We start from the raw sequence: 60,948 nt of genomic DNA, 5'->3' as shown, positions 1-60,948 counted from the left end.
GGTATCGGTTCCCCTCCACAGCGAAACCCAAGCTGCGCATCGGGCGCGTGGCATTGGGCATCGCGCGTTCCAAGTGGTCTCCCTGAACCGATTAAACTATTAAAACTAAACTATTTTTTATTTTTACCAGGTAAGGCCCAGCGAGCTAAAAAGCTCTCTTTCAGAAGCGACCTGGCAACCACAAATGAAAGCTCAACTAAGTGGCTTATCATCGCGTGCAAATTTTTATAGGAGCCAAATACTCTAAATGCGTGATGATGATGATTCTAAATGTGAAGGGGAAAAACCGGAGGACCCGGAGAAAAATCCATGCGACCATATATAATGCAGGCATCAGCGTCGGGATCGTATCCACGACTTCCTGCATACCAGGCGAGGGAGTTAACATCTCGCCATCGCGGCTGAGAGCCAGTAGGAAAAAACAAGCCGTGCCGAGTCAGCCGTAGCTCCGATTCGGCTCGGATGTGCCAGTGGAAAAAACATCAGCGGTGGTCGGGATGTCGAGCCTCGGCGTAGGCCTCAGGTTATGAAAAAATAAAACGAAGACTTAAAAATTAAAATTGCAGACATCGTCGGTTTGCAAACAGGACCAGCCCTGGGAACATCAGACACGACGGATGAGAGTAGTAAAAAAAACGGCAACTCCAAAAACATCAGCCGGGTGCAGGAGATAAATCGCTGCGAAGCATCGCATTCCGGACAAAGTTTGGGACTCGATCCTGAACTGCGTAATTTGCCATTGTACAGCTCTTGCCCGCGTCGTTAATATAAGACCGTCCAGAGTAGGAAAACCTATTCTTTTAAAATGAATCCTTTAAGCAAAAAAAAAACAAACTAAAAAACACAAAGGACTCGGTGGCGTTTGCACCTTTGCGTCATCGTCGCCGCTGCCGCTGTTGTTGTCGTTGTTGTCGTTTGACTCTTTAAATGAGAGCGAGCGCTCCCATCTGAAAGTTTAACAAACTTCGCGAGCGACGTTCAACGTGTAACATATTTCCATCCCCCGCCCAAACCCCCACCCAAACCAGCATCACCCCCAAACCCCCCCCCCCCCCACCCCCATCGTGTAATATTTTTGCAAATTCCAGCAACAATCATTTTGCTTACAAATATAGAAGTACTGCAGATGTTTGCAATAACTAATAAATACGAATGAGACAAACGCGCGTCCCACTCGGCGCGCCCACATCTCCGTCTTTCGTCTGTCCAGCACGCACGTACGTACACACGCACGTACGTAAAGACATACACACATACGTACGTGCTTGCTTAACTACCCACGCACACCAGCTTTACGGCGATCGTGTGCGTGTACGCGTACGTGCGTGTGCGCGTGTGCGCGGTCAGACGGATTTCTTGTCGTCGGAGGGAGAGAAATCGGCGCAGGTGGTGGTCGAGACGCCTGGTACCCCGTCGCCAAGGCCCCCGCCGCCCCCCGTCTCCGTGCAGTCTCGGTGACCCCACAGACGGTCCACCGCTCGCAGGAGGTCCACCTTCCCATCGCCGTCCTAAAAGTGCGCACACCAATAACGTCATCATCACCGTCATCACAATCGCCATCATCATCATCATCACCATCACCCAAGTCATCATCACCATCGACACCAATGACAAAGATCCCCCGTATAGCCTTAACAGACTCTAGGGGCAAGTGCAGTTAGCGAGCACCTATGAAGGCCGGAACGGCACACGAGGGGGTGGGTGGCCAGCACCACGCCCGACCGCCTTTGTCTCCCCAGTGGCGATATTTACACAGTGCACAAGGTACTAATTTCAGGCTGAGTCGACCTAGGGGAGGCCCGGGACCGGTTCAGATAATCGTCACTGGTGTTGGCCGTGAGCGGGAATCGAACCCGGGTCGCCAAGTTCATAGCGCAGCGTAGCGCTAACCGCTACACTACCGCTCCCACCACTATCTTCACCATCACCATCATCACCATCATCGCCATCATCATCATCACCACTGCCAGCGGTAGCGCGTTCGCCGCTCGTTGTTTAGGGGCCGCGCGATTCCAATCCGGCGGGCCGCCCTGGTTAGTACTGCGGGGGTGTGCGTTAACCATGTGGTACGTGCTTCACACCGCACACTGGACATCCCCGTGACATCATTTGAACGGAGAAGGCCACTGCATTGCCGGCGTCACGGACAAACATACCAACATTTTAAACATTCCACTTCAAATAACTCAATTTGGATTACGCACGGCAAACGTTGCTCCCCACCATTAGAATGGTTGCGAACGCTAAACGTAATCACTAGCCATCATCGTCATCACCAGCAGCATGTGTTCTTTTCTGAGAATTGTTTTAAAAAGTTATTTGTCCGAGCCAACTTGTGTAACAGGGATTGTATTTTATTTCACATTGATTTGTTTTTATTATAATTACAATACTTGTTTACCCCCTATCATGGGTAAACAAGACAACGTATGTTCGTGCACCGTTTTCGATTTATTCTGACACGCTGTTGTTTTCGCTCTTACCTCCACTTCCCTTCACCGCCGTACTTATTTTGACGTAACCCTTGAAAATGAGACTCGTCACGTCCTGCATGCAGTTTCTCGCCGGGTTAAACCAAATTTCGATTCAAAGCTTTCGTGACTGCAGGGATTCATCTTCTTGGTTCTTTCGGTAAAGTCACGTAGAAGGGAAATAAGAAAGTAATAGAAATAATGATGTTTCATTTTAATTATTTTATTATTTCCCTTCTACGTGACTTTACCGAAAGAACCAAGAAGATGGTTAAACCAACACAAACTAACATACAGCACTCCGACCGTACTTCACCATGCCTTTTCGCATGCACAGGCCCTTTCTGTCAATGCCAGTGGCCTCCATCCACACCGTGCAGATCACGGGGGGCCGTCTGACCATACTTCACCATGCTGGTCAGGGCAGGAGATGAAGGCTGAGAGCATAGGGCTTGCAAGGCCTTACAAACACTGGCCACTCGAATGGTTTTAAACTAAACTTTAAAAATATATATATTTTACCAGGTAAGGACCAGTGAGCCATATAGCTTCTTTTTCGGAAGCAACCTGGCCACAAATGTTAGCTCAACGGAGAGGTGTATTATCACGTGGACATGTATGGCAGTCAAATACTCTGAATGCACGATGTAGACCCGAAGAAAAATCCACGCGACCACGGGGGAGAGACAGACAACGCAAACTTCAAATATACAGCAGCAGGCGTCAGGGTCGGGATCAAACCTACGACCTCCTGCACACCAGGCGAGGTAGTTAACATCTCCTAGCCACCGTGATGATGATGATGATGAGAAAGAGAGAGACACCGCAAACTCCAAATATACAGCAGCAGGCGTCGGGGTCGGGATCAAACCTACGACCTCCTGCATACCAGGCGAAGTAGTTAACATCTCCTAGCCACCGTGATGATGATGATGAGAAAGAGAGAGACACGCAAACTCCAAATATACAGCAGCAGGCGTCAGGGTCGGGATCAAACCTACGAAATCCTGCACACCAGGCGAGGTAGTGAACATCTCCTTGCCACCGTGATGATGATGATGATGAGAGAGACAGAGACACGCAAACTTCAAATATACAGCAGCCGGCGTCAAGGGTCGGGATCAAACCTACGACCTCCTGCACACCAGGCGAGGCAGATAACATTTCCTAGCCACCACGGCGGTTTGAAGGTCAACGCTGCCCTCTAGTGACCGAAATAGAAGTGACAACAGCAATCGATTCACGACGCTCTCAACCAGGGACCCGTAGCGTCTCTGCGGGTCGGTTGCCAACCCGTGGTCCTGCGAGCCTCCACGGGGGTCCGGGAGGACAGAGAAGACAAATGATAAATCATCGCCGTCAAGGCAATGTACCATTTCAAACAACTCGTGGCACATGTGGTGGTCTGCGAAATGTCTGGAGGTTCAACAGGGCTCGGCACGCTCAAAAAGGTTGGGAACCGCTGGCATCGCGGATCACACGCACGCCGAGACAACGCTCATCACCTCGCCCCTTCCGCTCCGAAACCAGTCGTGGAAATTCCACATTCCCACGGTAAGGGGGGGTGGGGCAAAGTCCGACCTATCACGTGACCAACTACTACAACTCTTGGAACCTCCCAGTTCAACCAGTCTACACAACAAAGGCTCATTCCTAGCAGCGTGCTTCAGCCGCACCGAACCTCACAATAATAATAATATCCAGGGCCTGCCTTGGCTCCTCCCACCCTCAACCAGTATATATACAAGGACTGTTTTCTTGGAATTTCTCTCACTTGATACAGCTATCGTGCTGTGACGGTTCCACCTGAAGACGGAAGCTTGTGTTGCCTCCGAAACGTCGTGATTTTTTATTTTACTTTCATTAATAAAAAATATTTACCTACGTGACTTTACCGAAAAAAACCTAAGAATACTACCATCCACCCTCATCCTCCTCCTACAAAGTGGCACTTAATTCCATCGACCGTGCTGCGACGATGCGGGTCGCAGCCGAGGGCCAACGACCGGCGCGCGACATTGACCGGCGAGTCTTGGCGCTTGTTCTGGGGACATTGATCGCGAAGCCACCCGCACAGCGCCGGCGCTTTAATAGGTGGCAGCGGAAGAGTAATTGGGATCGATCGAGACGAGGGGAGCGTGGAGATTTGATTTTAGATGAGGGGACAAACCAGCGGAGGAGTTGCAACATGCCGGGGAACGCGAGGCTTTCGTTTTGGTGTGCCGCCAGCGTGTGTAGTTGTGTGTGTCGGCGTGTAGGTGTGTGTGTAGGTGTGTGTGTGTAGGTGTGTGTGTAGGTGTGTGTGTAGGTGTGTGTTGGTGTGTGTAGGTGTGTGTGTGTAGTTGTGTGCAGGTGTGTGTGTAGGTGTGTAGGTGTGCGTGTAGGTGTGCGTGTAGGTGTGCGTGTAGGTGTGTAGGTGTGCGTGTAGGTGTGCGTGTAGGTGTGCGTGTAGGTGTGTGTGTAGGTGTGTGTGTGTAGGTGTGTGTGTGTAGGTTTGCGTGTAGGTGTGTGTGTAGGTGTGTGTGTAGGTTTGTTTGTCATGTATAGGTGTGTAGGTTTGTGTGCAGGTGTGCGTGTTATGTGTAGTTGTGTGTGTCGGCGTGTAGGTTTGCGTGTAGGTGTGTGTGTAGGTGTGCGTGTTGTATGTAATTGTGCGTGTAGTTGTTTGTGTCAGTGTGTAGGTTTGTGTAGGTCTGTGTGTCGTGTCAGTTTGTCTGTATTTGTGTTGTGAGCAGTTGTGGGGAGCGTTAGTGTAGCAGTTATCTAGGAACTCGGCGACCCGAGTTCGATTCCCGCTCACGGCCAACACCGGTGACGATTATCTAAAATGGTCCTGTGCCGACTGTACGTCGACTGAACCTCAAATGAGCTCCTGGTGCAATGTGTCAACATCAGCAACGGGTAGAGACAACGGCGGCCAGTGCTGACTAACAGCACTTGCCCCAACAGTCTGTAAAAGGCTATTCTGGGAATCTTTGTCTGTGCGTGCGTGACACTGGCCTCACCGCGTCGTGCGTGCGTGACGCTGGGCTCACCGTGTCGTGCGTGACGCTGGGCTCACCGTGTCGTGCGTGACGCTGGCCTCACCGTGTCGTGTGTGCATGACGCTGGGCTCACCGTGTCGTGCGTGACGCTGGCCTCACCGTGTTGTGCGTGCGTGACGCTGGGCTCACCGTGTCGTGCGTGACGCTGGGCTTACCGTGTCGTGCGTGACGCTGGCCTCACCGTGTCGTGCGTGCGTGACGCTGGGCTCACCGTGTCGTGCGTGACGCTGGGCTCACCGTGTCGTGTGTGCGTGACGCTGGGCTCACCGTGTCGTGCGTGACGCTGGCCTCACCGTGTCGTGCGTGCGTGACGCTGGCCTCACCGCGTCGTGCGTGCGTGACGCTGGCCTCACCGTGTCGTGCGTGCGTGACGCTGGCCTCACCGTGTCGTGCGTGCGTGACGCTGGCCTCACCGTGTCGTGCGTGCGTGACGCTGGCCTCACCGTGTCGTGCGTGCGTGACGCTGGCCTCACCGCGTCGTGCGTGCGTGCCGCTGGGCTCACCGTGTCAAGGGTGCTGAACAGCTGCCGGAGGGCCTCCGTCACGGGCCGCTCCAGGAAGCGGGCAAACTCCTCCACGCTCGCCGGGGGAGCACGCGACGCCCGCGCGCGCCGCTCCACGCCGTTCTCTGCACCCAGGCTGACGGGCACGCACCAGTCATCGTCGTCATCGTCGCCATCATCACACGGCAGATGTCGCCATCTCCAACACCGATGGGAGACTGCTTGAGAACGACCCCAAAGGGCGATCGCGGTCGGCAGTCTCGGACGCTACCGCCTACGGTAGTCGCGCAGCTTCAGTCGGACCCACCGATTCACGCGGCTAATACGACACAGCCCCCTACGATGCTTCGGAAGCCACTTTGTTGAGCTATCGTTTGCGGTAGCCAGGAGCTGTGTAGCTCAGCGGGCCTCAGCTGGTAAAATAAACATGTATGTATTTTTTACGTAGTTTATCATTTCATTGTTACCGGCCACAAGTTGGAAGTCCATCTCGGACGGTATCGACCAGTCCAAACGTCTGCTCTGAGCTCACGGACGAGCAACGTTCGTCGAACTTGTTTCGCGCCGTACGCAGCCAACCGTGCCCATCGGAGGCGCGGGGGTGGGGGGGGCAAGGACAATAAACTAAACGCACAAAGCCACTCGTCCACTTTCCATCGTTGGCTGGCGGCGGTTCACGCGAATATCGCCGTGCTACGGCTCCGGCCGGTGGGACCTCCGCCCGCGTCGTCCCTGTCCCGGACAACTCCGCGATTAGATCGAGTGCCGAGGGACAACCGCTTGACCATCTGCTCTGGCCTGGTTTAGAGCATCTGCTGAGCTGGTAATCAAGATAATTGAGGCGTAATTCAACACTGGACTGTGGCGGTTAAGTAAATTATCGCATTAAATTGCGTTGGTGAGATGGAGGCAACGGAGGTGGGTAACAGGGCAACGGCGACGGAGCGCCGCTGTCGTGCGGCGCCGTCGCGGCCGCGTGTTAGAGTTAAAGTGCCGCAGCCAGGGTTAACCCCCGCTGGCTCCCAATACAATCCGGATCAATTTCAAGATCGCACGCATCCTCTGCTAGATCCTCCCATGGAATGCGTGTAGGTTGAACTTCTTTTGCACCGTACGTAGCCAACCGTGCTCATCGGAGGAACTAAACCCTGCCCCTACCTTTCCCCTCTCTCATCTCGCCCGACTCCCCTCCACGCACTCCCCTGCCTCTCCCATAGGGATGATAAAAATAAAGGTGTGTTACGTGCGCATCAGGGGCCTGTCACAGGCGCAGCGGAGGTGCGTCACTGGTGTGTGCATCACTGGTGTGTGCGTCACTGGTGTGTGTGTCACTGGTGTGTGCGTCACTGGTGCGTGCGTCACTGGTGTGTGCGTTCCAGGTGTGTGCGTCACTGGTGTGTGCGTCACAGGTGTGTGCGTCACTGGTGTGTGCGTCACTGGTGTGTGCGTCGCTGGTGTGTGCGTCACTGGTGTGTGCGTCACTGGTGTGTGCGTCACTGGTGTGTGAGTCACTGGTGTGTGCGTCGCTGGTGTGCGCGTTCCAGGTGTGTGCGTCACTGGTGTGCACGTCACTGGTGTGTGCGTCACTGGTGTGTGAGTCACTGGTGTGTGAGTCACTGGTGTGTGCGTCACTGGTGTGCGCGTCACTGGTGTGCGCGTCACTGGTGTGTGCGTTCCAGGTGTGTGCGTCGCTGGTGTGTGCGTCGCTGGTGTGTGAGTCACTGGTGTGTGAGTTCCAGGTGTGTGCGTCACTGGTGTGTGCGTCCTCGGTGTGTGCGTCACTGGTGTGTGCATCACTGGTGTGTGCGTCACTGGTGTGTGCGTCACTGGTGTGTGCATCACTGGTGTGTGCGTCACAGGTGTGTGCATCACTGGCGTGTGCGTCACAGGTGTGTGTGTTCCAGGCGGGCACGTCGCAGGCGTAGCGGAGGTGCGCCCCGCGCCAGCCATCCGGCGAGTGAGCGTACCGCAGCGAGCGGAGCAGCGCGTCCACGTCCGCCGTGGCCACCGTCTCCCGCGAGGCCTCGTGGCGGTCTCGCTGGCCCAGGTAGCTTTCCAGGGTCACGTCCGAGAGCGGCACGCGCAGCGCCCTGGCACGTGCGTACGCGGGCACGCGGTGACGCGGTGACGCGGTACACAGCGCGTTCGACAACCGTTGCCGCACGTCGCACGGGTTCGTAGTTCGAATCCAGCGGCCGCCCCGGTTATTAACCGCGGGTGCGCGTTAACCGCTTCGCAGCGGACGACAAAGATTCCATGACGTCATTCGCAAGGGGAGGGCATCGTGTGCCGGCATCGTCGGGGGTCCACGTTTGCCAAATTCGGAAATTCCACCGCAAATGACTCAGTTGGGGATTGTACAAAGCGTAGCACAGTACTCGGCACGGAGGAATGCATCACACAGCATGCAGCACATTGCACGGCACACAGCAGGAATCACACCGTACTCAGCACGGAGTGATGCAGCACATTGCACACAGCACACAGCGTGAATCACACAGTACGCAGCGTGAATCACACAGTACTCAGCACGGAGTGATGCAGCACATTGCACACAGTACACAGCATGAATCACACAGTACGCAGCGTGAATCGCACAGTACTCAGCACGGAGTAATGCAGCACATTGCACACAGTACGCAGCGTGAATCACACAGTAGACAGCACGGAATAATGCAGCACATTGCACACAGCACACAGCGTGAATCACACAGTAGACAGCACGGAGTAATGCAGCACATTGCACACAGTACACAGCATGAATCACACAGTACACAGCACGGAGTAATGCAGCACATTGCACACAGTACACAGCATGAATCACACAGTACTCAGCACGGAGTAATGCAGCACATTGCACACAGTACGCAGCATGAATCACACAGTACTCAGCACGGAGTAATGCAGCACATTGCACACAGTACGCAGCATGAATCACACAGTACGCAGCGTGAATCACACAGTACTCAGCACGGAGTAATGCAGCACATTGCACACAGTACACAGCGTGAATCACACAGTACTCAGCACGGAGTAATGCAGCACATTGCACACAGTACACAGCATGAATCACACAGTACACAGCGTGAATCACACAGTACTCAGCACGGAGTGATGCAGCACATTGCACACAGTACACAGCGTGAATCACACAGTACTCAGCACGGAGTAATGCAGCACATTGCACACAGTACACAGCATGAATCACACAGTACGCAGCATGCATCACACAGTACTCAGCACGGAGTGATGCAGCACATTGCACACAGCACACAGCATGAATCACACAGTACGCAGCGTGAATCACACAGTACTCAGCACGGAGTGATGCAGCACATTGCACACAGTACACAGCGTGAATCACACAGTACTCAGCACGGAGTAATGCAGCACATTGCACACAGCACGCAGTACACTTCACACAGTAAGTACGTCGGCGCACGCACACAGCACACAAACAAACATGCACTCGCGGCGCGCGTCAGCTGCCCTTACCTGGCCATGATTCTCCGCACGTTGCTGCCGAAGAGGGTGGGGTCCCGCTTCTCCTCGTCGCTCGGGTAGTAGACGGGCAGGAACTGCTCGCAGCGACAGCACACGGTACAATTTAGATTTAAAGCTTCTTTCGTGACTGCAGGGATTCGTCTTCTCGGTTCTTTCGGTGAAGTCGCGTAGAAGGGAAATAATAAAATAATAAAATAATAAAACGTAATAAGATAAAATTCTCAGCTTAAATGTACGCTGCCAAGCTTGGTGGTGTTCATTCGGACGCTGTCTTTCCGACAGACCTGTTCTTCACCTGAGGACGGCTGCTTGGGTTGTGGCCGAAACGTCGTGAGAATTTAATCTTATTATCTTTTATTTTTATTATTTTATTATTTCCCTTCTACGTGACTTTACCGAAAGAACCAAGAAGAGCGCACGGCAAGGCACGCAGTGCACAGCACGCGATACGCAGCGCACAGCACAAGCCAGAGGGGTAACACTGCACGTGACAGCACACAGACAGGTCACAGCAGCAGCAGCACACAGCAAGACACACAGCCTGGTGACAGCAACAACACCAGCACATAGCAAGACACACATCACACGATGGCACACAGCCTGGTGACAGCAACAACAACAGCAGCACACAGCAAGACACACAGCCTGGTGACAGCAGCAGCAGCAGCAGCAAGACACACAGCCTGGTGACAGCAACAGCAACAGCAGCACACAGCAAGACACACAGCCTGGTGACAACAGCAGCAGCAGCACACAGCAAGACACACAGCCTGGTGACAGCAACAGCAGCACACAGCAAGACACACAGCCTGGTGACAACAGCAGCAGCACACAGCAAGACACACAGCCTGGTGACAGCAACAGCAGCAGCACACAGCAAGACACACAGCCTGGTGACAGCAGCAGCAGCAGCACACAGCAAGACACACAGCCTGGTGACAGCAGATAGGCACACATCACACGATGGCACACAGCCGGGTCACAGCAGCAGCAGCACACTGGTGCTTGCGATGTCGCTTTCTGGTATTCCCACGGTGTGGTGCGTGGTTATGATTGTGGAGGAATTCATAGTGTGAGCCATTCGTTGTTGCCATGCGTAAATCCAGGCAGTGCAATTGAACCGATGAAAACAGAGGAAGTCAAACACATCTGTGTGGTGGGGGTACCACTCTTCCGGATTCATTAGGGCTACAATTTCGGCGAGATGATGAAAATGGTGAATTTGAACCCAAGGCCATGAAAGCTTGGACATGGAGATGCAATCACCACCTTAGGTCATTGAGACATCTGTGATTCAAGCCAAAAACTCGGTTATAATAAAAAAAAACCTGTAAATTAAATGATAGTCGCAGTGCCAGTTTCAGCAGAGAAAGCTACATCGTATCAGATTTTTGGTCCAAAGCAAACAATTTAATTTTATTTGTTTAAGTTAATTTCACCTTCCCAAAGCTGGACAAATTAGATTCGTTTTGCTGTTGCCGGCGATTGGGCAACCGAGATCGCGACGTCCAATCGGATCATGGACAGAGGTCACGTGACTACCAGTGCGCAGTCAACCACTCAACGTTAGTGAAGCACACGCTTTTCAATGTTAATCACCGTTACTTGAAACTTAGAACTAGTTTTATTTTGCCAGCGACCAGGCCACAAATGATAGCTCAACGGAAGGAGCTCATCACGTGGGAAATCATTCTGTGTACGATTGAAAACGGGGCGGCGACTGCTCCCACCGCCAGCAACGATTGCCGGCAACAATGCAACAGAGCAGGAATAGAAGTAACAAAGACCTCCTTGTATAGCCCTTGACAGAAATGTGCTGTTAGCCAACACCTAATTAAGGTCGGTACAGCGCACGAAGGTGGTGGTGTGGTGGTGTGGCCAACACCACGCCCGGCCGCTTTTGTCTCCCCAGTGCTGATGTTTACAGACCGCACCAGATTCAGAGATATTCTGTTTCTGACAGCGAGCGAGAATCGAATTAGGGTCGCCGGGTACGCAGCGCAACACGCTGATCGCTGTGCCACCGCTCCCTCCACAGCAGGGGCAACGCAGCCACCCACAGACACAGCCACGCACACAGACGCAGCCACGCACACAGACGCAGCCGCACACAGACGCAGATTGAGAAGAAGCAATTAAAGTGAATGACACACACCTCAATTTCAATGCGGTTATGTGGCTGGCAAAGAGTGAGCCACAATATCTGCAGGCTGCAAAGATCACGAGCCAAACACAACACGTTAGTGACGCGGCAATCACGAGTGCAGACGGTTAGACGGGGGCGCGTCGTTTTTAACAAAATAAACCATACATTTAATCGAAGCAATTACAGCACTCAAATAATATCAACATCGTGGTTTTCTCTGGATTCATACAGCATCTCTCCTGTTCACAGCAGAGGTCGCAAACGGGTTTTGATTCCTTACCCGTACCCGGCCGCACCAGGGTCGCAAACGGCTACCCGTACCCGTACCCGGCCGGGTACGGGTAGCCGGGTATCGGGTAGGGTACGGGTATCGGGTACCCGGTTGCGACCTCTGGTTCACAGCCCTGAGTGAGTCGTGGAAATTCTCCATTACTATGGCGGGGGGGGGGGTCAGCCTATCCATAGAACCACTGAAACATTTTTTTGGTATTTGCGGCATTCATATAGCACACGGTGATCATTAAAGTTTTTCACAAACGTGGATCATCTGCCAGTAGGTGGCGATCTTGCTGCATGATGTAACGCAATGAAACGCACAATGCGGTACTCGTTTAATTGAACCGGGAGTGATGATGGGCGAGGATTTCGGGATCTCACAGCCGAGTTGACACCGAAACACCAAACTCGAACCAATCGAACATGGCGTTTAAATTTAGTTTTCATATTAATTAAACTGATCCCTACGCAATAATAAGATGCAATTGAGCAAAGCATTGTGGGTCCGAATCGGAGCGTCGCGATGATTTGTGAATGCCGAATGGGAAAAGAAAAACAACTCGGTTTTTGGCAAGGCATGGGAGGAACTAAGTAAACTATTTTTTTATTTTACCAGGTAAGGCTCACTGAGCTATATAGTTCTTTTTCGATTTAAAGCTTTCGTGACTGCAGGGATTCATCTTCTTGGTTCTTTCGGTAAAGTCACGTAGAAGGGAAGTAATAAAATAATAAAAATAAAACATAATAAAATAATTCACGCTGTCGCCTCGACAGACCTGGTTTCACCTGAGGACGGCTGCTTGCGTTGTGGCCGAAACGTCGTGAGAATCATTTAATTATGTTTTATTTTTATTATTTTATTATTTCCATTCTACGTGACTTTACCGAAAGAACCAAGAAGATATATAGTTCTTTTTCACAAATGATAGTTCAACAAAGTGGCTTATCACGTGAAAATTTACAGCAGCCAAATACTCTAAATGCACGATTCTAAATGTGGAGGGAAAAACCAAAGGACACGGAGAAAAACCCACGCGACCACAGGGAGAGAGACACGCAAACTCCAAATATACAGCAGCAGGCGTCAGGGTCGGGATCGAACCCACGACCTCCTGCACACCAGGCGAGGTAGTTAACATCGCCTAGCCACCGTGATGATGATGAGAGACACTGCAAACTCCAAATATACAGCAGGCGTCAGGGTCGGGATCGAACCCACGACCTCCTCCATATCAGGCGAGGTAGTTGACATCTCCTAGCCACCGTGATGATGATGAGAGAGACACCACAAACTCCAAATATACAGCAGGCGTCAGGGTCGGGATGGAACCCACGACCTGCTGTATACCAGGCGAGGTAGTTAACATCTCCTAGCCACCGTGGCGCCACCTATTGCTGCAGCATACCTCTCTACACTCCCGTGTGTATAATAATCATCATCATCATTATAATGACTTTTATATACAGATATACCCAGGAAAGCCTCACCGAATCCCAAGACTTTTTCAGGAGGGTCCCGCTACATTGTGAAGTCGTGGCGCGTGTGCGAGCACGCTTTTGTTTTATAGTCACAGGAGGGAAACCGGAGAACACCCCCCCCCTCCCCGAGGAAACCCACACAGGAGCGGAGTCGGGGGTCGACACGACAATGTCAGCACCCCCCCCCGCACCAAACCACGCCAACGAGCGCGGCGAGGTACAGCCAAACAACCGCTCTACGACCGTGCATGGGTGCGGGAAGGCCTTCTCATCCAGCGGTGGACTGACAAAGGGGCTCCCCCCCCCCCCCCCATCGCATGACGTGTTACTTGACCCGGCCACCGTTATTGACCTCGTAGGTTCAGGAATGCCCAAGTCAGTGCCGGAATGGACCAGGTAGAGTCACGCGAACTTTCGTTGCGTTACAAGCGAGCGTGCCGAGTCGTGCCGCGTGTTTGTTCAGCACCACGTCCGACGTTTCGCCCCCCCCCCTGCTCCCCCGTTCTGGGGCATTCATCAGGAAATTAACTGACGAAAGCTCCCACCCAGCATGCGGAGTGAATCGTCCGATATAATCGTGCCAAGGCACCGCATCCATACACATCATCACATTAGCTTGAATAGGCTGTTGAGGAAAGTGCTGTTAGCGAGCACCTATTAAGGCTGGCGTGGTGTACGAGGTGGTTGTGTGGCCAACACTACACCCAGCAACCTTTGTCTTCCCAGTGCTGATGTGCTATACACGCCACACCAGATACTCATTGAAGCCTGGGTCGACTTAATGGGTGGGCCCAGGACCGATTCAAATATTCGCCACTTTAATCGGTCCGGAGCAGGAATCAAACTCGGGTCGCCGGGTTCGTAGTGAGGTGCGCTAACCACTACGCCACCACTCCCCAAAGACATAGGCGCATGCTCACGCACACTTAAACACACATGCACACATACCTACACACGCACACACGCACAAACACGTGTTTGGCACAATGTCCGACGTTTCGCTCCACGTGCTGGGAGCTTTTTCAGGAAATTAACTCACGAACCCTTTCCGAGACACGTGCAAGTCGCAGGGCGGGCGTCCCGTTCACCGCCGAATCTCGGAGCACGCGGCTCGGCGTTCGATTTGATTTAGAGAGACGTAGCAGCAGCAGCGCCGTTGTTTTTAAAGACGTTGTTACTCACCGCAGAGAACCGCAGCGACACGACCGCACTCCTCGATAGCTGGCGCTGAAACTGGGACACTCCCTCCCGCACGGCCTTTTACATCCGATTCCGGGACGTCGTCGGAATGGGAAAGACTTCAAACTCCCAGGATGCGGAGCGAAACGTCGGACATCGTGGCTGTATGAGCCGATGAAGTGATCGGAGAGCTGAGAATATTCTCAGTTGTTTACGGGAGTGGCTGGGCCCTCACATCTCATTGATATTCACAAACACTTCCCAACGATCAATGTTATTCAATTACGCACTCACAATGTATCGACTTTTTGTGGTTGTTTTTAGAGCGTGTGTGTCACATTCAGCCCTTCAGCGCCTGAGTCATACGCTGTCCAGGCTCAAGCTTGCTTAGCTTGCGAGACTTCTTCTCGGTTCTTTCGGTAAAGTCTACTCGACAGATCTGCTCTCCGTCTGAGGACGGCTGCTTGCGTTGTGGCTGAAACGTCGTGAGAATTATTTTACTATGTTACATTTTTATTATTTTATTATTTCCATTCTACGTGACTTTTCCGAAAGAACCAAGAAGATGAATCCCTGCAGTCACGAAAGCTTTAAATCGAAACTTGCGAGACTTGTTGATATCGGGCGCTACCACGGGCGATTTGGGAACGGCTAAACATTAGTCGTTCTCATTGCGGTGCATTTGTGGCTGCGTAACTGCGAGTCTCCGAGTGGTACGGACGTGCAGGCTAAATGTGAACAAGTTGGCGCGTTTTGTGGGCGAGCAGTAAACATTGTTAAAACTCACGCCGTCGGTCCATGCCAAGTCCAAGTTATCGTGTCCTGCAATTAACACGCGGACACACAAACACACGCACGCACAAACACACGCACGCACAAACACACGCACGCACAAACACACGCACGCACAAACACACGCACGCACAAACACACGCACGCACAAACACACGCACGCACAAACACACGCACGCACACAAACACACGCACGCACAAACACACGCACACACAAACACACGCACGCACGCACCGGCGATTAGCTACGAAAGAAGTTCAACACACATACAAACAGACCAATACAAGTTCGATTTAAAGCTTTTGTGACTGCAGGGATTCATATTCTTGGTTCTTTCGGTAAAGTCACGTGTAGTTTTATTTGTATTATTTTATTATTTCCCTTCTATGAACCAAGAATATGAGACCAATACAAGTTGCGTAACGAGCACCCATTCAGGCCGGTACGGCACACGAGGAGGATGAGTGGCCGTCACCACTACGCCCTTTGTATCTTCGCTGCCGATGTCTAAACATCGCAACAGGTACTCATTTGAGGCTGAGCTGACCTAGGGGAAGCCCATAAACCGGGAGCGGGAATTGAACTCGGGTCGACGGGCTCATAACGCAGCGTGCTAACCGCCACGCACACACTTCGACGCACCGCTTACAAATGTTTTCACAGCAAAGGCAATACACGAGTGTGTACTAGATTTAACCACACACACGCACAGAGCTGTTGTGATGGATGTTCTCATCAGTTACACGGGCCGTGGGTTCACGGGCTGTTCACAGGCAGGCTATTTGCGTCGACGGACGCAAAGCCATTATGTCACGGATATTGATGCGGGATCGGGTTTCTGGATTCCAAAATTACACCTCCCGCGTTTGCTCTTTGGTCGATGGGATTACGGTGGCTACGCCACTCAATAATGCAACATCCCGGCAGCATCAGCAGCAAAGCCCCTTTGTCAAATCCACTGCTGGATGGAGGCTTTGCCTTACCATACCTCACCACGCTGGTCAGTGTGGGTTGGTATAAAGGGGGCGGGGGGCAGGGAGGGCAGGACCAGTTTTGACATTCACAAGAGGGTTTCTCTGGGTTAGATCACGTAAATATAATTGTGTCGTTAAACCCGACACAGACAATTAGTAAGGTTTGTCACGTAAACAAAACGCGCCAATTAGTTTCAGCACCAGCGGTGTGTTGGGGACTAAACCCACTACAACATTTATAATTCGAGTACTGTGACGTTTCGCCGGTAATTGCAACAACCAGCATCGTCAGGCGACAGCCGGAGTTGTGGAGAGATCCTCATCCTGTTGCGGTCTTCAACAGAGAGGAGGGGGGTAAATGTGACGTCATCACTTGCGAGCCAATCAGGTGCGCAGATGGGGGGGGGGGGAGGTTAATGTCGTCATCTATGACAATAAATATCTATCATTAGTTGGGGTCTTACTCTTTGGTTCTTTCGGTAAAGTCACGTAGGTAAAAAAATAAAAAATACATTTTTTTTTTTACTTTTATTTATTTAAAAAAAGTAAATTTACTTTTATTTTATTTTTCACCCACGTGACTTAACCGAAAGAACCAAAGAGTATGGATCCTTGCAGTCACGAAAACTTCAAATCTAGAAAGTTGGGGTATTCACAGTTAAGCCACATACATAATGTACCTTAGGTACGTGACTAATTTTCACATCGCTCACCGCTCATGTTAGCCGTGGTCAGTAAATCCAACTCAGGTTGTCGGTGTTCATAGCGCTCTGCACTAACCACCGCTCCACCATGGTAGTACTTACCCGTGCTTTATTGCAGTGAGCATTGAGCCGCCTAGGCTTATGCAGTCTATTTATTTTGCAACCGTGTTGACACTTAATTGTCACACAAGTGCCGGGCGCCGCTGACTCTCACTGCCAGTGTGGCCTGTAACCCAGCACTGTTGAGCAGAGGTCGCAATCGGGTACCCGATACCCGTACCCTACCCGATACCTGGCTACCCGGCCGGGTACGGGTATCTGTTTGCGACCCTGGTGCGGCCGGGTACGGGTACGGGTAGGCCGTGAGTCACTGGTGAGTAACCGTTTGTCACCCTTCTTGGTTCTTTCGGTAAAGTCACGTAGAATGGAAATAATAAAATAATAAAAATAAAACATAATAAAATAATTCTCACGACGTTTCGGCCACAACGCAAGCAGCCGTCCTCAAGTGGAGAACAGGTCTGTCGAGAAGACTTTAAGAAGATGAATCCCTGCAGTCTCGAAAGCTTTAAATCGTTTGTCACTCATTTCCCAACGTCTTGTCTCTTCTCACAATTCAAGTTCCTAGAATCAACCCACCCGCGCCTGCAACATGGCTTCATCCCAGAGGTCGCAATCGGGTACCCGTACCCGTACCCTACCCGATACCCGGCCGGGTACGGGTATCCGGGTATCGGGTAGGGTACGGGTACTCGTTTGTGACCCTGGTGCGTCCGGGTACGGGTAAGGAATCAAAACCCGTTTGCGACCTCTGCTGTTGAGGCAGCGTGGGGGGGGGAGGGGGTGTTGGATCGCACATAAATTCGTGAAACCACCTAAAGCGCTAGCGTGCGGGCTTCCTTGTGCAGGCGTTAAAAAACAACCAGGGAGCAGCTTTGATCTGCGATTCGAAATTAATGACGCCGTATTAAATGTAACATTATCATGATTATTATTATTCATCATCTCCCTAAACTTTCACCGTCTGACACTGTCTTTGCGCGATGTATGAGCGACCTGATGAGATAGGGTTTCTGTGCTGGGTGATGATGCGAATCTGCATTCAGATAGGCATCAGTGTGCGTTCACTTTCGGTAGACGCTGCGGGTTATTTTGCCATTTTGACCGCGTCCAAGAAAAATATCCAAGAAGGGGGGTAATGTTGTTCACCTCCATTTCCATGGTGAACTGAATGGCTGGGTTTTTTTTTACTGATTTACCATGTTGGGTGGTGGAGGGTTGCGACACATTTATAAATAACGCGATCTAACCCAAAAATCTTTATTATGAAGCCATTCTCTTTAAATTTTGATTTAAAGCTTTCGTGACTGCAGGGATTCATCTTCTTGGTTCTTTCTGTAAAGTCACGAAGAAGGGAGACAATTTTTTTGCTGTGGATTTCACACCTGATGATGATTGCTTGTGCTGCAGTCGAAACGTCGTGAGAATTTGATCGTTTGATATTTTTATTATTTTATTATTTCCCTTCTACGTGACTTTACCGAAAGAACCAAGAATATATAAGCCATTCTCTGTTAAGTTTTCCTCTCTTTCCAGTTCCTTCCATTTTTCCGAACAACAACATTTTAAATGTTCCTGTTGTTATTGTTGTTGTCCATCCTACGTAGATAGGTGTCCAAATCGTGCCAGTTTCCTTTTCATCGCTGCCTGCAACATCGGGTCGTCTTCTTCCACGTGCAAACCTTTTTCTGACTTACACATCGGTCACTCCTCTCAGTTGCCCATCGTATCCATCACCATTAATATTATCGGTTATAAATACCTCACCGCAACCCCCCCCCCCTCTACCAGGGCGCGCGTACACACAGCCGGTGTTGGTATCGCGTGTCGCGGACCCGTGGTGGCGCCAGAGTGACCACAATCACCGGCACTTCCCCCGTCTCTTTCGCTCGCTCCTCTTTCTTTGGCAGTGCCACCCACTGATTGAGGATCCGCTTCGAGGAGGACGCGAAACCCTCGATCGGCGCTGTGCTCCGAGACGAACGAAGGGCCCAGTGGGAGACCCACTGCTGGTCGGGATGCGTGTAAACGTGTGCGTGTGTTGAGAGATCAATTTAACACGTGGGCTTTCGCGACCAATATTATTCATCATATAGGTTTTTGGGTCAGATCGCGTTATTTATAACGACACATTTATAAATAACGCGATCTGACCCAAAAACCTATATTATGTGTTGAGAGATGTTGTGTTATCATGCTTCCCTCTCTGCTCGCGCGCTCACTCGGTGATCCTCGCGTGTACGCTCGCGTGCGGACGTATGTTGAAATTGTTTTGCACCGTGTGTAGCCAACCGTGCTAATTGGAGGTATGAGGGGAAGGAAAAACTAAACACAAAAAGCAGTTCTAACTAAATGAGTTCTCTATCTGGATGATTAAAAAGTGCAAAGCTCCAGCGGCTTCCTAATATCGGAAGGAAGCGCGTTCCAGACGGACACTGCAGGACAACTGCCTCTCTCAACATCGTGTTGGTCGTGGATGGGGGATTATGTCACCATACTTCCCCACGCTGGTTGCTGCTGGTCAGTAAAGTTGGTGAGCACAGAAGTGCAGTGCGCTGCGACGGGATTGTGCCACGTAGCCCTCTGCTGCCCACGAGACGGGACCTGTAACCTATAGCACCTATTATGCATTGGCGGTGTTGAACGAAAATCCTTCAATTGTGGACGAGACCTTCCGGGGGGACATTCTGTACTCGAAGTGTGTACACTTTATAGGCGCGGGGGTTGATAAACGGATGAGTATTACGTGTCCTATAAAACACGCGCACACACACACACAAAACAGGCACTGCACAAACGTATTGCGTTTCATATCACGCGATACCCACGGCAACAATGCACCTCGCTACAGAGGCTGCCTCTTGCCAGCGCGTCCGGAGATCCCGGTTTTCTCACCATTTTGTTTCCGTATCGCAACACCACCGGCTGGATCGGCACACCAGGAATGAAAGCGCCTGCACCAGAGTAAACAAAAGCATGAATGAATGAACGCATCAAAGGGTCAAACAAGTACTGTGAATAAAGAAGTAGAGCGCTGGCAATTGCAATGGTAAGAAGACAATCAATCAGATATCCTCATCATCAGCAGCCATGGTCAATCCACTGCTAGATGAAAGCTACCACCAAAGGCCCCCCCCCCCCCTAAAGCCACTGACACCACCTCTCACGATCCTGCGATAGATGCAACAGTCCTATCTCGTGTCAGCAAACGAGACAATTTGTCAGCTCTGGCAAGAATGGCCGTGTGGTGACGAGTGTGATCAAACTGGCAACCCCCCCGCATCAACCCTTTGCAGCAGCGTGTTTACATGCATTAACCGCCTTAGACGAGCACTCACTATTTTATCATTATAAATTGTTTGGCACACGATGTTCAGCTGCCGTTCGACTCGTGGCAAGCGCGTGAATCGTCGCCACCCCTCACCTGGTTTGAACTTGATCAGGCAGGTCCTGTTGGTGCACGTTCCCTCTGGGAAGATCATGATCTGCGGCGAGAGGGGACAGAACAAGTTTCGAACAACAAGGGTTATTTATTTCCCATTTATTTATTTTAATCCGCACAGCTTTACTCTGCACCGAAATGCACAGGGGCGATCCGCTCTCTTACAGGGTTATTGTGCGCAAGATCTGCTCTTTCTTTGTCCTGACCTGTTTTTTTTTTTACAATTAGACGATCCTAAAACTCTGCGATGCGCGTCTGGATAGTCTCTTTAATAGTTCCCAGATTCTGCAAACAATTTGGATTGAATGTATTTCATGGATTCCCAACTAAGTTTACCTTCTCTCGGCAACTTCGTTCTGCCATGTCTGTCCTCGCTTAAACCGACTCCGTTAACGTCACTCAAAGTTTAAGCGTGTCATTTTTTGCAACGTAATTGCTATTGTCAAGTTTGGTGGGATTTTTATTTTTCAATCTGTAATCGTGGATTGCTTTGATGTCGTCTGCTGGTTGAGACTCCCTTGAAAGAAAGCTTCTTAGCACAATAAATGTTCTGATTCTACATCTCTGGCCTCTCTCTGTGTGTGCGTGCTGTGAAGGAGGGTCGTTGCCTGAAACGTCGCCCATTGCACGCTTCCTATTTAAGGCCGCAGGGTTATTGCCTGCTCACGCCGCTGCAGGTGGGAAGGCCGGTAACCACTAAGCTCCCCCTGTGTTGTCCATCAGAGGATGATGAGGGGTGAGGGGAGGGGTAAGGAGGAGGAGGGCTTTGCGCTGTCGCGTAAAAAGGCCAAAAAAAATTCCAAAGCGCTTATCGGCTTCCAAACATTATTTAATGACCTGGGTCAAACGGACATTCTTTTTTTTTTTAAACACGCGTAGGCAATTCCGCTGACATTTTTCCGGGACCACACAAGGCCGAGTTGGCAGCGGTACACTACTTTCGAGCGTATGTTTAACAGCGGCTTATGCCATCGGGTGTAACGGCTGCGTCCGATGAGAAGAACACGGTGAAGGCGGCGCAAACACAGTCGTGGGGGCGTGCACGGGTATGGCTTTCCTGGCAGGAATCTATGCACTTTTTTGTTTGCATTGTTTGTTTGTTGTCGTAACTCGCTGACCCATCGCTACCGGAGATTCGTACCTCATTTGATTCCTCCATCGGCGTCCGCGCTGCCGATTCAACACTTGAACGAGGACAAACGCACGCGGGAAAGCGTTACAGAATCCACGTGCGTGCGTCGTTTTTCTTCCTTTTCTTTTAGCTTTTGGAGGTCGTGGTGGGGGGTGGTGGGGGGGGGGGCTTGAACTCGACTCACCGGAGGCCACTTCCCCTTGGTGGCCGCTCGTCTCTTGATCTCCTCCACGGTGTTCCGCCGAGAGTTGGGGTCGTCGCGGGACACGAACACGGGCTGCACGTACTTGATGAGCGCTGTGGGCACACGCGCGGATACACACGAGGGTACACACGAGGGTACACACAAGGGTACACACGCGGATACACACACAAGGGTACACATGAGGGTACACACAAGGGTACACACACAAGGGTACACACGAGGGTACACACAAGGGTACACACAAGGGTACACACAAGGGTACACACGAGGTTACACACGAGGGTACACACAAGGGTACACACAAGGGTACACACGCGGATACACACACAAGGGTACACACAAGGGTACACATGAGGGTACACACAAGGGTACACACAAGGGTACACACGCGGATACACACACAAGGGTACACACAAGGGTACACACGCAGATACACACGCGCGGATACACACGAAGGTACACACAAGGGTACACACGAGGGCACACGCGCGGATACACACGAGGGTACACACGAGGGCACACACAAGGGCACACGTGCGAGTAGAGAACACAGGCTGATATCCATCCAGCAGAGGTCGCAAACGGATTTTGATTCCTTACCAGTACTCGGCCGCACCAGGGTCGCAAACGGCTACCCGTACCCGGCCGGGTACGGGTAGCCGGGTATCGGGTAGGGTACGGGTATCGGGTACCCGGTTACGACCTCTGCCGTCCAGTGCTCGCAGAGCTGTATTGGCTTCCGGTTGCGGAGGGAATGCGTTACAAGTTCGCACTCATTACACACGAAGTGCTTGCCACAACCAAACTTGCGGATCTCGTCAATGAGCGTAGATCGTCTCGTGAACTCCGGTCATCCTCGCAGCGGCAGCGGCGGCTTTTGGCGAGCCATCGAACAACGACGGCCACCGCATCCGCGTGGCGCTTTCAGTTGTGTTTCTGCGGTCGTCTGGAACGCTCATCCGATATTAGGAAGCACTTATAAATCATCATCTCGTTGATTTAAACCTGCTTTTTGTGTTTAATACGCTGTCCTTTCTCCGCACCTCCGATTAGTACGGTTGGGCTTACGTACGGTGCGAAAGAAGTTCGACTTACACACATACACGAGGGTGATACAAGAAGATCGCCGAGTGAGTACGCGAGCAGAGAAGGAAGAATGACAGACCACAATCGAGGCAACGGACAACATCTCCTGCACGCTGCAGCGCTGTGAACCAAACGAGCAGAGTTCGATTTCTGACCACGACCAACATCACACGTTTAAGTCGCTCATTCATTATTGTCCGTTGGGTCAGATCGTTAGAGTAAAATACGTTGTAAACCCTCCTCCGCCCGACACGGGAAATCAATCAAGTTGTCACGTGACACAAACGTGCCAAATTTATTGCCGCTTCAGCACCCCGCTGGTAATGTTGGTGAGCAGTCTCGCAACATCTCGCTGCCAGTTACAACCAAACGGGCACCATCAGGCAGTCGCCGGAATTGTGTACAACACGCATTTTTCTGAGGCGATGTGACAGAAAAATCGATCCTGAATCACAATATCGCAAGGCTTCGTGTTAAATTAAAGTTGTTGTTGTTGTTGTTGTGGCAATTTTGGCACCTGGCTGGGAATACTTCACATCTTCCATCCCCCCAAAGCTCCTTACGGACGCGGAACGGAATTTGGCAGCGTCGAGTGACGTCCCATCACAGGGCGTCCGTCTCGCACAGACACAGCCGGGCTGCTCAAGGCAGCCGTCAGCAAGCCGCGCTGACCAGCGTGGCCAAGTGTCGTCACATAGCCCTCACGACCTCATTGGGGAGGGGTGGGGGGGGATGGAGGGGAGGGGTGGTGGTGGGGGATGGAGGGGAGGGGTGGTGGGGGATGAAGGGGAGGGGTGGTGGGGGATGAAGGGGAGGGGTGGTGGGGGATGAAGGGGAGGGGTGGTGGGGGATGATGGGGAGGGGTGGTGGGGGATGGAGGGGAGGGGTGGTGGGGGATGATGGGGAGGGGTGGTGGGGGATGGAGGGGAGGGGTGGTGGGGGATGATGGGGGAGGGGTGGTGGGGGGATGGAGGGGAGGGGTGGTGGGGGATGATGGGGGAGGGGTGGTGGGGGATGGAGGGGAGGGGTGGTGGGGGATGATGGGGGAGGGGTGGTGGGGGATGGAGGGGAGGGGTGGTGGGGGGATGATGGGGAGGGGTGGTGGGGGATGGAGGGGAGGGGTAGTGGGGGATGAAGGGGAGGGGTGGTGGGGGATGGAGGGGAGGGGTGGTGGGGGATGATGGGGAGGGGTGGTGGGGGATGGAGGGGAGGGGTGGTGGGGGATGAAGGGGAGGGGTGGTGGGGGATGGAGGGGAGGGGTGGTGGGGGATGATGGGGAGGGGTGGTGGGGGATGGAGGGGAGGGGTGGTGGGGGATGATGGGGAGGGGTGGTGGGGGATGGAGGGGAGGGGTGGTGGGGGATGATGGGGAGGGGTGGTGGGGGATGGAGGGGAGGGGTGGTGGGGGATGATGGGGGAGGGGTGGTGGGGGATGGAGGGGAGGGGTGGTGGGGGATGATGGGGGAGGGGTGGTGGGGGATGGAGGGGAGGGGTGGTGGGGGATGATGGGGGAGGGGTGGTGGGGGATGGAGGGGAGGGGTGGTGGGGGGATGATGGGGAGGGGTGGTGGGGGATGGAGGGGAGGGGTAGTGGGGGGTGAAGGGGAGGGGTGGTGGGGGATGGAGGGGAGGGGTGGTGGGGGATGATGGGGGAGGGGTGGTGGGGGATGGAGGGGAGGGGTGGTGGGGGATGATGGGGGAGGGGTGGTGGGGGATGGAGGGGAGGGGTGGTGGGGGATGATGGGGAGGGGTGGTGGGGGATGGAGGGGAGGGGTGGGATGAAGGGGAGGGGTGGTGGGGGATGGAGGGGAGGGGTGGTGGGGGATGAAGGGGAGGGGTGGTGGGGGATGAAGGGGAGGGGTGGTGGGGGATGAAGGGGAGGGGTGGAAGGGGGTTGAAGGGGAGGGGTGGTGGGGGATGAAGGGGAGGGGTGGGATGAAGGGGAGGGGTGGTGGGGGATGAAGGGGAGGGGTGGTGGGGGGTGAAGGGGAGGGGTGGTGGGGGATGGAGGGGAGGGGTGGTGGGGGATGATGGGGGAGGGGTGGTGGGGGATGGAGGGGAGGGGTGGTGGGGGATGATGGGGGAGGGGTGGTGGGGGATGGAGGGGAGGGGTGGTGGGGGATGATGGGGGAGGGGTGGTGGGGGATGGAGGGGAGGGGTGGTGGGGGATGAAGGGGAGGGGTGGTGGGGGATGAAGGGGAGGGGTGGTGGGGGATGGAGGGGAGGGGTGGTGTGAGAGACTGTTTGCAGGACACTTGCCAACGTGGGTAAGAATCATTCAGCAGAAAGCCGTTTTATAGTTCAGTGCATCGCATACTCCGACGACTTTTAAATGTGCACGTCTGTACGGTAACGCACACACTACACACACACCAACACATTTACAGTAACACACGGTTGTTGTTGTTGTTGTTGTGTTAGAGGTTTTCACAAGCCGAGAGCCAATCCCTGCCCTGCTGCTCCGTCCAGACCAGTTATCCGCCACTCCCCTACGAGTCCGACTCGCTGGAGCATCACCGTGGAGTGCACCGAACACTCCAGGGCAGAGGTCGCAAACGGGTTTTGATTCCTTACCCGTACCCCTACTCGGAACCGTACCCCTACTCGGAACCGTACCCGGCCGCACCAGGGTCGCAAATGGGCCGGGTACGGGTTCCCGTTACCTATCCGTACCCATACCCTACCCGAAATGAGTGACAGACGGTTACTCACCAATGACTCACGGCCTACCCGTACCCGTATCCGTACCCGGCCGCACCAGGGTCGCAAACGGGTACCCGTACCCGGCCGGGTATCGGGTACCCGGTTGCGACCTCTGCTCCAAGGTCTGCACCAGAAGGGGTTCCGCAACCCACTTGCTGTACCGCCACGTGTCTATTGAAACCTCCGTTCGTCCCTTGAGATGGAGCATCCTGCACAATGGCTGGCATCGCGTTTCTGCCAGTAGGGGGCAATGTTGCCACGTACAGTCCCAGTTATGTTTTTAAAAATAATTATTAATTAAGGTTGATTTTTTCTGAACCGAGATTTTCTTTTTTTTTATACCAATTTTGGAGAAACCCATTAGGTAGCGAGGGAGAACATACAAACTCCACGCATGAAAATGCCCGAGTCAGGAATCGAACCCATGCCCTTCTCGCTGCGATGCACGACGAGTTTCAACACCGTGCCACACTAAGCCCGCCTGAGTCCGGAACATGCTGGATTATCAATGCACACTAACGCACACTCACTCACTCTCACTCACTCTCACTCACAAAGACAAAGATCCCCCATATAGCCTTAACAGACTGTAGGGTCAAGTGCTGTTAGCGAGCACCTATGAAGGCCGGAACGGTACACGAGGGGGTGGTGGCCAGCACCACGCCCGACCGCCTTTGTCTCCCCAGTAGCGATGTTTACACACCGCACCAGGTACTCATTTGAGGCTGAGTTGAACTAGGGGTGGCCCAAGACCGGTTCAGATAATCGTCACTGGTGTTGGCCGTGAGCGGGAATCGAACCCGGGTCACCGGGTGCATAGTGCAGCACGCTAACCGCTACACTACCGCTCCCCCACTCATTCACACACACACACACTAATTCACTCTCACTCATTCACACACACATGAATTAACTCACACTAACTCTCATTCACACACACACACTAACTCACACTAACTCACACTGACTCACACTGACTCACACTCACACACACTCACACCTCACACACTAACTCACTCACACACTAACTCACACTCACACACACGTCATTTTTCAAAAAGTATTATTACGGTGTTATTGAGTGCAGTCATTGGTTACCAGCCTCTGAGATTGCATCTAACTTGACGAAAGCTCTGGCCTTGAACCAAGAATGGCAGGAGGAGAGGGGGGGGCTAAACGGGGCTCCCCGCGTCTCTAACAGCAGGCACTGACAATCAGTTCCCTAAACCATCGGAGACCACAGCCGTTTAAACGTTGAGGAAGGAAGCTTGCAGGAGGAATGGCTAAATAATGGATGCCGGAAGCCAACGCGATAACCACTGAGAACGTTGCGGCTAAAAAATATAGAAATATTTACATATAAATATTTATATGAAGGCGGAAAGTGCCGGAGTGTAATGTTTATCACAGGAGACTGGCAGTCTCGCAGTCACCAGTTCGGTTCTATCTCCCGCAGGGGCATTTGAAGCATTGAAGCACGGTGGCTAGGAGAGATGTTAACTACCCCGCCTGGTATACAGGTGGTCCTGGGTTCCATCCCGAGCCTGACGCCTGCTGTATATTTAGAGTTTGCGGTGTCTCTCTCTCATCATTACGGTGGCTAGGAGAGATCTTAACTACCCCGCCTGGTATACAGGAGGTCGTGGGTTCCATCCTGAGCCTGACGCCTGCTGTATATTTGGAGTTTGCGGTGTCTCTCTCTCATCATTACGGTGGCTAGGAGAGATCTTAACTACCCCGCCTGGTATACAGGAGGTCGTGGGTTCTATCCCGAGCCTGACGCCTGCGGTATATTTAGAGTTTGCGGTGTCTCTCTCTCATCATTACGGTGGCTAGGAGAGATGTTAACTACCCCGCCTGGTATACAGGTGGTCGTGGGTTCTATCCCGAGCCTGACGCCTGCTGTATATTTAGAGTTTGCGGTGTCTCTCTCTCATCATTACGGTGGCTAGGAGAGATCTTAACTACCCCGCCTGGTATACAGGAGGTCGTGGGTTCTATCCCGAGCCTGACGCCTGCGGTATATTTGGAGTTTGTGTGTGCGCTCTCTCTTTCCCTCCCCGTGGTGGCGTGGATCTTTCTCCGGGTCTTCTCTTTTTTTTTCCTTCCACGTTTAGAAACATGTGTTTAGACTCAAGGGTATTTGGCTGCTATAAACGTCCACGTGATAAGCCACTTCATTGAGCTTTCATTTGTGGCCAAGTCGCTTGTTAAAAAAACATATATATGTAGCTCATTGGGGCCTTGCCTGGTAAAACAAAAAGTTTTAAAATAGTTTATCTTAAATCCCCCCCCCGAGAGCCTCCGTCCACTCGGCAGTATAATTGGGTTCCACCACGGTCAGTCGATCTCACGCGGTGGGGGTAGAGAGTTGGGAACTCCCACCTCTGCCAGGACATCCAGCTGGCGCGGACAAGTAGGCCAAGTGCCCTCTAGATGCGGTTTTTCGAGAGCTGCCACTAGCGGAGGAGGCGCTCATGTCAGCAGTCGTGGGAGCAAGCAGTTGCAGGGCTGCACCTTTACCTGACAAAGCAGGCTCCGGATCGCACGCGTGAGAGGTTGCACGCGACGCGTGTTTTTACATGCCGCTATTTAACGACTTGTATCGATTCTGAAGCCCACGGTACATGCATAGAATCATGTAAGAATCATAGTTTGTCCGATTTAGAACAGATTAACGTCGCTCTGTGCCCCCACCGCCCCCCACGACACAGGAGGCGCTACCGTTCACTGCCGTGTGAAAGAACGAGGGAGTGATTTGTGAATCGAATCCTGAGCCCCGAATCGATTTGCTGGAGGTGGCGAATTGTTCTGCTCCTCTTTGTAATTTCTTTCCCCGACTCTATCCCCATTGCTGCTCTCGGCGTCACGTCACGATACGAATGATCCGTGCGGATGTCTCGCACGACAGCGCGACGACCCGTTACATCGCGTTGGAGAACAGCCTCGTGGAAGTGGATGTGGCAGAGCCACCTCCGAGATCCCTTCTTCAAGAGAGCTGCCGGTTCACCGCACGGCAGCGAGCGGCACTTTCCCACTCGCCCTGCCACTGAGCGTGATGTTCATCACGTGACAGTCAAACCGATAACTTTGAACTCGCAAGAGCTGGAGTGTTGGCAAATTAAGTGCCGTCGTGAGTGACTGGGCCGAGGACCATCGGCACTAGAGAATCTATACTCTTTAGCGTTAAGACAGAAGCTTGTGTTGCCTCCGAAACGTCGTGATTCAATTTAGTTGTTTTCTTTAATTTATTTTTTTACCTACGTGACTTTACCGAAAAAACCAAAGAGTATGAATCCTTGCAGTCACAAAAGCTTCAAATCTAGAACTTGAGGAACCGAGTTTCATCGCAGCCTGGATTCCAACCCATGCCGCTCGGCAGTGTCAGGCTCAGGGCCCCGACCTCCGAGTCACCAGGTCACGTGAATGTTCCACTCTCTCAAGTTTCAGTTCATAATTAAGTAGGAATAACTCAACCGATTGGAATCCAAACGGGCCTGCGTTTAGCCGTAAAAAAATACGGCAGTTTCCTGTATTACAAAACGGAGTCGTAGCTTTTTGTTTCTGCAATAGCCTGCTGCTGGCGTCGTGCAGCCCGAATGAGTTGTGTTGCTTCCACAGCGGTGGGTGGAGAGGTGCTGCTTTCAAAATATAGGTGTTTGGGTCAGATCGCGTTATTTATAAATGTGTCGTAACCCTCCACCACCCAACACGGCCAAACAGTAAAACATGTGTCACGTTTTCAAAGGACAAATTAATTGACTTCTTTAGCCCACCGGTGTGCTGAAGAGAGGATCAACAGCATTTTAAATTTGAGTAGTACGACGTTTCGCTGATACAATCAGCTTCATCCGGCAAGAATGGTGAAGCTCTCCTGTTAAGACCGGAAGCAACAGGAGAGCTTCACCATTCTTGCCCGATGAAGCTGATTGTAATTATCAGCGAAACGTCGTACAACTCAAATTTAAAATGCTGTTGATCCTCTCTTCAGCACACCGGTGGGCTAAAGAAGTGAATTATTTTGTCCTTTGAAAACGTGACACATTTTTTACTGTTTGGCCGTGTCGGGTGGTGGAGGGTTACGACACATTTATAAATAACGCGATCTGACCCAAAAACCTATATTATGAATAATATTGGTCGCGAAAGCCTACGTGTTAAGGTGCTGCTTTACAGTGTAAACGGTGCGGCACTCTAGACTTGCGCACCAGAGGTCGACGGCTCGACTCCATCTCCCGGCGTGGCGATCGAAACAACAACGATGGTGCGAGTTCCTTAAAATCTCTCCCAACCGCCCTCGGTCCGCACAGCAGCGTGAATGGGTTCAACCAGGTCTCGTGCGGTGAGGGTAAAGTGTGGGCAACAACCTCGTCTTACACAAGACGTCTGGTAAGACAGAGAAAGAGAGAGACTGGGAGAGAGAGAAACAAACAGGGAGACACGAGTGAGAGAGGGGGACAGAGTCGGGTGAGAGCGAGGAAGCCCGGATACAGAGACAGACGAGGCAACGCAAGAGAGGGGGAGAGACAAGGCGAGATAGAAAGACAGCCATGGCAGCAACTGGGAGTTCACTTTTAATATCGCGAAAGTCGCACAGCCTGGGTGCGATTCTTAAACGTTACAAATTAGCTAACAGAAGAGTGTAGCCTGACACTCGTAACTACACACGAATCCACAACCTCCAACTAAGAGCCATTGTTGGCAACAGAATTTACACTGCGGATAAGTGGCGGCGATAACTAATTAGTTGAGAGACAACGTCCGTCACGCTGGACACGAACAAGCTAAATAAATTAACGCTGCGCTTAACTCTAATAACCATTCACTTGACATGGCACGATCACATTACGGGTACACGCACACACGAAGCTATGAACTGCTCTGGATTTAAAATAGAAATGTTCCAAGCCCATGGCTTTTGTTAACGCAGGAATGTACCACTATCATACTGGCCCCACGGTGGGGGGTCAGATAACATAAACCACCTGCCATATGTGGAATATGGAACACTCCACTCGATACTGTGATTCAATGGAGCTGTCGTGGTGTGATTAATGGCTAGCGCATTGGATCGCTGCCAGCGGTGCGACGGGTTACGCACGCCGGGCTTGCGATCCAGAGTTCGCCGGCTCGATTCAATCTTCCGGCAGGGCAGTTCAAAGAATTCGGCAAGTTTCATAAATAATCCACCACCAACCGCCTGTGTCCACCCAGTCGGTATAAAGGGGAGCACCACGGTTAGTCGGTCAGTCGGCAGGTCGCGTGCATTGGGGTCAAGTGTGGGTGCGTCCAGATCTTCCATCACGTCCGGTCACCAGAGAAGAGTAGACAAAGGCCACTTCAGGCAGCAGTGGTGTGAGTGAGCCATTGGAGGCTTGTGCCTTTAACTGCCCACCGATTGGACGGTTTGAAAGCCGGGCGGTGAAGTTTTACGTCACAACCCACCACGCTTTCAGCTGGGTTTTATATCAATTTGTTTGAATTATTTAATCGCAAAAAGTGCCATGGATTTGAATAAAAGTTAGGTTTGATGACCGATACTTATATACGCACGCGCATCTCTTGCGATGTCGTTGAACTGCGTATAATTTTGAACGCAGGCGATTGAGTTTTTAACTCGAAGCAAGCCACGAGCGACTTCTTTTTCTTTTCCGGACACGTCGGGAGATAAGGCGATGGACGGACGGTGGCCAAGAATAAAAAAAAAACAGAGCGGCAGCCAAGAAAAGGAATGCGCGCCGGAGAAATCACGTCATCATCGAGGAGATGGAGCGATGAAATCAGCTCCTGGATAAGCAGGTGCCCTGCGGATTGTTGGATCGAAGCACCGTGAGAGGAGGTGGTGGATTGGGTAGGCCTTCATTCAGCAGTGGATTGATAACGGATAAATAATGATGACACATTTCACGTAGTCACAAATGTTATACCACGAGTATAAGGAGCGGTGGCGCAGCGGTTAGCGCACTATGCTATCAACCCGTTGGAAAGTGATATCTGAACCGGTCCTGGGCCTCACCCCTGTTAACCAACCCCCAATGACCAAGGTGGTGAAGTATGGTCAAACTACCCGCGTGACTGACACGACTTGGGGGGGCTTCATCCAGCAATGACCTGAGAGAGGGCGATGTAACCAGGAAGGATATTGTAAAACAATCCATTAATCACGGCACACAAAGCCTATCGTGCCTATTAAAGATAAACATTTCTCGTTTGGAAAATGTGCTACTCATATCATTAATTATTTACCCGTGAAAGCCTGAGTCCGAAGAATTTTTTTCAGGAGCGTCCTGCTGCTACACGGGGATGTTTGGCCATCACCAATGGACATTGTGCGGCGTGTGATAATTGTTTTTTTACCCTTCTATCTGGCAACAAAACTGACACCTTTTTTTTTACAAGGAGTCATGTTTGCATAGACCACAATGCCTGCAGTCATAATGCAAACAAAAAACATAACTCTGATAATGTATGCACCGTCCTTGAAGTTGATTGGTCCACACCCGAGACAGCTTTCCTTAGAGCCTAGTCTCACATGGGTTGGACCAGATGACGCCAAAAGGCGCACAACTCAAAGACAATGCACCATCAGAGTATGAGAGCTCGGGGTAAGCATTTACACCATTGGTACCTCATTTGCCAGTAAAAAAATATGATAATTGTTTTTTTACCCTTTTATCTGGCAACAAAACTGGCACCTTTTTCTATGATGGTGCAATTGTCTTTGAGTTGTGCATTGTCTTTGAGTTGTGCGCCTTTTGGCGTTATCTGGTCCAACCCATGTGAGACTAGGCTCTAAGGAAAGCTGTCTCGGGTGTGGACCAATCAACTTCAAGGACTGTGCATACATTATCAGAGTTATGTTTTTTGTTTGCATTATGACTGCAGACATTGTGGTCTATGCAAACATGACTCCTTGTAAAAAAGGTGTCAGTTTTGTTGCCAGATAGAAGGGTAAAAAACCAATTATCATATTTTTTTACCGGAAAATGAGGTTCCAATGATTGTGTGCGTGTGTTTATAGCTATGGGCGGGGGGGGGGGGCATACAGACCACACACAAAGGAACCCGAGTGAGGAATCGAACCCAGAACTTTCTTGGTGTGATGCACAAGTATTACACTATACCATTGTTATCTTACCAGGTAAGGCCCACTGAACTACACAGCTCTTTTCGGAAGCGGCCTGCCGATCACAAACGATAGCTCAACAAAGTGGCTTATGATCACGTGGAAATTTATAGTGGCCAAGCACTCTGAACGCGTGCGTAGTGATGTCGATTGTAAATGGAAGGGAAACCACAGCGCCACCCGTGCCACCCAGACGCGTGGAGGGTTGCATTCCTTGGATTTACATTGAGAGACGGGGGGGGGGGGTGGGAAGAGGAACACGTGGATTTGAGAACGGACACAAATCAGAGACGTCACGTTGAGAGTTGAGAAAAGCAGGCGGGCTTGGCCAGGACCCGTGCCGTTAAGAGAGAGGGCGAGTTGGCCGATGGGCGAGACTCGTCAAGGAATGTCAGACAAAGGATGGGAGGGGGGGAGGGCGAAACCCATCTGAGAGGATCCCCACCACGCACGCGGAGCAATTAAATCGTCTCGGGCGCAGGTACCCGGTGGATTAGAAAAAAACGCAAGCAATGGCCTTCATCCAGCAGTGGATTGATCATGATTGACGACGACGAAGCTACTCAATAAATGAAATTCGCTCAAATTGTAAAAAAAAAATTGTAAAACAAACACAGCAGAGGAACAGCTGACGTAGGAGCAGATCTTTGTCCTGCTTCAGCAGTTCTCCCGCTGTTCGTCTCACCTGACGACGGCTGCTTGTGTTGCGACCGAAACGTCGTGATCTATTAACTTTCTACCTTTTTTCGATTTAAAGCTTTCGTGAACGCACGGATTCATCTTCTTGGTTCTTTCGGTAAAGTTACGTAGAAGCTGTCTTTCCGAAAGACCTGTTCTTCACCTGAGGACGGCCGCTTGCGTTGTGGCCGAAACGTCGTGAGAATTGTATTTTATTATGTAAAATTTTTATTATTTTATTATTTCCCTTCTACGTGACTTTACCGAAAGAACCAAGAAGATTAACTTTCTACCCACGTGACTTTACCGAAAGAACCAAAGAGTATGGAGATTCCTGCAGTCACGAAAGCTTCAAATCAAGATCGTACTTTCTATCCCGACTTCTCCTCGACGGAAACAGAGTGGCTGGCCGGCCGACTGACCGAATCATCGCGCGCACAAATGCGAGCATCGAGGCCTGGAAGAAAGTGCGACGTTGAGTTTTTGTTTTTCTGTTGCAATCGAACAGTTGGCAGCGGCGGGCGGGGGGGAGGGGGCAGATTACAATCTGGCCCAATCTGGCAACATTGGCCACCCTGGCAGTTGCACAGCACCAAGCCCAGAGATGTACACACTCGGGAGCTTGACCCCAAGGGGGGAGGTCAACCTCCTCGAACGTGCAGTAATAACCAGGGCAGCCTGCCGAATTCAAACCGCGAACCTCTGCTATCGAAACGCATCTAACTTCCGGAAAGCCTCCACACCTACACGTGGGAAATGAAGCAGACTTGAGTGGCCACTGAAACATTCAAACACACTCTCGACTCGGAGCTCTGCTTGGCATCCGAGGTCGCAGGAGATCTGCGTGAATTTTTTCGCGTGTTTACTTGGTCGTCCTTTCCGCACCCCCGGTTGGCACGTACGTTGGCGAAAGAGGTTCAACGTACGTAGATATGAAAGTGAAAATGCCCCGACGTGCCGAGGAGCTCCAATGAAGGCGAATGCTTTTTGCCAGCGCTGTTTTGACGTCGTGGATCGGGATGTGAATTGTCGAAAGTGTGGAGTTGAGTAGCGAGTCGTAGTCTGTGTGTGTGTGTATATATTGTGGGGAGTGGTGGTGCAGTGGTTGCGCGCTGCGCTACGAACCCGGCGACCAGACTCAGATTCCCGCTCACGGCCAACACCAGTGACGATTATCTGAACCGGTCCCGTGCCTCCCCTAGGTCGACTCAGCCTCAAATTAGTACCAAGGCAATATCGTTACTGGGGAGACAAAGGCGGCTGGGCATGGTGCTGGTCACCCACCCCCATCGCGTGCCATGCCGGCCTTCATAGAAGCTCACTAACAGCACTTGCGCCCACAGGGAGAAGTACACAGAAACTAGACAGAGAAAGCCGCCAGTGTTGAGAATCGAACCCAGGCCGTTCTTCCTGCGAGGAGCGAGCGTTACCACTCGTGCCACCCTGTCGCCAACACGAGTCCTGGTAGTCAGTGAGGCTCTTCGGGATATATGTACCACTAGCTTTACTACCCGGCTTCGCCCGAGACTTGCGTGACAGATGTGACGTCACCGCTCACTTGCCGTGCAAAATATATCCATTATTGGGCCCCCCCCCCCCCCCAAAATACAAAAGTCTATTTTTATACTTTTTGCATTGTGTACAGTTTGGAAACTGCCCACATGGCAACTTTCAAGTTTGTTGCATGTTGGCAAGTATGCTAAACATTTCGAACAGACACACATTCAAAAATGTCCCTTTTTTATAGATATAGATGTATGTTGAACATCTTTCACACCGCACGTAGCCAACCGTGCTAAACGGAGGTGCGGTGTAAAGACAACAAACTAAACACAAATAAGCACTTCTGAACAAATTCGTTTTCAATCCAGATAAAGACAAAGGCCATTATTGTAATTATCATCATCATCATCGTGACTTTGATGGCATTCTGCCGAGTGGAGCCTGATGCTATTTTCTACCCATCCCATGTGCTTCCCATCGTCGTGCGTCTTTACGAAAATGCTGGAATGTGTTCTGGACGCGTCCCATCCTTGTGACGTGCCATGGCGCTGCGCCCCACCAAGACGATCGTCCGTATCGCCTCCAATAACAGCCTGTCGGGGCAAGCGCTGTTAGCGCGTACCTGTGAGGTCGACACGGCATACGAGGGAGGTGGCGGCGTGGCAAACAGCACTGCACCCGGCCACCTTTGTCTCTCCCCCCACTGCTGATGTTTATACACTGTACCAGGTACTCACTTGAGGCTGAGTCCACCTAGGGGAGGCCCAGGACCGGTTCATATCATCGTCACCGGTGTTGGCGGCCATGAGCGGGAATTCAAGTTCGGTGGCTTGGTTCGTCGCAGTGTGCTAGCCCCGTTGCACTACGGCTCCCCAGTACCACGCACACACGTGGACAAACACACGTGGACAAACACGCGTGGACAAGCACACGTGGACAAGCACACGTGGACAAGCACACGTGGACAAACACACGTGGACAAGCACACGTGGACAAGCACACGTGGACAAGCACACGTGGACAAACACACGCGGACAAACACACGCGGACAAACACACGCGGACAAACACACGTGGACAAACACACATGGACAAACACGTGGACAAACACACATGGCGCTGTGCCCCGCACACGCAACGCCGCCACCACCGCCGACGCACTCGATCGATTAACCACGACGCCACGGCTCGTGCTCACAGCCTCTACCGGCCGCGGTGGCACGGGGCCATATCTCCGAGCATCCAATGGACGGAGCGATGGTTACGTAAAGGAGTCTTCCAAAGAGGGTAACCGCGAGATGGTATGGCGCCGTCTTCATGATTCTACATCGAGGTGGTTGTGCCGGACGATTGCGTCAGGATTAGCAGCGGAGTGGTGAATCATCACTGCTGGGATGATGCCTCCTCCTCCTTATTTGTGAATTGGAAAATGGGAGTCGTTACGATTTACGGCTGTTCGATTTACGACGACTATCCACATTTACGATGTTTATATAATAACGGCACCGTGAATCGATTCTACAGAAACTTGATTTAGGGCGCATCTTCCGACACGACTTCGAACGCATGTGAACAGAGTCTGTCTGGTTTCTGACGTGACTTTGGCATGGAGCTTTTGTTCTTCTCAAGTGGTTTTGTGGATGATTTTCACCGCTTAAACCCCGTTAAAATTCGGCTGATAAAAGGAAAAAAATAACACCGCCTCTACCGCCTACGGGACAACGGGCGTTCCGGCTTCACGACAATCCCATTTACGACGACGCGGGGTTTCCAGGAAGCGTTGTACCGTCGTGAAAACGGCGACCGCCCATAAGCCCCGAAGTTCCGTGGCCGAGTCCTGTGCGGTGACCGCAATCTCCGCACGCTGCCGGAGAGAGATTTACATTTTCCACTCGCGCATCTAGTACGGGCATCTGCTGCCGTGGTTTGTGAAGATGTGGTTTAGGGTTATAAGCTGGTAAAGGCTCTTGTGACGGCCATATTAGACCATAAGGGGATGCCTCTATAACGACCCGGCGAGGATTTTAGGGCCGAGTTGTTCTCCCCTTAAGCACCCTGGACGATTTACAGAGACCCTGGAGGGCAACCTTGTGTTGGGGGGCCCTGTTAGTACGTGCCGATCGCTTCACAGCGGCACATTAAATGTCCCCGCAATGTCACTCGCTAGAACAGGCCATTGTGCCGGGGTCACAGTCCATATTTAGCAAAATTCGAAAGAATTACACCTTAACTGGAATGAAACATAGCAACCATCACCCCTGCCCCCCCACCCCCCAACTAAGAAAACTTGGCAGAGCCTTCTGGAAAAAGATTCATGGGACTCGGAGAGCCTTTCCTGGGTAAACAAGCACAACAATGGTAATAATACGAGTAAAATAATACTCGCTTGCTGTTAAAACTCACAGTTGTTTTTGTTATGGGACCAAATTCGGCTAAGCGGTGTTACAGGTCCCTGTTAAGACTGTGAGTCGCCCCTATAGGAGCGTGACACTGGCACGGTCTTACAGGTCACATGGGGAGAGGAGGATGAGGAGCAGGTGGAAGAGGAGGATGAAGAGGAGGAGGAGGAAGAGGAGACTCACTGCCCCAGATGGGGACCTCCTGGCTCTCGCTCTTGGCCACGATGGAGGACATCCCCATGGTGACGGGGATGGCGTCGAAGTATGATGAGTGCGGCGCCACGGCAACGATGGGGGCCTCCTCCGTGGATGCCGGGCGGCCCTTCACCTTGACCCAGTGGAAGCCGCCCACGAACCACAGGCCCCGCATGATGCTGATGAGCGGGATGTCGAGCAGCCTGTTGACAACGGCCACACGGAGAGGGGGACTCAGAGAGCGTCGAGCGAACAAGAGCTTCGTCGCTCGTTGGGTTTCTACCAAGATAAAGCTCACGATTCTGTTACCGATGCAGGTGTTACAGGCTACGGAGATTCTCGGGTAGAGAGACAAACGAGTCGAGCCGATACAGGCGTTACAATGCGTATTGAGACATGTTGAACTTCTTTCGTACCGTACGTAGCCTACCTAATTAAACACAAAAAGCAGTTCTAAAGAAATTAGTTTTCAATCTAGATTTAAAAGTGCATTGCTCCAGTGGCTTCCAAATACTAGAAGGAAGAGCGTTCCAGACGGCCACAAAAGCGCACGATCCGTTGACCGTCTTTCTTCTACGGAGATACTGGGGTAGAGAGACACGGGTTGTACCGATACTGGTGTTACAGGCTACGGGTATCAGCACAGAGACAAAAGCCCACCCCTATAAGTGTTGACAGGCTTTTCGGTCAAGTGCTATTCGCGAGCACCTATGAATGCCGGCACAGCACATGAGGGGGTGATGTGACCAGCACCATGGCCGGCCGCCGTTGTTTCCCCAGGACTGATGTATACGAACTGCACCAGGTACTCATTCAAGGACGAGAATGATCTAGAGAAGGCGTCAGACCAATTCAGATATTCGTCACCAATATTGGCTGTGACCAGGAATCGAACTCTGGTCAGCGGGTTCGTAGCGTAGCGCACTAACCACTACACCACCGCTCCCCCACAGATAGACAAACACAAGCACATGAATACACATGCGCACAAACACACAAGCATCCCCTACCACTGAGCCATGCTATGAGTGAGCACCTACTGTGGCAGGCACGGTAGGTGTGTAACTGGGGTGCCACAGTGGCGAGATGTTAGCTCCCTTGCGTGGTATGCAGGAGGTCGTGGGTTCGATCCTGACCCTGACGCCCATATATTTGGAGTTTGCATGTCTCTCCTCGTGGTCGCGTGGATTTTGCTCCGGGTCTTCTGGTTTTTCCCTCTGCTTTTAGAATCATCACTCGTTTAAATTACTTGGCTGCTGCTATACATTTCCACGTGACAAGCCACTTCGATGAGCTATCATTTGTGGCCAGGTCGCTTCTGAAAAATAGCTACATAGCTCAGTGAGGCCTTAGCTGGTAAAATACAAATTGTTTAGGTTTAACTGGGGCGGCCGACAACACACGACAACAACAACCACCGCCGTTCACCACTAAGTGGCGGTGATGCCACTACAGTGTCTGTGCCAAGCTAGGTGCACTTTGAGGCCACGTGAAATGTCAAAGGCCCGCTGGCAGGAGGTCACGGAACAGACCCAGGTGCCATGAGTTGACTAACTGAGATGACTGACAGATGCTCCATCTGTGCACCCACTGTGTCAATTATACCGTTAATCCACCCGACGCTCCACTCATTGTTGTGAGCGTCGTTCATCTGCCCGATGTAGTTCCCCTGCCTTTCGACAACACACAAAAGACAAAGATCCCCCTTGTAGCCTTAACAGGCTGTTGAAGTAAATGCTATTAGCGAGCAGCGCCTATGAAGGCCGGCACATGACACGAGGGGGTGGTGGTCAACAACCATGTTGACACACCGCACCAGGTACTCATTAGAGGCCGAGTCGACCTAGGGGAAGCCCAGGACCGGTTCAGATAATACGTCAACTGTGTTGACCATGAGCGGGAGTCGAACCCGGGGTCGCCGGGATCGGAGCAACAGCGGTGCGCTAACCCCCGACGTCACATCGGAACGCGTGCTTTAAAAAAATAAAACGGCACGCCCGGGCAACATCAATCGATGCCGCATTAATATTATACAAGCAGGGCCTCTTAGTGCACGGGGGTCAATAAAGTAAGAGAGCTCCGTGGCTCTGCCCGGCCCTACGGAGGCTCAGAGCACTTAATAAGTCAGCTTTCATTAAAACACACACTCTCGTTAAATCACACGCACCCGACCTCGAAGAACAATTACACAGCCGGGCTTCCGGGGTACCTTGCATGAACCTAGGAGACAAAATAAAAAAAAACGTAATCCACCCGAGGATTAGCGGTGTCATTATTTACCCGTCCGCTCCACAGACCCTTAGCCCCCCATGTGCCCCCACCACCCACTCTTGAGATTCAATGAATTGTCACAATTCGAATGTTCAATCCAATGCTTAATAGCCCACATGCCAATCCACTGCCGGACCGAATGGCTCCCCCCATGCCGGGCTGGCTGGGTCATCTCGATTGCTTGCCCATACTTGGTCAATTGTAGATTTGAAGTTTTCGTGACTGCAAGGATCCATACTCTTTGGTTCTTTCGGTAAAGTCACGTAGGTGAAAATAAATAATAATAAGAATAAATAAATAAAAATAACATTTTATCTAAATGAAAACAACTAAATTAAATCACGACGTTTCGGAAGCAACACAAGCCTCCGTCATCAGGTGGGACAGCCACAGCAAGAAATAATTTGCTCCGGCAAATTGTGTTGCTTCCGAAACGTCGCGATTTAATTTAGTTATTTTCATTTTTATTTTTATTATTTTATTACGTTATTTTATTCTTATTTTATTATTATTTTCATTTTCACCTATGTGACTTTACCGAAAGAACCAAAGAGTATACATACTTGGTTAGCGCAGGGAGCAGTAAAACAAAATTGATTGCCGCACAGCGTTCCGCTGCAACACAACACAGTTTCGCAGCCGACAGAAAGTAATGCATGGCGGTCACCCATGTAAGCGCTGACCAGGCCCAAACCTGCTGAGCTTACAAGATCTGATGAGATTGGGCACATCTGATGGCGGGGGGTGGAGCGCACACGGTCTTGGGAACCGGTGAAGCATTCTTGGGAAAACCATGGCCATCTTCTTGGTTATTTCGGTAAAGTCACGTAGAATGGAAATAATAAAATAATAAAAAATAAAACATAATAAAATAATTCTCACGACGTTTCGGCCACAACGCAAGCAGCCGTCCTCAGGTGGAGAGCAGGTCTGTCGAGAAGACAGAGTCTGAATGACTCTGAGGACGGCTGCTTGCGTTGTGGCCGAAACGTCGTGAGAATTATTTTATTATGCTTTATTTTGATTATTTTATTATTTCCATTCTACGTGACTTTACCGAAAGAACCAAGAAGATGAATCCCTGCAGTCACGAAAGCTTTAAATCGAAATTTAAACCATGGCCATATTCAAACTATTATCGTCACCGCCACAAAGTCACATTCCCAACACGGATTTGAATGACTGCCGGCAATGTTTCATCGACATCCGCCAGGGAAGACGGCGATTTAATTGAGATAATTTAAAGGGTACACAGGTGCACGGCCCCGCAATCGCTCGCTTACGTTAACGCCGGAGGGAAAAAAATGGAAGCTACAGCGAATCCCTCTGAGGGCATTTGGTCTACTCTTTCAACACTTGCCTGATGTTTTTGAAGGCGGTGGGAGCTACCCACACTTTACCCCACAACGCGTGGTCAACACGTGCATGCTGCTGGGTGGAGAAAGACGACGGGAGATGGGGGGGGGGGATTTGAGAAACCTGCACCATCACGCAAAACTGGCGACCTCTGTATTGCGAGCCCAGTGGGTGAAGCATGAAACCGCTGTGGAGGTCTTCTTCTTCTTGTCGACGTACGGCTGATATAGATGCAGAGCAACGACTACAACGGCACATTCGGGTGGGCAAGCCAGATAACCGCGTATCATCGTCGCGATGTCTCCACCGTATTAGTGGATAGGGCGGCACTGCGTCGCTGGACGTCGTACGGTCTCTGTTCTGGACGATCACAGTCGCACACTACTACTGGGAGAGTTTTTCATTTTCCATTTGTGCTTCAGGTATCCGCATCTGCCGTGGTTTGTGCAGGGGGGATGCAATTTAGGGTGGACCATGAGCTTCGTAGCAGTAAAAGCCAGAGTGGCAGTGTAATTGAACACGTGTAAGGAAAGGTAAACTTGGGTGAAGCCTTGAAGGGTCAATACCCAGTACAGATGCTTTGTTTGCTTAAAACCCTGTGTGTCACGGGAGAATATTTGCATGTGCCACTCCAAGGAAGGAAGGAAGGGAAATCCTCACATGCACACCATGGACAAAGATCCCCCGTGTAGCCCACATAGACTCTCGGGGCAAGTGCTGTTAGTGAGTAGCACCTATGAGGGCTGGTAAGCGTGCACAATGGGGTGCGGTATGGCCGCTCACGACGCTACGTATGGTGCAAAAGAGGCTCAACATACACACACACGCACCCCTGGTTTGCTGATGTTTGCGCAAAGCACCAGCCCCAGGACCGGTCCAGATGAGATAAAAAAGTAATGACAACACTTCAGCTGTAATATAAATAGATACGTAATTTAAGTTGCTTGGTTTATGGAACAGTGCGCTCACCACTGCACTAAGCAATGTACACACACGCACATAGAACAGACACCACGACTCAAATGCCAACAGCCCAGGGCTATCCTCCGATTGCTTTGTGAGCTACCAATGGCAGCGCCAACTGCGGCGCCACCGTTCCCAAGACACGCACGCACGCACACACGCATGCACGCACACACGCACGCACGCACACACGCGCGCACACACACGCGCACGCACACGCACGCACGCACACACGCGCCATACACGCACGCACACACGCCGCACACACACACACGTACGCACACAAACAAACACGCACGTACAAACACGCACGCACACGCACGCACGCACACATGCACGCACACACACGCACGCACACACACACACGCACGCTCGCACGACTCAAATGCCAACAGCTCGGGGCTATCCTCCGATTGCAACACGAGCTCTGAATGTGTGTGTGCATGCGTTTCGCACCGGGCAGTACACCCCCGCCCCCCGCCCGCTGCATGTGTTTGTATAATCCTAAACGGTGGAGGCGGTGGGGAGAGAGGGGAAACACTGTATGGATGATGCCTCTTCCTGTGCGTTTGAGCTACCAACGTTGCGCTGCCCCCCACCCCAGCCCCCGTACCACCACCTCGTCGCGTCAGTTCTCTACTCCTCTGCCAACAGTTCTCACGCCGCCGCCACCGTCTCTCCCGCCGAGTCGCGACCGACCGACTCTTCTGCTTTTGTTCGGCTTTTGCTAGATGCAGAGCTACGACAAACGGTCTCACAGTCAGGTGGTCAAGGCAGACAACCGCGTCGGCAGCAGCGGAGTGCGTCGACGCGGTGTCTCCCTCGTATTCGTGGATCGGGAATTGTGCCACGGTGGCTAGGAGATGTTAACTACCTCGCCTGGTATGCAGGAGGTCGTGGGTTCGATCCCGAGCCTGACGCCTGCTGCTGTATATTTGGAGTATGCGTCTCTCTCTCTCTCTCATCATCATCACGGTGGCTAGGAGATGTTAACTACCTCGCCTGATACACAGGAGGTCGTGGGTTCGATCCCGACCCTGACGCCTGCTGCTGTATATTTGGAGTATGCGTCTCTCTCTCTCTCTCATCATCATCACGGTGGCTAGGAGATGTTAACTACCTCGCCTGGTACACAGGAGGTCGTGGGTTCGATCCCGACCCTGACGCCTGCTGCTGTATATTTGGAGTTTGCGTCTCTCTCTCTCTCTCATCATCATCATCACGGTGGCTAGGAGATGTTAACTACCTCGCCTGGTATACAGGAGGTCGTGGGTTCGATCCAGACACTGACGCCTGCTGCTGTATATTTGGAGTATGCGTCTCTCTCTCTCTCTCATCATCATCACGGTGGCTAGGAGATGTTAACTAATTCGCCTGGTATACAGGAGGTCGTGGGTTCGATCCCGACCCTGACGCCTGCTGCTGTATATTTGGAGTATGCGTCTCTCTCTCTCTCATCATCATCACGGTGGCTAGGAGATGTTAACTAATTCGCCTGGTATACAGGAGGTCGTGGGTTCGATCCCGACCCTGACGCCTGCTGCTGTATATTTGGAGTATGCGTCTCTCTCTCTCTCTCATCATCATCACGGTGGCTAGGAGATGTTAACTACCTCGCCTGGTATACAGGAGGTCGTGGGTTCGAACCCGACCCTGATGCTTGCTGCTGTATATTTGGAGTCTGCCTCTCTCTCTCTCATCATCATCACGGTGGCTAGGAGATGTTAACTAATTCGCCTGGTATACAGGAGGTCGTGGGTTCGATCCCGACCCTGACGCCTGCTGTATATTTGGAGTTTGCGTCTCTCTCCCTCTCTCTCATCATCATCACGGTGGCTAGGAGATGTTAACTAATTCGCCTGGTATACAGGAGGTCGTGGGTTCGATCCCGACCCTGACGCCTGCTGCTGTATATTTGGAGTATGCGTCTCTCTCTCTCTCTCTCATCATCATCACGGTGGCCTGGTATACAGGAGGTCGTGGGTTCGAACCCGACCCTGACGCCTGCTGCTGTATATTTGGAGTATGCGTCTCTCTCTCTCTCTCTCATCATCATCACGGTGGCTAGGAGATGTTAACTAATTCGCCTGGTATACAGGAGGTCGTGGGTTCGATCCCGACCCTGACGCCTGCTGCTGTATATTTGGAGTTTGCGTCTCTCTCTCTCTCTCTCATCATCATCACGGTGGCTAGGAGATGTTAACTAATTCGCCTGGTATACAGGAGGTCGTGGGTTCGATCCCGACCCTGACGCCTGCTGCTGTATATTTGGAGTATGCGTCTCTCTCTCTCTCTCATCATCATCATGGTGGCTAGGAGATGTTAACTAATTCGCCTGGTATACAGGAGGTCGTGGGTTCGAACCCGACCCTGACGCCTGCTGCTGTATATTTGGAGTATGCGTCTCTCTCTCTCTCTCATCATCATCACGGTGGCTAGGAGATGTTAACTAATTCGCCTGGTATACAGGAGGTCGTGGGTTCGATCCCGACCCTGACGCCTGCTGCTGTATATTTGGAGTTTGCGTCTCTCTCTCTCTCTCTCATCATCATCACGGTGGCTAGGAGATGTTAACTAATTCGCCTGGAATACAGGAGGTCGTGGGTTCGATCCCGACCCTGACACCTGCTGTATATTTGGAGTTTGCGTGTTCTCCCCGTGATCGCGTGGAATTTGGCTGCTCTAAATTTCCACTTGATAAGCCAAATCGTTGAGCTATCATTTGTGGCCAGGTCGCTTCTGAAAAAGAGCTATATAGCTCAGTGGCCCTTACCTAGTAAAAAAACAGATTTTTTAAATAGTTTTTCATTTGTACGTTCTGTTCCAGATGACCACAGCCGCACATTACTGGGAAGTTTTCCATTTTCCATTTGTGCATCAAGTATCTGCACCCGCCATGGTTTGTGCACTGGATGCGGTTCAGGGTGGACCATGGAGCTTCGAGTAAAACAAAAAAACGGAGACCTTCTGCGTTGGGACTTTCACAACAAGGTGTTCGTTTGCGAGTTCTTTTGAACTACCGACCGACTAACCCGCACCGCTCCTCACTCAACGAAAGTAAATACGTCCACAAATTCGTACAAGGCGGCGTCTTGATATCAGAGTGGCGTTCGGAGCGCGACGTGAATCCACGTCGGACCGTATTTGACTGTCGCGGAGATCCACAGCCTCGCGTAGAGACCCAAGGACTCGCACCGAGGTTGCCAGACTTGCACAGAGACCCGCTGATTTTGTATGTACGCATGTAGAACTTCTTTCCCAGCGTACGTAGCCACCCGTGCTAATCGGAGGTGCGGGTGGAAGGACAACAAATTAAACGCAAAAAGCAGACAAATAGAGATAGATCCAAGACTTAAATAGAGACAGATCCAAGGACATGCATACAGGCACGTGACAAACTGCATCTTTGGATGAAATAAACATGCCGACTGCTGCTATACAGTGTTCTGAGATGAGGTTCCATTCCAATGCTAAATACATCCACATTGCGTTGTATTCCTCGTCATAGAGATCCATAAACTCACACAGAGACCCATGGATTCACATAGACACCCATACCTACATGGAGACCCATAGACTCGCACAAATACCTACGACTGACTGCGTCTCCCAACAAAATACCCATCGTTTCATATTAGCCATTTGAAACACGGCTGCATTTGAGCTCGGCATACATACATATGTTCTATTGTATTGACCGAGTGAGATACACAGCCTCCCACAGCGGCCCATAGACTTACATAAAGACACAGACTCATACGGATACCTGACTTCACCGCTATTTAGATTCACATTGTATTGCGCGAACTCACATTGAGATCCACAAACTCGCATCGAGACTTCCTCGACAAAACAAATAGTGCCAACCGTTTCATATACAGCGTCTGAAAACTAGACAGCATTTAGAGGCTAAATAAAACGACGCTGATTGCATTGACAGCCGCATAACATATACAGCCTCACGCAGAGGCTCACTGATTCACGCGGAGACCTCTCGACTTAAACAGAGGATCGCCCCCCACATAGACACATAGAATCGCGTACAGGCCAATGACCAAAAGTCGCCCCCTATAAAATAAACATCCCCGAAGAGCACTCGCACGTGGGTGCTGTGCAAATCCGCAATGCCTTGCGAACCGTTGCTTTGCAGGATGCAAAACACCCGTTCTGTTGCCGGAAAAGGCAAAGCCTATTTCTCCTATTTGTTTTCACCACTGTGATACTGACAAACAAAGGTCCCACAGATATCACTGCTCAACCCGAGCTAGTGATGCTTTGACAGTTGCATCGCCACTTGGGCCGTTCACCTTTTGGCGCTCTCTGGCCTAACACCAGTGGTGAGGGTGAGGCAAGGCCATAGAGAAGGCTGTCTCTTGGTGTAGGCCAATCAGTTGTAGGCCAATCAATTGGCTGCTGCAGCTCCTTACTATTAAAATTTCCCTCCCTTTTTTCTTTTTAAAACATAATAAAATAATTATTATACTAATAGGGTTTTTCCCCTTTTTTCTGGCAACAAAACTGACACCTTTTGCAAGGAATCATGCTTACATTAACCACAATACTTGCAGTCAAATGCAAACAAAAAACAATACTCTGATAATTTATGCATTGTCCTTGAAACTGATTGGTCCACACCAGAGACAGCTTTCTTTAGAGCCTAGTCTCATATGGTGTTCGACCAGATGACGCCAAAAGGCGCACAGTTCAAAGACAACGCTATTAGTATATTTTGGTACTGGCAAAGGAGGCCCCAAAATAATTATTAAATTATGGTTTATTTTTATTCTTTTATTATTTCCCTTCTACGTGACTTTACCGAAAGAACCAAGAAGATGAATCCCTGCAGTCACGAAAGCTTTAAATCGAAATTTCCCTCCCTTTATTACTGCTAATCCTACTTCCTCCCTTTATTACTGCTAATCCTACATAATACACGAGCATAATGACTTTGAGACCCCCCCCCCCACCACCACCTACACATTTCACAAGTAGTGACTAATCCCAGATCTGCATTTACCATAAATATGCTAAATTCCTCTGTTGATATGTAAATTCCTTTGTCAAGGCGCCCTTCCTCCTCTAACCCCTGCTTAAATATACGCTGCCAAGCTTGGTGGTGTTCATTCGGACGCTGTCTTTCCGACAGACCTGTTCTTCAACTGAGGACGGCTGCTTGCGTTGTGGCCGAAACGTCGTGAGAATTGTATTTTATTATGTTTAATTTTTCTTATTTGCCTTCCACGTGACTTTACCGAAAGAACCAAGAAGAAGAAGAAAATGCATACATTACACTGTGTAACAATTTGTTCCTGGGTAGTAAGTGTTATTTCCTAATTGCCCATGCCTCAAAAGCATATAAAATGGCTATTATTCCACACAATCTTTGCTTTTGTGACCAGGACAGTGATATTTAGAAATTCACATATTTTCCAGAACATTCCAGAGAGATTCAGTGCTGAGTAAACTTGGAGTAACTTCTAGAACATTCTAGAACTTTCCAGTAATATAAATAGTAGTATAATACAGGGGCCTTAAGCCCACCAGTTCAGTTTAGTTCCAGCTGCCTAAGTGGATACAAATCTGCATTTTTCTGAGAGGGCATCGAGAGGCTGCAAGCATCCGGCAGACGCGTTTTGCTATGTCTGCGGCCAATTTTCTCAAGACAAGAGCGAAAAAGTACTCTGTGGAAGCATCTGCTAAGATGTGCGAGGCCTGCAAGGCATATTTCGGCATGCCGAAATATGTGCGAGGAGTGGTGGTCGTGGTCACTTATGCCTCCACCGAAGATGAACATCAGTAGAGGGATGCAGGCAAGGCCGATGAGACAGATGCCTTCGGTGACCTCCTGTTATAGGTGCTAGCTAAAGTGACCCCTCAGAATAGAGTCATCATGTTGGGTGACTTTAATGGTCTGGAGTAATTGGAAGGCATGGGCCAGATCAGCTCAATAACAATGGTAGAAGGCTGCTCTACTTGTGTGCAGCCAATGGGCTTGTAATTACCAACACGCTGTTCGGCACATCCGCACATCATGGATGCACGCTGTTCTGGCATCGGCACATCCACACATCATGGATGCACGCCGGGTCCAAGTAAGAACATCTGCTGGACTATATAGTGAAGGAACAGCGGATGCGGGCCCATGTCCTTGACACCAGGGCCTACCGTGGAGCTGATCTGCCCACTGACCATCGACTTGTCATCTGTAAGATGCGTCTGCCATTCTTCCACTCCGGTGGTGGGTGTACACCCAGGACCCCATTCAAACCCATAGTGGCCTAGTTTCAGCTTGCTGATTAAAGTTGAAAGCGAGAACTTCATCATCGCTTGCAGCTGGAGTTGGCATCGTCCCCCACTCCTCCTGATGTCGAGGGGAATTGGGCGAGGTTTGGGAATGGCTCATGCAGCTGCAATGGCTGCGTTAGGTACACGGTCCAGACCTCCCCAGAGACCCTGGCTGACGGAGGAGGTGTTCAGGCTGTCTGATAAAAAGCGACAGGCCCACTCTCATCGTCTGTACCAGAGGAATTTCCATCTGGTACAGATACAATGGGAGGCTGATCGATGCCCAGGTGTGGTAAAGGGATGGCTCCCTATTGGTCTACCATGTTACGTATGCCGATGATCTGGTAATTCCTGCTCACTCAGAGGAGGGTTTGGAGGCGCTGCTGCTGAAACTGGAGCGTGCCACTAAAAGGTGGGGACTTACCATCAGCCCAACCAAAACTAAGCACCTGCCTGGGTATTTTGTACCATCAGACACTCGACCCCCAGAACTCTAAATTGGTGATGGGGCAGTTGAGGGGAGAGTGGAAAGTTTCCCATACCTGGGCAGTGTACTCATGACCAGCTCCGGTTTGACAGCAGAGGTCTCACTCCAAATCAGTCGAGCGGCATTATCTTTTCATTGGTTGCGTAACGCTGTTCGGAAGTTAACTGGTCTGTCGCTCCACACGAAGCTTCAGGTCTTCTCGGCCACAGGCATGTCCTTCCTTCTCTATGCTTGCAAAACATGGACCCCCGTAATGAAACATCTTCACCGGTTAGAAACATTTAGGCTGGCCTGCCTACTATCCATCAAGGGTTTAACCTGCAGGCTGGATTGTGTGAGGAGCTCACAAGTCCTTGAAATATCTGGACAAAGTCCCATCGGTGAGTACAGGAGGACGTGGAGCTGAGTGGACTTGCCGATGACTGGTACCAGCGGTGTCAAGATCGGCCTCTGTGGAGGAGGCTCGTGAAGGACGCTAGTGGGCAATTCGAAGCAGTCGCCCTCCAACAACAACGGAGGGCAGAGGAGCGACGCTCAAAACAAAGAACGTAGCACCGGGCGGCTAAAACACAGCAAGTTGGCACAGTAGGGGGCACAGGTGGTGCATCGGCCGGTCATCTCAGTCAGTCGACCCATGGCACCTGGGTCTGCCCCTTGACCTCCTGCCAACGGGTGTTCAACACTTCACGTGGCATCAATGTGCACATCACCTGGCACAAACGCTGTGGTGATGTCAAGCCATGTAGTGGCGAATGGCGGTTGTTGTTGTGTGTAGTTTTAGGGGAGCGGTAGTATAGCGGTTAGTGTGCTGCACTACGAACCCAGCAACCCGACTTCGAATCCCGCTCACGGCCAACACACCAGTGACGGTAATCTGAAACGGTCCTGGGCATCCCCTAGGTCGACTCGGCAAAAATTGGTACCTGGTGCGGTGTATAGTAGACATCGCCACTGGGGAGACAAAGGCGGCCGGGCGTGGCGTTGGCCACCCACCCCCTTCGTGTGCCGTGCCGGCCTTCAGAAATGCTCGCTGATAGCACTTGCCCCAACAGTCTGTTAAAGGCTATACGGAGTATTTTTGTCTGTGTGTAATTTTAACATTTTGGGAGTGGTGGCGCAGTGGTTAGGGCATTTACCCTACAAACATGAGTGGAGTGGCCTGCGTTGGAAACCCGGCCACGGCTAATGTCAGTGCCTACACGTGTGTGGCTTCATCTCCACGGCTTAACCACAAGCACACCGCTTGCATCCAAAGTCAGTGATCCGCATCTCACGCGGGAACAGCGGTGCTGCCCATCTTCCGTTTACAGCCCTGACCAATGGTGGAAATTCCTCATTCCTATGACGGGGCCGAGTCTATCCACCACAAAGTTGGTACTTGACTTAAAGCTTTCGTGACTGCAGGAATTCACATCCTTGGGTCTTTCGGTAAAGTCACGTAGAAAGGTTGAAATCATTTATTTTCTTTGAACCTATCTACGTGATATTCTTGGGTTTTGTCGGTAAAGTCACGTAGGTAAAAAATTTTAATTAATAAAAGTAAAATAAAAATAAAAATCACGACGTTTCGGAGGCAACACAAGCTTCCGTTGCCTCCGAAACGTCGTGATTTTTATTTTACTTTTGTTAATTTAAAGTTTTTACCTACGTGACTTTACCGAAAACACCCAAGAAAATGAATCCTTGCAGTCACGAAAGCTTCAAATCTAGAACTATCTACGTGACTTTACCGAAAGACCCAGGAATATAAAGTTGGTCCTCATCCTATCGACCCCGGAGGGAACGACGATGGTACGAGTCAACCCGTCCACAGCCACCCAGGATGTGATCCCACAACCTTCAGACTTGCGAGCCCCTGGGCCCTGCTGCCGAGCCAATCGGCCGGTGACTTTAATCTCGAGCACGCTTCCACGCGCGCGTCGCGAGCGTAAGAATGCATTTCAATTGATGAGCCGATTCATCGTCACATCCTAGCTCTCATGCATAAATAATCACACCGCACACGTACGGCTCTTTTGTGTCAACGCACGCACGAATGAGGGTGTACCGCCCTCCCCCACCACCTCCCGCCCCACCATCCGCCCCCGTAGCGCGAGTAGTGGGGGTTCTTTGAACATACTTCACCGCAATGGTCACTGCGGGTGGGTGAAAACTGGGCAAGGGAAGGGCGCACACATTCGGGAGCATGGGAGTGCAGTACAACAGTGGATTTGGCTTCATTCCCCCCTTGCCAGCCACTACTTATCCATGAAAGCCACGCACTGAAATTATGTAAGACAAGATGATTACTAGGATCCATGTCTTAATGGGGAGGGTCTTTCCCTCCTAACATCAGGCAATTCACCAGCATTGGCTTTAGCGCGGCTGACTCTGCCTACGAGACACTGAACGTCCCCTGCTCCCAAGCACTGTCGCGCAGATTCTCAAACAGCGCGGCTGCACCGGGACGATGCCGTTAGGGACCCTCCGCCAATCGTGTCCTCATGCACGCATGCGTGCAAAGACAAAGATTCCCCGTATAGCCTCGACAGACTGTTGGGGAAAGTGCTGTTAGCGAGCAGCACCGATGAAGGCCGGCACACGAGGGGGTGGGTCGCCAGCACCACGCCCGACTGCCTTCGTCTCCCCCAGTGGCGATGTTTACACACCGCACCGGCTACTCATTTGAGGCCGAGTAGAACTAGGGGAGGGCCAGCACCAGTTCGGACAGTTGTCACGAGAGTTGGCCGTGAACGGGAATCGAACTCGGGTCGCCGGGTACCGTAGCGCAGCGCGCCTCACTGCTTTCACACTACAGCTGCGTGCGCACACACGCGAGTACACGCGCACGTACACGCACGTACGCGCACGTACACGCACGTACGCGCACGTACGCGCACGTACACGCACTCCAAGCCCATCCCAAGGAGCAAGGGCCCCCGAGAAGAACGTGCGATGGACATTTCAGGGCCCCTGACCTTAAACAACACGGGGCGAGAACAGCCTCTGGAATGTGGCCGAACGTGTATTGTACAAGAACGCAAATTTTACACGGCGCAAGACCAACGATTCCCCAACTCCACAACCCGCCAAGGGGTTTGATTTATTATTTCTTGCCGTGTTTTTTTCCTTTCCACCCACCACGATCCACGGCAGACGAAAAGGGGATGAACGCGGTGGGTCGGCGGTGCCGCGTGCGATTTGAGAGATGTCTTCATCAATCGCCGGAAGAGGCTAAAGGTCAACCAGGGAGGGCATCTCACGATGGAATCGATCGGGAGGTTAAAATGGAATATCACGAGCGTGCCGCACGCGTCGAGATCGTGCGTGTGAGAATCGATCTTTTCTTTTTACGATTTAAGCCAGCGTTATGCAAATCGCGAATGCTAATGTCGCATCCAAGATTAATTACAGCCCTTTGTCAATCCGCTGGGGGATGAAGGTTTCCAACATGCCCTTGTCGGTCCTGGGCTGGGCGGGGTGGGGGGGGCAGGGAGTGGGCAAGGGGGGAAAACATCTTGTTTGACCATACTTCACCACGCTGGTCAGCTCGGATTGGTGAAAGTGGGGTGCAGGACAATGGTATCTTAGTCAGGTGACCAGACCGAACCAGGCAGCCAGTGTTCTATTTAAAGGATTGAAACTATTTTGTATTTTACCAGGATAGGCTCACCGAGCTATACGGCTCTTTATCAGAAGCGACCTGCCCCACAAATGATAGCTCAACGAAGCGGCTCATCATGGTGACAAGCCACGTCATTGAGCCGGAGGACCCAGAGAAAAATCCACGCAACCACAAGGAGAGACATTCAAACTCCAAATATACAGCAGGCGTCAGGGTTGGGATCAAACCCACGGCCTCCTGTGTAATAGGCGACGAAGTTAACATCCCGCCACCGTGGCTCCCCGGCTAAGACGGCTAACAACAGTGGCGGGCGAAATCTTTCCCCGTTCCCACCACCCACCCCAACATCCCCCACCCTCACCCTCCGCCACCACCTCCCAGTCACCAACCGGCCATGCCCAGTTTGGTGAAGTTTGGTCTGGCAACCCGCATGACCGTCAAGGCGTGGGGTGAGGCCTTCCTCCGGCAGTGGCTTGGAAAAGGGAGCAAGCGGTGACTTGGTACGGTGAATTGGTACGGTGACGCAGCCCCCAGCGGTGACGCGGCGCTCGCTCGCTGCAGAGGAGCGCGGTTCGAATCCCGGCGACCGCCCCGGTCAATATTACCGTGGTGCGTGTTAACCGAAAACAATACTTACTTCTACTACCACGAGCCATCCGCCGCACGGTGGACGTTACACATCCCGCGACGTCATTCGCAAGAGTCGTGCAATTTGTGCGTCGTGGGCCAAATTTCGTCCAAATTTGAAACAGTTACACCGCAAGAAATTCGTCGATTTTCATTACACCGTGAAAACTTGGTGAGAGTTATGAGACTCACTCAAGCGCAATGATAATATTAAAGGAAAGTATGATATTCATTACCAAAGATTGTTTTTTTTTATCGAGGGTGCTTATTAAGGGGACCCTGTAACACCCTTATGAAGTGTACATGAAACGAAAAAAAAATGTACGTTGTGTTTTCCGCAAAAAATAAACACTTTAATATTTTGACGTTGGAGAGACGGACGGATGTATAAAGGAGAGCTATTGTCTGCTTATCGGTTTCATTCTCAAGAGTGGTTCTCCGTGTGACGTTGCCATGGCCCTAATCACGGCATCGGAATTACCCGCAGTTAAGTCGTAAACTGAGAGCGACTGCCTCTACCTGGCCATGATGATCCCCCGCGTTTCTATGCAGTGTGCCCCGAAGCACAAATAATAATAATTCGCTTCTGTGACCGATTGCCACCAAAGGGTTAAAGTTCACTGGCAAAAAAAAAAAGTTTGCACTTAAAGAATAACCGCAGCGTAAGACACAATCGCTCTGGACACGATAACTCAGCCTGGGAATGGTTAACCAACCCCCCTTTTACTATTTTCTGCAATGCGTTGCGAAATCCCTTCCAGTTCGTTTTTATTAAGGGACGGTCCACACGAGGTACGCTTTGTAACAATTCGCCTAACCTCGTAAATTCCGAATATTTACGGTTCGCGGCGGCAAAGATTCAACGGTGAAAGGCGCAGCCCTGCAAGTGCTTTGGCTGACGTGACTGCTGGCCAAAAACAGCTGCGATTATTCATGAACTTGTCCTGGGGCCTCCCCCTAGGTCGACTCAGCACTAAATGAGTAGCTTGTGCAGCGTGCGTGTGCAAACATTAGCACTGGGGAGATAAAGGCGGTTGGGCGTGGTGCTGGCCACCCACCCCCTCGTGCACCACGCCGGTGTTCAGAGGTGCTCGCTAACAGCACTTGACCCAACAGCTTGCTTAAGGCTATAGGAGGGGGGGATCTTTATCTTTGTCTTTAATATCATTGTGTGTGTTCATGTAAACATTCAAGATGCGCTTAACTGACACACTCCAGGTCAGGACATTTCTCTTCCTCAATCTCTCTCTCAAGCTCCTGGACTTTCAAACATTCTCTCATCTTCAAAAGCTCACTATGGAACACGATTTTTGTTCCTGGGTAGTAAGTGTTATTTTCTCATTGATTATGCCTCAAAAGTATAGAAAATGGCTATTATTCCCCAAAAACGTTGCTTTTGTAACCAGGACTTTATGTGAAGGAATGACACAAATGCACACCACGTTATCTCTTTGAAAATATGTACATTTCAAAATATCAGTGTCCTGGTCACAAAAGCAAAGTTTGTGGGGAATAATCGCCATTTTCTGTACTTTTGAGGCATAAGCAATTAGAAAATAACACTGACAACCCAGGAACAAAAAAAACATTTATTGTTACACAGTGTATATCCTCGTCACCCAGCTCAATTCAAACAACTCGTCGCCTGCTTTGCATAACACTAGAGTTACGAGGTTATGGCGAGCCGCTGAGATATAAGAATTAAAATATGAATTCATTGCATTATCTGTGGCGTGCCCTATCCCTTGAAATCAGACACTGCCTCAACAACTCATTCATTACGCTGCAGGCACAGAGCTGTATCCGCTCACCTCCGTAGCACGCCACCGTATTCACTTGAAAGCGCGTGGCATTTGAAGTTAAGTGGAGTTACATTTGTTTAAGCAGGCGAAAACGCAAGCGATCAGGTTAGCAACCTGGGTCACCCACATCTCATCATCGGGTCGATAAAATATTGAATTTGACTGGGCGACTATTGAATGCACAATCGAGCACGAGCGTAGAACATTAACAGGCTGATGCGCACACCTCCTTCACGAGTGGGAAATTAAAGAGACAAGCCACAGTAGTGTGACTGTGGCCATGCGACCCAAAGTATGGACCACAGAGCAGAGGTCGCAAACGGGTTTTGATTCCTTACCTGAACTCGTACCCGGCCGCACCAGGGTCGCAAATGGGTACCTGTACCCGGCCGTACCCGTACCCTACCCGTACCCGGCCGGGTATGGGTAGGGTACGGGTATCGGGTACCTGATTGCGACCTCTGGGATGAAGCCATGTTGCAGGCACGGGTGGGTTGATTCTAGGAACTTGAATTGTGAGAAGAGACAAGACGTTGGGAAATGAGTGACAAACAGTTACTCACCAGTGACTCACGGTCTACCCGTACCCGGCCGCACCAGGGTCGTAAACGGGTACCCGTACCCGGCCGGGTACGGGTAGCCGGGTATCGGGGTAGGGTACGGGTATCGGGTACCCGGTCGCGACCTCTGCCACAGAGTAACACGCACAGTGGTCTGCGCTCCTTCAACAGAGTAGGAGGAGGAACAGCAAAACGACAACAACTCTCTCTAGGCTCCTCTAAGGAAAGCTGTCTCGGGTGTGGACCAATCAACTTCAAGGACAGTGCATATCATCATTATCAGAGTTGTTTCTTTTTGTTTGAATTTTGACTGCTTGTGTTGTGGTTATTGCAAACATGATCCCTTGTATAAAGGTGTCAGTTTTGTACCAGTTGAAAGGGTAAAAACCTACTACTATATTTTGCCACTGGTAAAGGAGCTTTCAATACTCTGATAGTGCGCTGTTTTTAAGTTGTACGCCTTTTAGTGTCATCTGGTCCAACACCAATGGAGACTAGGCTCTAAGAAAAGCTGTCTCGGGTGTGGACCAATCAACTTCAAGGACACTGCATATCATTATCAGAGTTGTTTCTTTTTGTTTGCATTTTGACTGCTTGTGTTGTGGTTATTGCAAACATGATCCCTTGTATAAAGGTGTCAGTTTTGTACCAGTTGAAAGGGTAAAAACCTACTACTACGACAACTCTCTCTCTCTGCTGAAGCCCTCTCACCGTGGGTGGCTAGCAAACCTCGACATTGTGATTTAGCTCCTGAACATATTGCCACACGCTAAAATATAATACTGTAGTCGGTGGTTCAGAGCCCGGTCAGGAAACAAATTAATTGGTGATAGTGCATCGGAAGTGGTGCACAATGCATAAATAACAAAAAACTAATTCGTCAATAACACTGCGGCCTTAAATAATACATGTATAAATGAGGCTAGATCTTATCTGGAACATAACCGCGTCCCTAATCGATAGGATGGCTTTGATGAGGAGCGTGATAGGCCGTGGCCTTCCGAGAGGATGTCAATGGATGAACGGCAGCTTTGAACCTCTCCAGCAAAAGCGACATCACCGCCGTGGCTATCGTTACTTCCGTTTTAAGGTCCTTGCGAAAATGTCACGACCACCACCATTATCATTATTAGCGATAATCAATCCACTGGTAGATGAAGGCCTCTCCAAACTCTGGCCATTTCATCAACAACCCTACGATGCTAGGAACCAGACCTGCACCTCCACGGGAGTGCATTTCAACACTCCGTCTCCCGGAACAACTTCATCGATTCACAAAACGGGATTGTTTTCCCGTCAACGGCCACCGCTTGGATCGCGTGCAGTCGTTTCAACATTAGTGACAGCATCCCACTTACAGCTCCCTGTAATTTACAAGTAATCCTTCAGGTTAAGGCTCATCTCCGCTTAAAACTCATCCGCCACTTGGTAAATGCCTTCCTTTGATGACGTGTAAAAGGCTTCACGCAATTTTCCGCCGTGGGATGTGTCCATATTTTTGTTAAATAAATATTTCACTTAACAAAGCAAAGCGGATACCAGGCAAACATGCGTGGCTCTAAGAATGGTGCGGGCAAGGAAGGGAACAGGTGCACACGCCGTACAAATCGCTGCGTTCACTTTGACATTTCTTATTTCACATATATTTGTTTATTATCTCGGGTTACATTGCGTCCGTGCTTCCGGCTTCGTTTCAGCAAACAGGGAAAAAAAAAAAATATGTCCAGTCCAAACTTCCTGCGGCTATGGTCGGAAGACATCGCCGCCGTGCGTTACGAAAATTCCTTGGAAGTTGACGTTGTAGAACTACTCCTGAGGTCCACTTTAAAAAAAACACAGAAGGGGCCTGCCCCTGTAAAACTGTTCATTCACGTGAGTGCTGCCCCATACTTCCCCCAGGGACTCATTGGTAAAAAGGCCCCAAAGTCCTCCCTGTGGCTGCCCTGGGACTTATTGAAGGGCTCCATCACCCAGAGAATGCCCTGGGGGACTCGCTGGTGCCCCCAGGGCCACCGCAGCTGTCCCGGAGGATCGTTGTTGTTGGAAAATGAAGCGAATTCAAACCCCTTGAAGCCTGGAGAACTGAATGGAGTTCAAACAAACTCACAAACCCCTGGGTTTTATCTTCTACGAAGCTCGTGGTCCACACTAAACCGCATCTGCACAAACCATGGCAGACGCGGATACCTAATGCACCAATGGAAAGTAAAAAAACTCTCCATCAGCGTGCGACTGCGGTGATCCGGAACAGACCGACAACGTATAATGACGCAATGCCCCGATCCACAGATACGAAGGAGACACCACGGCGATGATACACTCCGTTCCTCCTGACGCCGGTTATCTGGCTTCGCCACCTGAACGTGAAATTGCAGTCCTTGCTCCGCATCTTACATCAGCCACACGAAAGAAGCAGTTTGTGTTGTCGTTGGGCACCCGGTTGCTCCATGCCGCGCGGGGCAACCACCTCTCTCCCGTGTTTCTCAACAGTCGTGCACTTCCCCCGACACCCGTTCTACTCTCAGTTTTGTGGTTTGTTTCGATTTAGAGCTTTCGTGACTGCAGGGATTCATATTCTTGTTTTTTAGGTAAATTCGCGTAGAAGGGAAACAATAAAATAATAAAAATATAAAAAATTAAATTCTCACGACGTTTCGACTGCAACACAAGCAATCATCATCAGGTGTGAAATCCACAGCAAGAGAATTTTATTTAATATTTGTATTATTTTATTATTTCCCTTCTACGTGACTTTACCGAAAGAACCAATAATATTCGTCTTTATTCATTTACATTCTCTACATCGACGCGTATGATTATTTTGAGTCTTGATTTCAAGCTTTCGTGACTGCAGGGATTCATCTTCTTGGTTCTTTCGGTAAAGTCACGTAGAAGGGAGATAATAATACAATTATACAATTTTATTATGTTTTATTTTAATTATTTTATTATCTCCCTTCTACGTGCCTTTACCGAAAGAACCAAGAAGATGGTGGTTTGTTTGTTTGTTGCTATAAAGGATCTCTCAGATCGCATTGGCCCCCTACGCCACCCGGGCGACATGTAAGAAGCCCTTTTTCCACTGGCGCACGCGAGCCGAACCAGCGCAGGTGCCCTCGCGGTATACGTGGTGTCGCCGCCGGCTATTTTGCCGGGCCGAGACAAAACCAAAACGCGTAGTGCTGGACTCACAAAGACGGCACCACCAGCGTCGCCACTCGCTCACCGCGTGCCGCTATTAGCACGGTTGGCTACGTACGGTGCAAAAGAAGTTTAACAAAGACAAGACAAGATCCCCTGTATATCCCTTAACAGACTGTTTGGGCAATTGCTGTTAGCGAGCACCTATGAAGGCCGAAACGGCACACGAGGGGGTGGGTTGCCAGGACCACGCCTGGTCGCCTTTGTCTCCCCAGTGGCGATGTTTACACACCGCACAAGGTATTAATTTGAGGCCGAGTCGACCTAGGGGAGGCCCAGGACCGTTTCAGATAATCATCACTGGTGTTGGCCGTGAGCGGGAATCGAACTCGGCACGCCGGGTTCGTAGCGCAGCGCGCTAACCGCTACACCACCGCTCCCCGCAATTAGCCTAGTTTGGCTACGTACGCTGCAAAAAAAGTCCGACATCAATATTTAGAAACACGTCACCACCACGTCGCCCCCTACACGCGTCGCTCGCCGCGCGTGACGCCACCGGCACGGCACGGCACACGGCTTCCGCAGTGGAAAAAAAACCCGCCGGGCCGGCGTGTCCCGGTCTGCGCCGGGCCGGCCCGGCACTCGGCACTCGGCACTCGGCAAGGCACTCACTTGAGCCACCGCGGGAAGGGCTGGTCGGCGTTGGCTTTGGTGCGCCACAGGCTGGCCGCGAAGGCGAAGGGCCAGGCAAGCAGCATCATGAACGCGGCGAGCAGCAGCCGGATGGGGAAGAGCGTCACCGACATGAGGCCGATCTGTCTCGTCACACACACACAAAGACAACCGTTCCCCCCATAGAGCCTTCACAGACTGTTGGGGCGAGTGCTGTTACCGGAGCGCCGATTAAGGCCGGCAGGGCACGGGGGGGGGGGGTGGGTGGGACAGCACCACGCCCGGCCGTCTTTGTCTCCCCAGTAGCGATGTTTTTTTTTATACACCGCAGCACATACTTATTTGAGGCTGAGTCAACCTAGGGGAGGCCTTAGACAAGTTCAGATAATCAACAATCGTCTTGGCCGTGAGCGGGAATAAAAATTGGATCACCGGGTTCATAGGGCAATGCGCTAATCACGACCCTGCCGCTGACGTGTCTCACACACACACATACGCACGGACACACGCACGCTCGCGGACGCACACACGCGCACATACACACACACACAAAGACAAAGATCCCCCGTATAGCCTTAACGGACTGTAGGGGCAAGTGTTGTTAGCGAGCACCTAACGGTACACGAGGGGGTGGGTGGTCAGCACCACGCCCGACCACCTTTGTCTCCCCAGTGGCGATGTTTACACACCGCACCAGGTACTCATTTGAGGCTGAATCGACCTAGGGAAGGCCCAGGACCGGTTCAGATAATCGTCACTGGTGTTGGCCGTGAGCGGGAATCGAACCCGGATTGCCGGGTTCATAGCGCAGAATGCTAACCGCTGCACTACCGCTTCCCATACACACACACACGTCCACACGCACCAGGGGGGCAGAGGTCACGACGCGCCACAAGTGCCCGCGAGGACATCGGCAACAACGTTACGGCCGCTTAACGGCCATCAGGGCTGTTTTACCAAGCAACCGACTCTTTGTAGAAGCAAATATAGCTGTAAATAAATCATTTGAAGTTTCAACTTCTAAGCTTTCCTTTTACTAACGGCTCACAGGGCATTTTGTTACCACGTAAATGGGGGTGGAAATGGAAATGAAATGGAATTCGTCGTGCAGTCCATGTTTACTGGCACCCACTCAAGACACGCACTCACTCACCTCCGATTAACACGGTAGGCTACGTATGGTGCAAAAGAAGTTCCACATAAATACATATACACAAAGACAAAGATCCCCTGTATAGCCTTTAATGGACAGCATACGAAGGGATGGGTAGCCAGCACCACGTCCGGCCGCCCTTGTCCCCCCCGTGCTAATGTTTTATACACCGCACCAGGTACTAATCTGCGGTCGAGTCGACCTAGGAGAGGCCCAGGACCGCTTGAGATAATCGTCACTGGTGTTGGCCATGAGCGGAATCAAACTCGGGTCGCCAGGTTCATAGCGCAGCGCGCTAACCACTGAACACGCTCACACACTCCCAGCCTGAATAATAATAATATTTATTTATAAATACAGTGATGTTGCGTAGATTTGTACTGACCACAGTTTTCGCACGGGGACACGGAAAACCGCAACGAGTGAGG

The 60,948-nt window shown here is 51.2% G+C and overlaps 1 protein-coding gene across 2 annotated transcripts; it reads right to left on the bottom strand.

Annotated features, from left to right (window-relative positions):
* Window positions 1-1,062: 1,062 nt before the first annotated feature.
* On the bottom strand, window positions 1,063-59,536 carry LOC144732335 (lysophosphatidylcholine acyltransferase 1-like). 2 transcript variants are annotated; one of them, XM_078613814.1, is made up of 11 exons: window positions 59,368-59,536; window positions 37,588-37,802; window positions 21,892-22,004; window positions 20,558-20,618; window positions 20,029-20,087; window positions 15,390-15,424; window positions 11,678-11,732; window positions 9,514-9,596; window positions 7,986-8,108; window positions 6,019-6,154; window positions 1,063-1,508 (listed from the first exon to the last, which is right to left on the bottom strand). In XM_078613814.1, exons 1-11 carry the CDS (start codon window positions 59,499-59,501, stop codon window positions 1,344-1,346), a joined length of 1,179 nt encoding a protein of 392 aa, XP_078469940.1. In that variant the 5' UTR covers window positions 59,502-59,536; the 3' UTR covers window positions 1,063-1,343. The 2 variants fall into 2 exon arrangements, with proteins under 2 accessions (XP_078469940.1, XP_078469939.1); XM_078613813.1 differs by lacking the exons at window positions 37,588-37,802; window positions 59,368-59,536 and adding an exon at window positions 36,792-37,260.
* Between the last annotated feature and the right edge of the window lie 1,412 nt (window positions 59,537-60,948).

The sequence above is a fragment of the Lampetra planeri genome, chromosome 42, assembly GCF_965212315.1.
Source record: "Lampetra planeri chromosome 42, kcLamPlan1.2.h2, whole genome shotgun sequence".
NCBI classification, from domain to species: domain Eukaryota; kingdom Metazoa; phylum Chordata; class Hyperoartia; order Petromyzontiformes; family Petromyzontidae; genus Lampetra; species Lampetra planeri.
This window is presented reverse-complemented; position numbering and strand designations above follow the sequence as displayed.

Excerpts from the sequence above, each read along its gene's own strand:
- LOC144732335 (XM_078613814.1), bottom strand. The coding sequence starts at position 59,501 with ATGTCGGTGACGCTCTTCCCCATCCGGCTGCTGCTCGCCGCGTTCATG. Across the intron at positions 11,733-15,389 it reads ACTTGGCATGGACCGACGGC|CCTGCAGATATTGTGGCTCA; the intron begins GTGAGTTTTAAC and ends TGATCTTTGCAG. Across the intron at positions 9,597-11,677 it reads ATAACCGCATTGAAATTGAG|TTCCTGCCCGTCTACTACCC; the intron begins GTGTGTGTCATT and ends CGCTGCGAGCAG.